We start from the raw sequence: 72,089 nt of genomic DNA on the forward strand, positions 1-72,089 counted from the left end.
TCCTTTTACAGTGTTAAGAGTCACAGAGAATGAAGTGTCATATTCTTCTTATAGCTGAATTCACACTGTGCTCGTTATATAAGTTGTCTGCTCACACATCAGAAATAGAGCTATCCCAAAAATGTAGGTGAATAATAGATTTGATAAAATATGTTGTTTTCATGTGATAGAAAGTATGTAAATTTGATTTTCATTGACATTTTGTCTGAAAAAAACAGGAATGAAACTTTCCAAATGGCACAACATTTCACTTCAACATTTTCAAAAGGAATCTTTTCTGCATTTTTTATTTTAAAATGATTTTTCCGTATCAAAATTGACCTCATTTAAAAATAGGGATATTCAACCGTATATGGGACGTGCTTTTAGTTGACTACACATTTTAGTTATGTCAGCGTGGAACAAATTGTATCATTTTTGGGTCCCTGCATCCTCTCTTCCTCCATCCCCAGCCCCACCACTACAGAGGAGGAAAAATGCTCCAGTGTGATGTTAGTTGAGCTAGATGTTTTTTCCCCATTATTTTTTGGCTCAACCCTCAAACTGTAAATTCTGTACATTATTCTTTTCTCATCAGGAACAAATCATTGGGTTAGATTCACTTCATCCAACTTAAGTTCCTCTGAATGCAACAGTAAATATCAGGCACTTATAAGATATGCAAGATGGAAGGTGTCTACACATGAAAAGGGCTTGCAAGAAGCCAACTGAATACAGCTAATGGAGTCTAGAGAGATAATGAGGATAACCTGGAGGAAACACATGCATCTGAACAGCTGAGGAGATCTTGAGTTTCACTGACCAAGATGACTGAGGACCACACATTCAGGGCTTTCTTGATCACTGTGTAAGCAGCTGAGGCTGTTTGAGGCACTCTAGAAGAGATGCATATGATACAGAATTAGAGAAAATTTCACTGGACCAAGTAGGGGCAAAGAAGAATATCCTAAGGTAGGTCAAATAGTTCTAAAAATATTTTGGTGGGCAACAGAATCAATCTCTAGGCTTTTCTTCTAATCTACGTACTTTGACACAATAGTCTATGGTGTTATCCAGCCTACTAATTATTTTGTACTTTTGCTTAAGGGGTAAATGGATTCAGTCAGACACTCCCTAACCCTTGTGCCCATACAACTAGCTTAGACTTAATACATACTCTAGAATGATAAAGTTGCACTAAAAAGAAAACATGTTCCATCTAATTAATGTGGATTTACTGTACATTAGCAAATGTGAATTTTGAATATTCACATCAAACTCAATATACTTTGAGAACCATGAATAAAATACAACCAGTCACATCAAGTACTTCATGAGCTTTTTGCTAACATTTCCCTAAAAAAGAGAAGTGACTTTGGTTCTGTAATTAAAGTACTCATGCCAAATTAATTGCTGTGCTAAAACAAAACTACCCATTACAGCACTTAGTTTCACTCCTGGAAGCCTAGGCAGTGTTCTGACTGGCACCTGGGAGGTTGAAATTGCCATGTTTAGGCTGTCCAACGTAGTGTCTGAATGAGGAGGCCGATTTTCCCAGGTTCCCTGAATAAATCATAGAGAAAGTACAAAAGGAAAAAAAAAACCTTCCAACCCTACAGATGTTTTGAATTATTAATAAATTTGTTCACTCACTCTCATGGGAGAAATTAGGATTATGTGAGATGTCCTCAAATATCATGGCTTTCGGATAGGGAACCCTCACCCATCTGTAACTGCTGTGGGAAAAGGTCCTACTCTTACACATCTCAACATCACTGAACCTAAACAACGTTACAGTCTAAGTGACATCCTCCTTCACCACAAATTTCCCAGATCTTTAATTACCCATGCACACTGAAAAGGACCTCTGTTTTGAATCTAAGCATTTATTGCCCATCCAACACTCTACTGCCATCCAAGATTAGGCAGACAGGTGATGTTCAGGAGACTCAGCCTCATTTTTTTCTCATCCAGCAGAAATTCCATGGGAAGCAAAATGTCTCTCTTGCTGAAAAGGCTTTTGATGGAAGCAGAAAAAGGTAATGTACTGATTTAACGGTTGTATTTGAAATTCACTTCAGTGTGCTTGGTCTTGTTTCCCCCTGCAATTGCCTCCCCCTTGTCTGGATTGAACAATCCCCCTGATGTGACTGCGGAGGTCCTTGAGATGTGCACCATATTTGGGACAAAATAATGCTATTATCATACAAATGATGCTGAAGAGTTGCCTCTGTTGTGCAGGCTACACTACAAAATGAATGGAAAAAAAAAAAAAGATTAGATTCTGTGAGATCCTTCCTTGCAGGAACAATGTATTGTAAAGCAGATTTGCTTCATTTCCTTCAAAATCCCTCAGATAATGCAGGACAACGCTTTTCAATAGTTCCCACTATATGCACTGCGTGTCTAAGTAAATGGGAACATGGTACACTTCAGAAATCATTGTAAAGAATTACTGTTTATCTGGATAAGGAAGGGGAGGCTTGAGACCTGATTATGCCTACTGATCCAAATGCATTGAAAACTCTGTTCTCATTTTCACATTCCTCAAGTAGCAAAACTTGACATCTGTGCAAAAACTGTCCCGCCGAACAAAAAATATGGCTGCTGCTGCAACTAAAAGGGATGGAGTTCGTTGCTAATGAAACTTTCCCCACATTTTTATCTGTCTTTCAGAAGAGTTTGCGGTTATTGTTTTGGTTTTTTTTAAGTTCCCACAGGAAATCTCGGTGGTTTTATCTGCACTTTGAGGGTCATGTAAAAGGTTGGGGCGTGTTTGAATGCCGAAGAAATTATTCAGAATGCAGATTTGTAAACGAGAACGATTATTTACCAGGAACAATTGAGCCTGGGCATAAAAGCCAGGAAGCACATATGCAGCAAGAGGGCTAGATGCCAGCTCTCTGTGCTCGTTGCCTATCAGGGTGTCTCAGCAACCATATCTCTCGGCCAGTGACAACTGAGGATGAGGATTTTCAGTAACTCACAGACTGCTCCAGGGCTGTTTGCATCCTGAGGTCTATGTGATTGTCATAGTCCATGTAAATAGGGCAGCAGGGGTATGTCACCTTGCACCTGGCCCCTGCTACTGCCTGAAATTTGCAGTACTGGTTCTGATTGCTCTTATATCTCTATAAAACTGGAGCCGCCACAGCCACAGTTATCTTATATGACTTGATGGTATCCTGGCAACAACCTTTGTTAAAGGACAGCAACACTGAATTTTCCTAAACAGCCTTTCCATCCTGTACAATCTCACATGCATGCACAGAACACGCCTGCTATCTCCCTGGAATTATTGTATCTATTTCATGTAGAGAAATGGTGAAATCAATTGTTTGGTCATTTGTGTAGTGAAATCTGTTGTCAACTGTGGTATGCAGCAGGCTGCAAATCGTGCTGATATCATTATGCACAAAGAGCAGGTATTGAAATGATAGAGCATTCAGCTCTGCCTCTGAGAGATACCCCACTGCACAAAGTAGAGTCATATAATTGTTCAGAATGGAGGGGTACATTTTCAGAGTGCTTTGCTCAGCAGTTTATTCTCCTGACTCTGATTAAAGTTAATGGGAGTCGTGCAGCTGAAACCCCATGGATTGCACAAGGTTTGATGACACAATACAGCTGCAGACGAAGGCAGGATTGTGAAGAGTCAGGTACAAAGTGGCAATTTTTCTCCATTTAACCATCATCTCTTTTTCAGCTCTCAGCACATTAACCACTTTTCTGCTGATCATGCCTGCAATGTCTAAAATCAAGCAGTGCTCTTTGGAGCAACCTGTTTTCACAGTGAGTGCAGTTACTACTACCTATAGTAATGCCTGTCTTGTGTTTTGTTCCCTCAAGTAGGAGGTTTTACAATGTGCACTAGGAGAGTTTTCATCCTGTTGTAGACTACTCACAAAGTAATCCTTCAACAAGAGACATCAAGTATCAGGTTGGATATTTGGAAAAATTTCTTCTCAGAAAGAAGGGTAGTGCATTGGAACAGGCTATCCAGAGAGGTCATGGAGTCTCCATTCCTGGAGGTGAACCATATTAGGTATGGCACTGAGGGACATGGTTAGTGGGCACAGTGGTGATGGGCTGACAGTTGGACTACGTGACCTAGTGCTCTTTTCCTTCCTCAATGATTCTACAATTCTAAGTACAATTGGCTTGGAAGGGAACGTTCCAGAGTTGCTACCACTAAATTCTGTTTGGTGCATTAATGATGTTTTTCAATATATGAAATAAAAATTGTTGTTTTAGGGGTATAAAAGTTCTTGCTAAAAGTACTTCTTGCTAAAAGTACTTCACAAACTTGTTTTACCAGCTGTAAATACAAACTACTTATTTAAAGGAAAAATGTGTTAAAATCTTACTTAATAGAGTATTTAAGCGACAGAGAACTTTGGTTGAGCATTATTTCTCTTGAAAACTATGAGCCCAGAAACCCTGCAGTTTAGGACATCCTGTCCAGTACCCCACCATAGGCTGGCAGTGGAAAAATTTCTACCCCATATCTTCCAGATTCATTTCTCATACCACATGATTTCCTAAGCTCTAAAAATGTATATCCATGACCTGTTTTTGAGTCAGAAATTCCAATGGTGGAAGATGAAACTAAATATAATACTAAATAACAAAGGACACGGAACCAAGATACATTGCTGACCAACTACAAGGTGCTTTCTTCCTCCCTTGCTCTGCTTTGAACCTGTCTATGAGTATTTCTTCACTACATCGATATGAAAGAGATGAGGACGTTCTCACTGATGTGGACTAGTGTCAGTTTGTGCCATTTGAGCTCAACTCTACTGCCCTTCCAATCTAGATAAAACTAGGTTGTTTTTGGAGGGTTGCAAAATGCATTTTTGTAATCTGCTTATGAATACACCTTTCTATCCCCAGGAGGTGAATACATGCACTTAAAAAAACATTGATTTACAAATCTAGCTATATTAAAACGCTCATAGGAAAGCTGCTTTGCAACAGAAAGAAATTCTCTGCTCATACTTTTCCATGTGGAGAAAGGAAGAGGTAGCAATGGATAAAACAAAAAAGTAACAACAGGAGATCCTTTTTTTTTTTTTGTCTCCAGGTTCTTATGCTGTGAACATTGTCCCACATTCTGGACATCAGGCTGAAAGATCAGAACAACAAAAAAATAATTGCTGTCCTTCCTGAGCTTGATTCTGTGCCTGCAGAGGCACCTCTGAATCTTCCTGGGTCTCTTCTCTTACTGGAATTACAAAGGAAAAAGCAGAAATTAGTATGAGCTAAGGGAAAGAGAAAATACTTTCTATCTCCCACAGAGAACAGACACACAGTTAAAGCCCCGAGGCCCTTGATAAGAAGACATGAAAGAATCGCTTCCAAAACATAATCCGGTTCCCAAAGATTTGCACTAAGAAATCCCTGCAGGAGCTGATGGTGCCAGAAGCACTACCAATTCCCATTCCAGTTCCTATCCTGTGTGACAGGGCGCAGTGTGAAGCTACACAGAATGCACCCCAACGTTTCTAAGGGAGTCATGTTGCTTGAAGGGAAAAGACCCCAGTAGATTTCTCAAGGAAGGGGGAGATGTAAAAGAAAAGCTTTGCAGATAAAAAGATCTTTCACAACTTCCAGCTAACTTTCCCTTCTTCCCCATTTCTAAAGGCACAGAATCTATCGTGAATATGAGGAAGGCTATTTTATTTTCCCCTTCTTTACACTGATGTTTCCTTGCTAAATTACTGTTAGTGAAAGACTCCTAGGTCCACAGATAAAAGTCACTATATGAAGAGCTAATCATTATTATTTCCATTTAAAAGAGCCAAAAAATATCTCCCCCCTTTAAAATAAACCTAAAAGGGGGGGGCAGGCAACAAGTTAAAACAAGGTGCTTTTGATCTCTCCAAACTTTCCTGAGTTCCAAAGAGTCAGCGTCTTTAACGTCACTGTTTCTTGGGGGTATTTTTCATCACAATAAAACGATTCAGCAGAGAATGTTTCCATTCAAAACATTTCAAATTGCTTTCCTGTCAAATGTATAAAATGTCCTGCATTATGCATTAGAAGGATTTGTACCTCAGCTTTGCTAACATAAACAGTATTTCCAGCACAGGCAACTAATAGAACAGGTTAATGCTTTGGGATCTGTTCATAATACAGATGGTAATGATTTGTGCTGCTTGTGTATGTGCTTCCCACATAAACATGAAGATCTGAGTTCTCTTATGCCAATCTTTCTAATGCTGATCTTCCCTCACACAGGCAATTACACCACCTCTGTCTTTCCAGAGTTTTCTTTGGCCTGTCCTGGTTACATATCAGGAGATAAATCTTTGAGTCATACGGATGCATGCAAAATTAGCCAGGAAACCTGCAGGTTATCAAGGCTATGGCCCATCAGGTAGAGTCACAAAAGGTGTTCCCATCTCTGTTTGCAGAGTGGCCAGCACAGAGGAAAGGCTCAGGAAGTAAATAGTCACATTAACATAGCCTGCTGTCCAAGTGCTCATTTTAGCAGCGTGCTAAAAAAGCTATCCAGTTTTTTACCTTCAAAAAGCTGTCTATTCTGCCAAATGGAAGAGAGCAGAGAGATCTCTGCCTTTGGTGCAAGAGGCACTGGCAACTTTACATCTTCTCTACTTAAGGCCAGTACTCAAGCGCCATTATAAGGAGCTGCACCACAAGGCACAGACATATCCTTGATTTCCCATGCAGTACAGGGAGACCTGAGCTTCTAAAAGGAAGATGCAGAACAACTGTCAAGCTGAGACTGCCAGAAAGAAATGCCAAAGGCTGAAGTCTCATAGACATTTGTGGCCACAGCCAAATCATGTACAAATCCACATAGGCCTCCACTGCTACAACAGTATCAGAAGGGAACAACACAGGAGCTGGGTGCAGGGCTTGGCTGCAAATTCTCCACCTCTCCCCCAGAAACTGTATGACTATACAGGCAGGAATGCAATATCTCTGGAGCCTTAAAGAGAATGGCAGGCTACTTCTGCTGAGTCTCTCTGATGAAAAGGGAATCCCAGGTCTTTCTGCTGTAATGGATACAGCTTAAGCCTGTTCTATACATGCCACTCATGAACATTAGGCACAGCAGTAGACCTTGGAGTTCTCCATGTTCTGCTTGGGCTACAAATTTAGCCTCCTTTTTGTTTCTCTATTTCTTGATTCCTTAGAGCTCAACGATCTCTAAGTTTTTTTCAACCTAAGCCGTTCTGTTATTCTGTTATTCTATGATCCGGAAATGAGAGAACACTGTCCATATGTGAAAAGCATTTTCTTATATATAAATGGTTCTTATGCAGATAAGAGTTAAGTGTGTCTTTCAATCCATTGCAGACAGACAAATATATATATATATATATATTTCCAAGGTCCAGGTTAATAAAGTCATGTATAAAGACTGTCACTGCATCTTTGTCCTGCTCCAATACACAGAATGCTGAGGCAGCTGAGCCTATGGCCTGAGCAGCAGTCATGCTTATCTTTAAAATCTGCTTAATTTGCAGCAGATAAGATTTATGAAAAATTTCCTAGTTTTGAGGGTAGTTAAGTGCTCAAAGAGGCCACCTAGGGAGACTGTCACATTTCCAACATTTGAGATTTTAAAGAACAGATTACACAAACAGCTGTCAAGGGCAGCTCAGACGTACGTGATGCAGCTTGATCCTTCAAGCAGAAGGATGGAGAAAGATACCTCCTGGGATCTCTGTCTAGGATTCTTCCACTCTTCTGCGCAGCTCCAGCCAGAAGTTCTGTACTTAGATTCTTGTTGAAGAGACACCTCCTGTCATCATTGGGTCCAATAGCCACATAGTAGCATTGCCCGTCTCTTTCCTTGCCTATCACAGCAGGTCTACTGAAGTCAGAGATATCTGTGGGATAAGACTGGGTCCTGCTGTTCCCTAGGAATCACAAGCGGCAGGCAGAAGATAAACAAGTCTGGGAGCTGCTGTACTGCTGACCACTTTCCAGCCTCACTGCTGAGGAAGAGCAACGGTTTACAGCCAGCTTTGCCATCACCTATGGCACAGTGCCAAGTACATTCCAACTGGCCTGTAGAATGTAGGCCAGTGGCAGAAGCCATTCCCTGAAGACTCACAAGAACAGTTGTCCATACAGCTTTGCTTCCCTGTACGTGGTTAACAGCTTGCAAACTGGCAGCAACCCAGCAAACAGAGAGGAAGGCAGGATTCCTGCTAGACACACACATTTGGCCTCACACGTGCTCACTGTTACTAAATGTAACGTTGTGATTCTTCAGTTCTGATCTCCCCAAACCCTGCTTGACTACAAACAAGCACTTCACCCTATAAGAAGCAGAAGTTCTGGTACTTCAACATCACAAGTTGTTTGGGAGTACTAAAAAGACCATGGCTGCAGGCTCAGCACACTTGTGCTGATGGTCTTCAGCTCTCAGGGAACAGCTATCATGCAGATATAGAAATGTAAAGACGGAAAGGAAAGCAATCTAATATTTACTGGAGAAAAAGCAATCCTATCCCACAATATACAAATTTAGGAAATCTTTGTAGCCATATTGTCTACAGATAGATACTGAAACACTGTTTCCAGCAGAATGTTTACACAGTTGTCAGCAAGCATATTGTTCGCCTACTTTTCAAAGCCAATTTATATGCAGCGCACGTAGTAGTGTGCATGAAAATTCAGACAAAAACACAGATGCATGCAACAATCCCTGGCCAGATATTGCTGCTGTTTATTGTTTGTTGCTCAGAAGTGCCTAGGAGAGAGAAGAAAGGTAGCAGCCCATTGTGTTTGGCATTGTACCACCTCATGTTAAAATATAGGTATTTTCCTGAAGGAACATACAATCTCTACTTAAGACAAGATATGAGTATAACAGAAAGTGAGGGAGTGACATACGGGAATGAATAATAAGAGAGTTTGTATGTGCCAACTTTATACTCCCATGTGCCAGCTAATTGAATACATGATGCAAATAAATACTAGTCACCTACTGAAGGCAACAAGTTAGCTGTAATTAGCTGGCAGTTTATCAGGAGCTTCACAGGAGTCGACCTTGGTGAGAAATTTGAAGGAGCTCAGGCAAGGTGCTAGATGGATCTGTTTGGAGAGGGCACTACAGAGGAAAGTGTCACTGTGGGAGAAAGGGAAGAGTGTGTGGCTAGAGAACAAGTGAATGAAGGAGACTGGCATCATATAGGCAGCAAAGGAGGAAGCACTTAGGTAACAGTGTAGTTAGGAGGAAAAGATGTGAAAATTCTAGGGTAAAGGAAAAGGAGTTTGTATTTAACCTGCTTGACGGTAGGGGAAAGTGAGGGACAAGGACTGCAAAAGATAAGGAGGGTGAATTTGTTGTTATCTTTGAACAGACCAGAGGGGAATGAGGTCAGTGGGTGTCAGGAAAGCATAGGTGAAAAGGCTCACAGGAAAATTTGTGTCACTACAGGCAAAAGCCATGTCAAAGATATGGCATAGAGTCACTAACGTAGAAACAGACAGTGCTGGGAAACATGCCAAAGGAGGAAGAAGGGGAGGAAACACCTCCCAGACAAAGCAGGAGTAACACCGTCTACAAGAGAAGTGGCAATGGGTACAAAGAGTGGAGCCTGCCCAAGGCTGTGCATAAAGGCCAGTTCAAGATCATGCTTCAATTTTAGCAGTATTGAACCACATTCACCCAGGACCTGAAAGGACCAGTCAAAGGGAAGCACTGAAAAGATGTATTACTCCCTCTTCTTGAAGTGCTCTGAATGGTTTACAGAAGGCAGTGCTCTCCCTCTGTGTGTTTGCTTGTTGCACAGACCGCAGCCTTGTCCCCTCACTTAGGGGCTGGGAGTCAGGTGGCATGAAAACCACTAATCAACAAAATTACACTGGAGTCCCTGTGCTATAGTTCACCATGCCACTATACAGACAGATGTCCTCTCTTCCAGGCTCTCTGGCAGGTAATATTTACATTCAATGTTGTTTATATTCCCCAAAACCTCCACAGAGGGATGCCAAATCAATAAGCCAAGTCATTTTGTGCCTTTATTTTTTAAAATGACAGTGGTATTTCTACAATTCTATAAAGCCTTTTAAAATGTTGAGAGAAGCACTGCTCCCTGCCAGGGCCAGGGGGAGTAATAATGGGCCTGGCTGTCCCTGCTCATGCCCAGGGTCGTCCGTGCCTTGACCAGTTCCCATGTCACCACCACAGCCATCTGTCCCCACTCCAGTGAAGCTGCAGCAGGGTTAGGCTCCAGCTCCCCACAGCCCTGCCCAGCTTTGCCACAGGTCCATGTCCTCTGAGCAGCTACACGGACGTGCCCTACTGCTGGCTGGGGCTGTGGAATGGGTTCTGCTCACTAGACTCTGCCCTAACATTCCTATGGGGAGTCCCCATAGTGCCCAGCCTCAGGAAGGCCCTGCCACATCCTGGCACCAACTGCCTGAGAAGAACTGGGACAGGACAAAATCCAAGGACAATCCCAGCCTTTCTCTGCCTGAGCCAGCCGCTCCATGCGATATACTTAAAGGTTTTCTAAATGCAGAGATGTTTCTTTTTTCCCTCTAGTCCTGAGCGACAAGCATCTCGTCTGCTCACATCTCGTCTCATCTCTGCAGTGATGTGGTGCTGCGCACAGGAGACAGCTGTCACCATCCTGCTACCTCTGGGCCACATCACCCAAGCCCCAGCTGGAGCCCAGTGCCAGGTCACACTGGGTCTTGGTCACACCACAACAGAGTATGACAGGAATCTATCACATCCCTATCTCATTACCACCATGGAAGCATCTGATCCAGACACACTTGCTCTTTCCAAAGAGGAAAAGGCCAGACCACAATAGCCAACCCATGAAGGACAGCATGAATGGCAGTTCACTATCCAAATCAGTCACATTCATGCTAACACCAACTCACTCCCTATAAGAAGCGAGCTGAAGAACCTCAAGGTTTGTGCCTCCAGTGTTTCTCAATCGTAAGTTAAACGCTGCTCAGCTTCCGTGACGCACAGAGATGTGGAGGGAATTTATTTATTTGTGTATTTATTTTTGCAGTGTTTTCTCATTTCTTTTACAGCCAAAGCCTTACAGGAGTTTCTATGGATTATTCACTCAGCAGCCTTTCCAGTGCTGACTGTTCAGATTACTGCATCAACACCTCCATGGCTTTCAAATTCATTTCACAGGTTTGCAAGAAACAGATGCTGATACCTGATAAGTAGCAGCACCTGGCTTGAAAGCTTGTCATCAGTTCATCAGTGTCTAACATCTCCAGTAACATCTCAGCTTGCTGGAGAAATGCTACCCTAACTATCTAACATATTTCAGTATAGGGAAATAAAACCCCTCTCATGAACTTGTTGACATACTGATTCACACCTTGGTGTTGTTGCTGGAGCTATGTGAGCACATCAAGCCCAACTGAGTGCAATGATACTCATTTAGTGAGCCTGGCTTCCCGTTGCATCCCCAAAGTTGTCTTCTTGTCACAGGAGTTTCACATGACTACAGTACAGCTGAGATTCTTTGAAATATTTTTTTAATTAAAACAAAACTAGTTATTTGCATATGTATTGCTTTTGATTATCAGAAGACACAAGCATGTTTGCAAAGGTAGCAAAAGTAAATGAATGACATAAACTGCTTTCTTCATCATAGACTTCTGAATTTCAGTATTTCGGCTTGTTTTCTGATGAAGGTAAGACACTGAAACAGTACACACATTCAAAAACCATTACACATCAGCCACATATAACAAACACATATCCAACTAGTTTGACCAGACTTCTGTTTTCCACAAGACCAGTGCCTTACTGTAAGACAGAATTACACAGGGAATGAATTGGACCCTACAGTAACAAGGCTCTCAGAAATCCAATTGCAGAATGGCAAAACTGCTGAATAAAGGCACATTAAATAACACTCCTGTCATTCCATGGCAATGCATGGTATATATATAATTGGGCTGTGGCCAATAAAGTCAACAGAAGGATTTGAAGCGGCTTACAAGGGCATAAAGGAAAGGAAAAGTGTTTCTTGCACTGCCAGGAAAGTGAAGCCATGGTGACCACAAAACATGGCTAGACTGCAGTAAGATCATCCCTAAGCCCAGACTTCTGCACAGGCAGTTGCTAAGGGCAACAAATGGGAAAGAGAGGACAGCAAAAACAGTGCTACAATTTTGGCCCCACAGTCACTCCAGGAAGCCTGCTTGGTGCTCTGGCAGTTTGGGAGAGGGCTGAGGTGCTGGGAGGCAGCCACAGGCATGGCAGCTGCCCCACTGCATCAGCTCTGGCAAGGACAGTGAGCTCTGTGCTGTCTCAGCCCCAGTGCCTTTTCTTCCTTACCTACAGTATGGCTCCTAAAGCCTTGAGCCCAGCTTCTTCTTCATCCACCCAAGAATTGGGTGGCTGTCTTCAGATCAAGTCCTGCTTCCTACACTATTTTAAAGCCTCTATTAAATTGCTGAGGCCTCAATACACTGACAAAGTTCAGTGGAAATTCATTCTTGGTTTCTGAGTGCCAGTCTCGGTGTCCGTGTTACATAAGTGCCCATCAGTGTTAACTGGCTTCTCAGTCAGCAAATAGCCTATGCCCATCAATTCCCATGAGCAAAATGTACTAAATCTACACTGTAAATCTGCCTTCAGAGGCAGGACAATTGCAAAGCACCAAGCACCATTAAGCACCAATCAAAACCCAATACTGCCAAGCATGATGCCATTAATTCAACTGATCAGGGTGGTCAATTATTTAAACGAGAGTAATCAAAGCAATGTATGTAACATCCAGAATCACAGTACCTCAGACTAGACAAAACCTGTAGTGCTGATAGCATTGTCTAAAGGCATATCAGATCTCTTATTTCAGCTGCTGCCAGTTTCATGGAATGCTTGTGTCACTGAGATACTAAGGCTGAAAGGTTATATCATAACTTAGAAGGTAACCATCATTGTAAACATACAATCTGTGGTCTGTGGGGCTATAAGAAAGACTCTGCATTGTGTCTAACTTTTTATCCATGATGATACTAATATGACCTTCTTCGCCAGTACTTGTGTCATACGTGTAGAAGATTTCCTCTTTCCTAGTGCTCAGTGTCCTTGTGGCATACAGAATGCCACATAACATGAAAGCATTGGAAACAGATGGCTTGTACTGTCTTGTCTGCCAAGTATTTAGCACATCAAGTGTGGTCTCATTGAGTTTGCTAATCACAATGTTGCCCAGGCTATCTTCTGTTGAATATATTACCCACAACCCACTTTCATCCACAGCAAAGTCTATGTCTTGCCACGATACACCTGCATATGAGAAACGGTTACTGACAGCAGCAGAGGGAAGGGCCTTACGCACAACCTCTTTGTTTGTATGTATATCGTACATGGCTATATTTGATGAAGAATAAACATGATAGTAAAAAAAATTATTGTAAAGAGCAGCACCACTTCCTTCCCCATAGGACAGTTTTCTTTCATACTTTGGATTATACAGCAGCAAATCATCAAAAGAACCATAAATCCTAAAATAGTCAAAATATCTCCCAGCTGTGGTCAGTGGTGCAACCCAATAGATCTCTTCCTCAGGGTTGGAGGGAGAATAATCTCTACCCCAGGAACCATATTTGTAGGAAGATCCTCTCCAGTTCAGCCTTGCAACGTAGGGCTGGCTAACATTCAGCAGTCCACGGTGAATGCAGCTGCCTGCAGTGGAAGAGAAAAAACAGGTTTTCCAAATGTTGCCATTAAGAGAGGTTTTGCACAACATAGTCTCTACAGTGTGCTTACTAGGGAATAGCTCTATGGCAAAGCACAGACAAAAATGCATAATTTCATGTCTAAAAGAGCTCCTTTTGGACCAAGGAGTGTTTCAAGCTGACTTAGAAAGTTGATTTAAAAAAAAAAAAAAATGGAGTACACGTAATTACAGTGAATATTGTGAGGGGAAAAATAAAAAATAAAAAAAAGAGAAGAAAAAGAAAGAGAGAGGAAAAAAAAAAAGACAGCGAACATTCAGCCTCAACCAGGATTAATTTGCAGAAATTAAGTACTTACTGCATCATTCCAGACAGGGGACAGATTTGATGTGTGGTGCACTTGGAAATCCCTTGGTAAATACAACTTCAGAAGCATTTTAGGCTATTTTCTAATTCAGTAGAATGGAGACTGTGTAAGATGGGAAAGAGGAGCATCTGATTTCTGTGTATTTTGTTGAGGAGGGGTAGGAAGGAGAAGCAGCAGTAGTAATTCCAAGGCACCATTTCAGATGAGCATTCTACTGTCAGAATCACAGTTATGAAACAGTGCATCACATGGTGCCTTCTACCTCAGGCCCTCAAATAAACCTGCAAACAGTATCAGTTACAGCCTAGGAAATGTAGATAGTCTTCGGTCCTAGATTTCATATGAAGCAATTCCAAAGAGGGGCTAGCTTCAAGAAGTGATTATATGTACCAGAACAGTATTATTTTCCATACGTCAACTATGAAGCCATCTCCAGGAACATGGAAATATTTTTTTTCTCATTTTGCCATCCAAAATATTCTACTTTTTTGCTCCTAAAGAATATACATGCTTTTGGGATGAATAGGATTTATTCCACAACCATCCATTTCATAGGAACAAACCACAAATTGGAATATTCAATGATGATGAACAGCATTTGGAACAAAAATTTCTAAATGCATCTATAGTAAAAACTTTATTCTTAATGAATATCAGTGACATCCTTTTTTTCCTGACAAACTCTCAGCATTATCAGCCACTGGTAGAAAAAATTCTCCACTCAGAAATGTTTATGCACCTTTGCTAAGTCCAAAGCTGCCACTGGCAAAGCCAGCAGACTTTTTTGAAGTGTAAATATTAGCATTCTATACAACTGCCACAAAAGGGTTCCACACTTTTCTTTGTAAAGGTATTCCACCTGTGGGAGTGGAAGTGGAAATGTCAAGTGACTGAAACTAGTTCACAGGCTTAATGGTATTCTGAGATATTCAAGAAACATTTAGATGTTGTATGAAGGGACATGCTTTAGAGGGGAAATACTGGTGGTAGGCGGACAGTTGGGCTGAATGATCTTGTATGACTTTTCCAACCTCAGTAATTCTATGCTTTTGTGATTATCTGAGGTTTCCCAATTCACTGAGGCGCTCAGCCTTTCTCCTTAAAGATGGAATATCTATCACTAGAATAGGCTCAAGCTTCATATTTCAATTAACCAACAATTAATGGCACAACTGTTTGGTGTTAAGAATGCCTCACAGCACAGAACCTTCATGTACCACCAACTGTGGTGTCACTAACTAAAGTCAAACTTATCTTTTGTTTTTTAAGAATTTCTCTGGGTGTTATGTCATGATTGCTTACTACCTGAATGAATGTGAAAGCTGCTAGTTATAAACGCAGTCTTATGAGGGAACATCTAGCATATAACCTATGTCTCAGAGAAAAAAAAAAAAAAAAGAGAGAAACAACAGAGCAAAATTTATCTTTTGCCATCAAAGCTGGCCATTCCTACCAAAGGGTGGAGTATAATTATGAAAATAAGTTGAAAACTGTCAGGAAAAGCCTGTGTGGTATCTTGCATTCAAAAGCATCCTAGTCTTAGTCTACAAGTAGAAATGTGCAGAGAGTCCACCTAAGATACATTCCTTCAAGAAATACTTGGAAACAAGATATATTGTGAAAAATGAACCATTGCAAATGCCAAAAGATCTTTTGGAGAGGTAGGAGAAGGTGCCCTTTGTCTGGAACAAGGATACACTTGTGGTCTGATTGTCCAGGCAAGTGCATAACAGTTGTGTCAGTGTGGAAAGTCTATTTGGGCAATGAAGCTCTCCATGTCTCCTCCTTTCTCAAAATGTACCATTTGCCTCTTTCCACTATTTAACACCCTCACCCCTCACAGCCATGTGCTCACTTGTGCTCATGACTTGCATGGACATGTGATTCGCCTTCAGCATTCGCTCAGTCTGTGAGGAAGGTGGGAAGTATCTTTGTATTAAATATAAATCAGTGTGCAGAGATAATGCCCCACACCACAGTGGGAACTCCCCTGGGGTCAGCACTGAACCCTAGAGTAAGCCTGCATGATTGAGTGCCTAGGTTACAGCAGAGAGGGTAATACATGTTGCAAACAAACTCGTGTCATATCCCAGCCAATTTAATTCCTGAGATTCTATCAGCTGCAATATGTGATGACCTTGGTTGAACACTCCTTCCCTCCTTCCAGTCACTTGACATTTCTACTTTACAGGCTGAGAGAGCTGGGCTTGCTCAGCTTGGAAAAAAGAAGGCTGTGGGGCGACTTCATTGCAGCCTTTCAGTACCTAAAGGGAGCCTACAAGCAGGAGGGGAATCAACTCTTTGAAAGGGTAGATAACAACAGGACAAGGGGAAATGGTTTTAAGTTGAAGGAGGGAGGATTTAGGTTGGGTGTCAGGGGAAAATTCTTTACAGAGAGAGTGGTGAGGTGCTGGAACAGGCTGCCCAGAGAGGTTGTGGATGCCCTGTCCCTGGTTAGGTGGGGCCCTGGACAACCTGGTCTAGTACTAAATGTGGAGGTTGGTGGCCCTGCCTGAGGCAGGGGGGTTGGAACTTGGTGATCCTTGAGGTCCCTTCCAACCCCAGTCATTCTACGATTCTATTATTCCATGCTCCCAAGAATCATGGCAAATCATTCCTGGCTCTGAGAAGATGAGTACATGCACTTAAGTGCTTCACAAAGGATAAGCCCCTGGAGCAGATAGCTCTTTTCCAAATATAGAACACCAGGGAGGCACTGCTGTGTGGCCAGCCAGGCTGCATCTCTGGAAATGGCATGCTAGTGACAATGCCTCAGCACTTGGCACAGGCACTCATGTTTGGAGGTGCTTATACCTCAACTCATGCAATGAGAGAAAGCTAAAGCAGAGAGTGCAAAATGGCTTGCAGCCTGCCAACTCCATGAATCAATTTGAACTGTGTTTTTCTTATATGTCTATTATGTATTGTTACCTCCGGCATGAGGGCTTCTTTAAGCTGGTGACATATTGAATACATTACAGTGATTAAATCACAATAAACGTATCTCAGAATTAAATGGTTATTAAATGCTCCAAATCTCTTGATTTGTTTAGAAAAACAGAGCACCAAAGCTTGTAGGTAGTGAAGCACTTCTAAGCTCATCTATATGCGACCTCAAATAATTTTTCATGTCATTAAGCAGAACACTATTCCAGATTTATTTTAATAATTCATACATTGTTTCATAAATAAAAAACAAACGTGTGTTCAGCAGAGAGACCTTTTTTTACAAAAGAAATAATAAATTATTATTTCTTCCCTTAAAGAGATCTCTCTGCTGAACACTTGTTTGGTTTTTATTTATGAAACAATGAATTATTAAAATAAAGTTAGAAGCATGTTCCGTTTTAATGACATCAAAAATTGTCTGAGGTTTCTATGCAGAATGTGCTTGATTTTGATTTCCTTGAAAAGTCTCCCAGAATTTTTATTTTTTTTTTAACCAGAAAACTCAGTGGTAGTCAGGGGGTGATTTGTCTTCTTGCACGGGTTCAGAAGAACTCACTGCTGTTTATTCAGCCTAACCCTGCCTCCCTGTCTGGATCTTGTGGGGAAAAAATGCACAAAGGAAGCAAAGTGTCATGTAATTTTGTAAATATTAGAAGGTACTTGAAATAAACTCATATGCATTATGCAAACTTTCATGTCTTTAACTCCTTTTTTGACTGTTTTAGGCTATTGATAAATTAAGTCCTGGTATTTTCACCTTCCCTTGTTTCATGCCTGTGTAGCAAACAGAGGAGAGAAGGGCTAACACATGTACATACACACAGGTATCTACTGCTCCCTGCATAAAGAACCAATATCTCAGCTCAACTGCTTACTAATCCTTCTGATTCATCAGAAAAGGAGCTGTCATTCAGAAGTCACAACTGAAAAGAATCTGACTTCCCTGGCTGATGGGCTGCAGAACCGAGCATGCGCAAAACACGCTGTTGGGTCTTGTTTCTCCAAGCAAGTAGCTGCATGTAATTGCAGAAAGGAAGGGACCATACATGTGGAATCCACATTTATAGGAACTCCCATTAGGGGAACAGAGACCATCAGCAGGCTGGTGCTTCGTTCTCATATGTGCTCCCATGCATCAGATGCGTATCCTTCTCTCCCAGCAGATGACCCACTGCATCTAGATATGTGTGCTGTTACTGGCTGTTACTGTGGCTGGAGACACAGGAAGCAGAACTGCACAGAGAAGAACTTAACTTTGCCATTTATGTCTCAGTAACATGAAAACCCAGAGACAGCTCAGTCTGTCACCAGCATCACTGGGCATGGGCTCAGACAAAGCGAGCTGCAGTCAGAGAAGGCATGTTTACAGCGTCTAAAAGGAGATGGACTGAAGGGCTCAAACTCGTCTGACCTGCCATCAGGCAGTTAACAATTCAACACTCTCTATGGCCAGCAGAGGCATGAGTGTGTTGCCAGAGGCAGTTCAGCCAGTCCTGGAGAGAAGGCATGGGCCATTTCCTTTCAGGTACCTGGTGGCATCTTTTTCTGTATGGATACATTTGTTTCACAACCCGACACCTCCCAAAAAAACAGGTGTCTTGAGATTGTGTAGGTGGTAAAATTTAAGGCAAAAATGTATTTGTTCTAAAACTCCAATGTGAACGCCTGAGTTTCAGGATTAGGCTACATCAAGTCTTCCTCCTGCTGAGAACTATTCACCAGTAACTTGAAATTCTTAATTTCTTAATATACAAAAGCTGGGGAAAACGCTTTACTCTTTTTTTTTTTCTTTTCTTTTCTTTTTTTTCCCTTTGAGTTTTGTTCGACTCACTTCTCCCTGTTGCCTCTGTCAGATAATTTCAGTGAGATGTGACAAAAAATCTGCTTCAGAATCCTCAAAGAAGGTCCTTCCCTTTCTATATTTGTCCTGACACAGTCAGATGAAATCAGCACAAAGGAAAAACAAATGGATAAATATTTCTTCCCACTGGACTGGTGAAGAGAGAGAAGTTGTGCCTTGCTGCAGATAAGGAAGTTAGTGATGATGATGAGGATGAGTAACTATGTATTTACTGATCCAATTTCAGATACCTACATCTCCAGTTGGAAGATGGGGCAAACAAAGACCAGAGATTTCCCTCAGATACATTATTTGAGAAGGAGAGGCTGCTCACTCTGGAAATAAGGCAGCAGAAGCCTTAGGGGACAGAGTCAGAGGAGCTGTGTTGTACAGCACTGAGAAGCAAGAAGCTTTAATTAAACTTGCCTTTAGACTCATAGTCTTAGACAGCTTGGGGATTATCCAAGCTCTCTCTGGTTCATATTGCCTACCCAAAATATGCGGGAGAAAGGAAGAAGGAGGAAAGAAAATGCAGTCTGAAAACAGGACAAAGAGTCAGTTTAATACAAACATTATAAATATAATATGAACTAAAAGCAGGGCAAGGCCAAGTGGTTTGGCAGGAATTCAAGGCATTCAGGCTTGCAGAGAAAACGTATGGAAATTTTGTTCAAATGCTCAAATGAGTGCTGGAGAGCTTTAAAGCACGAGGTGTGAGCATCCATGCAAAGCCTTCAAAGTGACCATCCAGAAAATGCAGCTCTCTCACATACTTACTCCATCTCCCCAAGCAATAATGTTGTTCTACAACCACTTGTTTCCATATACAGTCTGCACTACATAAAACTGCTCTACAAAGTCTCTGCCCAGAGAATATTTGCTCCCTATTAGACGCACAGTGTCACGATATTACAGTCCCGCATGGATTAGTTGCGGTCTGATTCTACACAACACTCATGTTATCTGTACAGCTGGCAACTCCAGTAGTTAGAAGACTTGCCAGCCCTCCACAGTGTGTCTGCTAGTCCATTCTGCCACCCTTGGAATCATAGAATCATAGAATGACTTAGGTTGGAAGTGACATCAAAGATCACTGAGCTCCAACCACTTTGCTGTGAGCAGGGTTGCAACCCATCGGGCTGCCCAGGGCTCCATCTTAACTGGGCCTTGAACACCTCCAGGGATCTGCTCAGAGACAACCCTCAACCCACACATATTTTCCAAGCCTTCGGAGTTTCCAGTTGCTGGAGGCATGAGAAGAACTCACAAATGACACCAAAGGACATCCTTAGATGATGCCTTAGATGGTGGTGACAGTTCACAATAAGTCACCGAAGCTATTGAAGTTCTAGTGATAGGACAAGAAGTAATGGCCTTAAAAAATAAATACCAAGGGAGGTTCCGTTTGGGTATTATGAAAGGTTTCTTCTCAGAAAGAATGGTGAGGATTGGAACAGGCTGAACAGAAAGGTGATGGAGTCACCATCCCTGGTGTTCTTTGTTAGTGGAGATGAGGCATCGAGGGACATGGTTAGTGGGCATGGTGGTGATGGGCTGGCAGTTGGAATTGATGACCTTACTGGTCTTTTTCAGTCTTAATGATTCTGTCATTCATACCACCTGGGAATAATTTTGTTCTTTATGGCTCCCACACAGTGCAGTAGCATTCAAAGGTACCTGAGACATCTGGCACACCAGTCAGGAATAAGACAATGCTAAAGCAATATCAATTTGGTCCCAGATAAACTCTATCTTATCATCATGTCCTGAAAAGCAATACTAATTAATTCTACTATAGTCATAGAATTGTAGAATCACTGAAGACCTCCAAGATCATCTAGTCTAACCATCAGTCTATCACCGTGCCCACTAAGCCATGCCCCTAAGTGCAGTCACTCTATATAGTTACATTTATTCCACCCCAGAGCTATTGACCTGTTCTGCACATGACCTGCCTATCCATGCACAGAGCTGCACTGTGAAGTGCAGACCTCCCTCTTCTACTCTGTGAAAGCTCCACAGATGCTCACGTCAGCCACCCAGGCTTAAAAGCAGCTCCTGCCTCTATCATTCACAGAAGGACACAGCTTTCTTATTCCAGAGCTCGCAACTTTCCCACCGAAACAAAGGTTTGCTGTAGGCTTCAAGATAAAGAAGCTGTTTCTTTCCACACACCGTCACTCACAATAAATCAGTGAGACGTCCTTCAAATACTTTTAAAACATTGCTTGCTTTTTTTTTTTTCTTGCTTTTTTTTTTTTGTTTTTTTTTTCTTTTTTTTTTTTTCTTTTTTTTTTTTCCATTGTAGCATTTTAAGCCTTTGCTGAGCAGCAGAGGGGCCTTGAAATTTTGCTGTGCAGATTTCTGTTTCAGCTTTTTCTCTGCCTGATCCCCAGACAAGGTGATACTTGTGCATCCTGCCAGGGAAGCACAGCAGCTGCCTGCACCACCATAAAGCCCTGAGGAGATCACAGTAGGGATGCTGCTAACCCATGGGAAGCTTATATTTCTACTAGTCCCACATTCTCACCTTTTCAACACGACACCTGAACTTGCTGACCCAAATGATGAGAGGTAAATGCTGGTGGGTGCAAATCAGTGCACACCTCATTTTTTTAATGAGTTCCTTTGCATTTAATCTCACTGATTGCTAGTCAGCTTATGTGAAAAAGCAGGATTCTTCCCCCAGATATTGTGTATAATAGAATGCTTACTCTTTTATAATACTCTGTCAAAAGGAATTCCTCGCATATAAAATACTCAGGGGATAAATGCAGCCTGGTAAATCCTACCATCTGTTAGCAAGTGGAAAGTTTGACACCTCAGCTTGTGGTTCCCAAGCAGTTTGCTCCAGCATATCATCGGCTCAGAGTTCTTCAGACTACAATTCACTTGCAGTGTGATTTTTCAAACTGAGCATAGGCCAAGACAAAAACTACTCTAGTTGTAAGATAATTACCACATGCCCTATGAAAACAGTTTGTGCTTTCTAGGATGAGAAGGAATGGCCTCAAGTTGTACCAGGAGAGGTTCAGGTTAGATATTAGGAAAATCTTATTCTCAGAAAGAGTGATAATGCATCGACTGCCTGGTGAGGTAGTAGAGTCATCATTCCTGGAGGTGGCACTGAGGGACATGGTTAGTAAGCATGGCGGTGATGGGTTGATGGTTGGACTAGGTGATTTTAGTGGTCTTTTCCAACCATAATGATTCTACAATTCTATTCTGAAGTGTGCTTTTGGAACCACAGATATAACCTCCAAAACACAATATCTCCTATTTTTATAAAGAGTAAAGCCTACTTCCACTGAAATCAATAAGAAAACTCACACTTATTTCCCTGTAGCCAGATTTCCCCCCTCAAGGTTCTTGACCTTTTGATTTAGAAGAAGAGTCTTTTGCCTGTGAAGCAAAAGTAATCATGCAAATCTACCTTTCTGAGTTTGCATATACCAACAGCTTTAGCACATCAGTTGTTGCTCATAAATTCTCAAGCAACTTTAAAACAAAATTGCCATGACATGACATAGGTCGCTTTCACAGGAACCATTAGAAATCAAGGCTGGTCTGAAAAAAACGCAGTTTCCCACATTAAAAAAAAAAAAAAAAAAAAAAAAAAAAAAAAAAAAAAGGAAAGGAAAGGAAATTGGAAAACAAAAGTAGAAGGTATGGGAAGAGACTTGCTTTTCACATGCCAGGTGAGAGGGATTTTACAGCTTTTTCCAGCTGAAACCAACTAATGTCTCTGCAAGAGTTTGTTTCCTGCTCTCTTTTTCATTTTGAACCTGTTGATGAATGATTAGTAGCTGCCTGTTCAATTTGTCAAGACTGGATAGTATCATTACAATCGTTTCTAATATTGCTCCTCATGACAAGACAAATGCTTACCTGGTGGGAAATAAGGGGGTGCTGTTGTTTTGTTTTTGCTCTCTTCGCACTCTCTCAATTGATTCTGAAGATATGCAACTTGTCGACGTATTGCAAGGATATTGTTTTTGTCCATTGATTCTAGTTCACTTACCATTATAGTTAGATTTGTGATCTAAGGGGGGGGGGGAAATAATAAAAAAAAAAGAAGTAAATTTTATATTCCTGTCAACTTTATTTTATAGGTATTTGTAGTCAGGTTTAATTGCATCACAGAAGATGCTGTAAAACAATTCTTAAGGAATATACTCTATTCTGCCAGCCTCACATTTCCAGCAGTGCAATGTGATCAGTTTTATCTGCTTTGACACTCAGTTCTATAACATAATGCAAAATAGTGTTAATCTGTACATAGTGTAAAAATAGGTCCTAGACCTAGTAGGTCCTAGACAAGTGCACGCTATTGTATGTGAGAAAGTACTTACTCTTGTCTTGAAAAATATCTTGAAATTTTATTTGCAAAGATAAGTGGTGTTCTCAATCACCTACTTGATGATCTAGAGGACAGTGGAGAAACTAACGATATTTCATTTTCATACGAAGCAATTATTCTCTCTAGGTGAGTGATTAATTACAATTTTGAAAATGTGATTTATAGTCCACTGGGAAGGTGATAGTCTTTCCCATTTCTTGATTTCATATTGATTGGGTCACTGCCCCAGCAACCAGAAGCTAATTTTTTAATTATCTAAGTTAAAGCACAGAGGCTTTTAAGCATGGGTGTCAATAAATTCATATTTATTATAATAATTTAATAAGTTCATGTGCTTAATGCTGTGCAAAAAAAAATCTCTTCCAGGCAGAGAGTTGGCAAAGAGAAAGAGGACTCCGTTTGTTTGGATGGAGTTTTTTCTTTTCTGTACTCTGCATTAAGGAAAAAGGCATTAATAAATTTAAGGTCAAGCATTTCTTTAATTTGTTCTGATGAAATACTGAACTAATACCACTGGCTGCAGTAGAGATAGGCTACATTTCTCCAACCTAAACACTAAAGAAAGTATAGACATTCTGTGTATTGACTTATTTTTGGCTAATTGAGATTCTAGCAGTACCTCCAAATATATTTGATCGATGATGACATTGCTCCCAACAACACTGGATTTCAGCTGAGTGACCAGCATTTCTAGGTTACTGATTTCCACTTTCAGTAACTGGAAGTCCAGTTCTGTGTAAGATATGCTGCTCTGTTCCATATGCTCCACTCTGATGGTTATATTAAGAATTTGCTGTTGATATATTTCAATCCTTTTTGAATACTCTTTAACCTTAAAAAAAGGAGGGAAAAAAAAAAGAAAAAGAAAAAGAAAAAAAAAAAAGTACATATTCAGGTCCAGGTTAGCGAATAAAACAACACTGTTTGACATATTTATCATATTTCTTAGTTCCCCATATATAACATACACATTCTTGATATACTTACTTTTCACATAAACTACATAAACAAAATTATCATCACATGCATTAAAAATGTAAAACTTAACCCTCATTTATTGTTGGCAGTTCCACATAGTCCCCTCAGGAATGCCTGGGGATAACTGAAGGCAGAATTCTACTCAGAATCTTCCTTTTTTTTTTTTTTTTTTTTTTTTCAATTCTCTGCCAATATTGTCTCTGTAAGCTAATTTTATCCTCAGCATGCCAACAACCTACATTGGCAATTTTTTTATTAGAAAAGCTGAAGTGCATTATCTCACAAAAGCAACCCAAGGAGGCTGAGAAACGCAACAAAGGATTTCCACGTTTTTCAAATTTACTTCTTATTAATTCAAAATACAAATAGGATTTTAACACGTGTTACATTTGAATTGTGCCAAAAGTTTCTAGAATTGGTTTTTGTTTCATCTTTGGGGGGTATGGAACATTTAAACATAGTGTTAAAAGTCAAATTGCATTTAAATGAAAGTGGAAATTTTATTGCAGGCTTTAGCTAAATTAATTTACATAGCAGCCTCTTCAGCCCTTGAACCATTAAACGGTTGTCCAGATGAATGTGTTTTCACATATGTATCTGCTGAGGTAAAGGTCACAGCACATGCATTCCAATGCAAAATTAATACTGTAAGAATGTTATATAGACTTGGAACATTCTTCTGAAAATTTTTCTTTAAATTTAACACTTCAGGAAATCTCTGTCTCATATGCTTCACAGAAATCACGTTATTGTTTTTACCTTTAAACCAATATAATCATATCACAAGAGTTAAGAGTAATTATTCATTCATTGTACCAATAACTCTGTATTTATACCTCAACTGACATTTGCAGTATAAGCTCCTTCTCAATTTCTATAACTTTTTCGATTGAGATACTTTTAGTACCCATCCTGTCAATCATTCTTGCATTATCTTCATATTTTTCCCCACCGTCTCTGAAATAGCCTTCAAAATCCTGTCAGGATGTGAAGACCAAAGATTTGCTGTTTCTCTCAGCCTCTGAGACTGGAAGGCCAGCAAATACACATCAAATAAGTCCATGTAATTTTTTCTGAATCTCTTGTGGTCTAAAAAAATATGTATGGGAGCTCATGAAGGACAATAAGGATCTTTTAAGATCATTAGATATCCAGAGAACTGGTTTAAGAAGGAAAACCATAAACGCCCAGGATCCCTTTTTTTTTTAAGTATAATTTTCAGTATCAGCATAACTACACTATAAATCTGAAATGAACAGGCATGCCACCACAAGCTGCAGCAGAAACACCCTGACTCATGATGGATACTCTAGATCTCCCAGGCTAAGCCTGGGTAAAGAATAACTTTAAAGATATTTGTTACAATTAAGCATCAAAAATGACAGCATAGAAAGACCCAGTTCCTCATAACTGGCTGAAAAAAAAAAAAAAAAAAAAAAAAAAAAGGCAGCTGGGGTGCCTTATTTGAGTTGTCACCATCACCTGTTAGGAGAGAAGGTCTGGGCAATGGTCTTGGAAAACTCAACTCTATATGGACCTTTTACTGGTCACTGAAATCATTTTAGAGCTGGAAGATATCCTCTAAAATAGTTCTGAGAAAATATCTTTAAAGGTCAGTGTCTAAACTGTACATCCAGATTTTGCACAACAAAAAAGAAAGAGATATGATTATATTCTGAAGAACATCCAGCTGGTCCATGTTTGAATAACATTGCACTGGTATGTGAAACTACAACTATCGTAGAGGTATTCGGAAATCTATCTAGGTCCTATTGGTCTATTAGGAGTATTAGTCTATTATTATAACTAGTCCATTTTTGGTTTAATAATTAGTCTATTATTAGTCTAATAGTCCATCTAATAGTCCAAAGGGTTATTAGCTTGTCCCATACTTTGTTACTATTAATATTACCAACATTACAACTATTAGTATTATTTTTATGATTGTCCTGTGCAGACCAGTCTACAAACGGCTGAAATAGATTCTTGGAGTTAATGACAGCTACTTATTAGTGAGAAATCTGTGAATTTGGAGTTTTCTTCAGGGTCTTGAGTTTGTGAACAAAGCACTGAGCACAGGACCCAGGCATACATCATTATTTCAGCCCTGATCGCAGAGTGCTGCAGGACACAGACTGGAAGTTCTCCTTCCACATCAGACTGTCTTCATCCAGACAACCATCCAGGTCTTTCAAGGACACCAACACTATACTGCATAGCTGAGAGCTGTCCATGTTAGTTGAGCCTGAACTAGCTCCAGCACTCTTTAGTGCTCTGTACAAACACACCAGCATCTCAGTGGATTTAAGCTCATAGGACCCCTGGCTTACCATTAGACAAATGCAGTTTTCTTAGCAGTGATGTATTAATAGATCTATACTGTTTTTGCAGATAAAACCAGAACATACACCAAGCACCGTGGTGCAGAGTGAACATTCCAACCTGATCAGATCTGGCTCAGGGATTTCTTTAGCTGAGAAATATCAGTTGAAAAAAAAGGGAACATAATGTTGCTCTGTTGCTTGGCAGACAGATTCAAGCAGCTTGTAATTCCTGCTTTCCTACAGTATCTGTGTGCTAGTGACTGGCTGTTGTCTCTTGCTGGACTGGCACAGAAATTCTGTGCATGGCCCATGTTTAGGAGCACAGACCGAAAACTGGTTCTGTCTGCTGTCACATTTGTCATAAAGGCCTTAAGTAGGGCATAATGAGTGCACAGAGCTTGAAATAGGAAGAAAATGGAGCGATATGATGTATATGTAGGGAAAAGAGAAAGAAAAAAAAAGAACTAGTTTCATTTGTTCCTCCACCTTCATGGAATGAAAAGGGCAGGGAAAATCTTCAGTGCTCATATACTGTGTCGTTTACCTGCAATTGGTATTTATCAAAACAGGTTTTGCAGCATGCAAACAGACACTTCTCTAGCATACATTTAGAGACTACAGAAGAGGGAACTGAAGTGCAAGATGAAGATGCAAAAGAAGAAAAGAAAACATGGATAGATGAGAAAGAAGTGACAAACCAGCAGTCCTAGAAAGCTACTTGGCCTGGGGCTTTGGGCAGCTGTGACCTCCACAAACCCATAACGAGCACAGCTGGTAAGCAGTCTGCAAGTTGACACTAAGGAGAATTCCACTCCAGGTTGATCTATTTTGAAAACAGTTCTTCCTGGTGGAGGGTAGGAGTGCTTTTTTCTTCTGTCTTTGTTAAGCAAGGATGTCATGATCACTGCGAGTTAAGTTCTGAAAAGTACTCTCTCTCCTTGGGATAAAGTGCTGATCCATCCCTGTTACTGAGGTGTCCTCTCCCCTTTCTTATTGAGAGGAGCAGCCAATTCCCGCTTTGATTTGAAAGGTTAATTTTCTTCTGTAATCATAATTATGCTGGCAAAGGTTGATGTGACAGAGGAAAAATTAGTCTGGTATTTTCAGCCTACAGTTTGCACTCATTTGGCGCATGAGAGCATCTCTTTATCTGCAAGCTTCCCTGCCTGCTGTTTCTATAAAAGGACCCCCTTGCTTTTTTGAATTAGTGTACAATCAGGCAAAAGGTTAACGATTCAATCAGGCTGTTTATCTGGGACTTGTAGCACATGGAAAGCATCTTTAAGAGGGCCCAATCCTGAAGCTCTCACCCAGGAAAATCTCCCACGAGCCTCAAAGAGTGTTTTAGAAGAGTGAGTAAAGCATGAGTTCTCAGTGTCCAAAAAGCAAGCACTTAGAAGAAATCACCACCACTGTGCTGAGACTAGGTTGAGCTGAGAAGACAGACTGGGATCTGAATTGCCAACAGAATTGCAGATGGCAGAATGATTCCCCAGAATTTTGTTCAGGATATTCTGTTCTAATAACGGTTAATAATGAGAACAAGGCTTTCATTGCACTGTTCCATTATTTTCTTCTTTCTGTGAGTATTATTACAACCGAGTCGTAGTATATGGGACTTCACAAGAAAGAAGGTGAAGTATCTGTGTATATAGAGGCTCATGCATAAAAAGATCTTAGATTGCTTAAGTTCAGTTATCAACAGGGCAGTGCTTGGGAGATTGCTCTTTTCTGCAGAAAAATAGCAATAACAACAACAACAAAACAAAACAGAAAAACAACATCATAACTGATATAAGTTGCACACATATAGTTACACCAAAATACAATATTTGTTTTTATTTCTGACCCAAGGTGTCTCTTTGCCTGTATCACACTGCAGTGTATGTCACACTTCATCTAACCAGATGCATTGTAACTCTGCTTGGCTGATTGGTCTCGACAGGATAAAATCCAGAGAAGCCTGAGTGAGGTCAAGAATTGTCACTGTCTGCAGCTAGAATTGAAAACCAAGGTCAGCATCTACCCTGCAGTACACTGTTGGGCACCTAAAGACAATACAGTTATACCATTTTATACCAGCTGGCAGCCTGGACATTAAAGTTCACAGCAGGGATTCAGCTTGCCCTCACTTGAAAGATGAGTTTCAGATACAAGCTTAGACATCTAATTTTAGGTATCTATAGTAACCTGTGTCTTCCTATGAGCAAGATGCCTGAACTCCCTGTAGAGTCAACGGACATCTGAGGTTGTCCACACAGAAAGATCAAGCAGCAATTGAGATGCACTGCAGATCTGTGAGGTTGGCAGATATGCCACTCATCCTAAATGGAACATGCACTGCTCTGAGGAGGGTATTGGTAAGAGGCCAGTTCCACCATGGCAAGCGACTGGGAAAAGTGGTACGCAAACACTTTGAAGAATCCCACCAATTTTCTGTTTGGGAATCATTGCCTTGCTCTTTTCCCAGTGCAATTAGTTTTAATGCTGGCAGTGACCACAATAGGAACAGTACAAAGATCTGAAATCTCAGTGACTGTCATGGATCATTAACTGAGCAACACCTCCTTCCTGCAGGAGGACAAGTAACTCCTGTGCTTGGGAATAGTGGCCAGCTTGCCTTCCACAACCCCACTGACAGCTGAAGGTGCTTCATCATCAGCTTCAGTTCTTTCAAATCTAGTGATTTCAACTGATCTTTCCATAGGATCCTCTGCCTGTTGTTGTGGTGTTTTATGCTTAATTTCTTATCGGTTCCTGATTATACCAGAAGAGGTTTATGAATATTTATGGTTAGAATTTATAATTTAATGCTGTGCCTTTTCTGCTGATTAACTCAAGGACACTTCATTCCTTAAGATGCCTGGTTCCTGAAGAAAACACTTTCTGCTGGACACCTCATCTGAATCCTGAATATTTATCCACCACCAAAAGACAAAGGCAGACTTCTGCCCTCACAGGCAGCTTCCCCCATTGCACTGCAGCACGTGTAGGTCTGTCTGAGTTTCTCAGAAATTGATCTGATTTCATACAACAAGCAGCCAAAGTAGCAGAAGAGGTGTTTGTCTTTGAAAATAATACATAATTCAGCACTCTCCCTGCCACAGCCTCAGATGTTGACACAGAACTTTGTTTGTTGGATTGATTTTTAATCCATGAAAACAAAAAGAGTGAGGGAACAAATATTCACCTCACTTCCTCACTCTGAAATGTGTTGACCTTACTCCTCCTTCCATTCATTTCCCTCTTGCAATCTGGCTGGCTGGATACAAACGATAACACAAGAAAGCAGGAGGCTTGGTTTCCTCCAGTTCTGTATAGCAATCACAAAACAATAAAAGTGAGCCTAAAGGGAAAAATACCGTACGCCTTTAGCTGCAAGGGCCTAAAAAAGAAACTAAGGATATTCAAATGTATGACACGCTACAGTGTCAGAGATTTGAGATTTAATCACCCTTCTCCCTGTCCTTACAGAGACCTCTCTCCTGCTGTTTGAAAGACAGGTCACTGAAAAGTGCTGACTGCTGTACTTTTTCACAGGAAACCATTTTTCAGCCAAGATACAATTGTTACATTTGCGAGAAAAGAACACCTTACTTGAGAAAGCTCTGCCTCAAATTTCTGCAAGAGCGTTGTGGCTATCACTTGCAATTGCTCGACCTTCAGCACGGGAAAGTCGGTATCCGGCAAGTACACAGAGCACTGACAACTTCCATGGTCATCCAGAGAGCCAGTCACGTTGGCAAAGAGCTGCAAAAACAAGGCAATAATGAAAAAAAAAATGTTAATATACTTCTCTAGAACCAGTAGCTAATGCCTGGCAATAATCTGACAATCATCAACTGTCATCAACAATCATCAACAACTTTGCTGTTAGTTTTTTTTCACCTTTTTATTCCAAGGAATTCCTATTATCAGGTAATTTTTATTTTTTTTTTGGTTCAGCCTTACAAATCTTTCAGAAAAAAAAAAAATTAAATCTTGCTGTAAAAATGTAATCTTTGGAAAAACAGAAGCATAATAGTCCTTACTTCTCCCTTACTTCTCCAGCTTGCAATAAGTTACCCAGAGAAGTGGGGGCCCCAACCCTGGAAGTGCTAAGGCCAGGTGTTTATGGGGCCTTGGGCAGCCTGAGCTGCTGGGTGGCAATGCCCATGTCAAAGAGTTGGATGATCTTTGAGGTCCCTTCCAACACAGGCCATTCTATGATCCTATTAATCTTATGGACAATTATCCTAAGAAAATGAAATAATCTTACCAGGAGGTGAGAAACCACACAACAGCAAGAAAATAATAACTTAGTAACTTATGTTGTATATTTACTGCTCTGTTTATCTGAACTGAATTAATCAAATCATCTAGTCATTTCCATGCATAGAGCTGAAAGCAGCAAAATAGAAAAATAGTGACTGAGAAAGTTTTGAAAAGAAACATGTTTTGTTTGAAATTTCTTAGCCAGCCCCAGCAAACAGGCATGAATTTAATTATCTACTAGTGAAAGGTGAAGAACTGAATACTCAGGCTCAAGCTAATGTAAAGATACCTCTCTTCCTACGGTGTTGAACATCACACTACACATCACTGCCCACTCACTCTCAGCCATGGATAACTTGCAAAACTGTGACACATGCCATTAGCATGAGTTGCCTTGTCCTAGCTGTCTGCATACTCACAGCATCACCACCGGAGCAACGGATATGGTGTTTGGAAAGGTCAGGGCTGGCAATTCATGATTGTGCCATAATTTATGGTCAAATCACATAATTTCCACTGGGTTGAATTCAGAGCATGCTTGGGGCAATGAAATATTTAGGTTTTGTTTGTACACAAAACATTTGCCAGTTCATAAACCTATCACAGCTTTATTAATAAATTTATTTATTGTTCCTTTAAAATATTCTGGCACGTACTTCAGTGAAGCTGCATATTTTTAAGCTAGAAGTTTGCTCTTCAAATACACTTCTTTCTATAATCTCTCCTCTTGCCTTGCAGAAATTCCAGTGTTATTCATCTATTTTCTTATTCTCTCTCCTTCTTAAAAATCAAAAGAAGCAAACAACAAAACTATTAACCAAAAGATGGAATTTCAGCACTTCTTCTCTCACTTTTTCACAGTGGTTTCATTCAATTTCCTCACCACCCAATCAACCTAGTGATGGCCAGCAGCAAAGCCCAAGAATAGAGCAGCAGCAAAAAGGAATGATCCATGTTCACACTTCTGGCAACCTCTTTCTGCAGCCATAACAGCATGTACCTCATTTTGAAAGAAATCATGAAAAGATGTTTTATATGTGTTATTCAAGCACCATGGTCCTTAAAACTCCAGGCCAGACTGCTGAAGACATTTAACATGAAAAGAAGCAAAGAAGTATCTCATAGGATTCAAGAGTGTCCCAGCACATCATTTCTATTGATTTCCCTGCCAGACAGGTTACGAAAGCACTTCTGAATATCACACTGAAAATACACTGCAAACTAATTCTGAGTACCTTTAAAGATACATCTAACAGAATGTAAACTAGTATGAAAAATAAGCCCCTCAGTCCTTTGGTCTTAAGAATAGGTCACTTGGGAGCTTTTGCATTTCTGATTCCTCTACATGGGCATGATAAGGATGGTACATTGCTCAGCAATAACAGGAAAATAAACAGGAGGGGGGGAAAGAACAAAGAAAGAAAGAAATATGGCTTACTGACTATCTGTAGGACTGTCATGTGCATTGGCATACTGTTGAGTGGAAGCTCTTGTATTCCATCCCTTCCGTATATAGCACAGATATAATATATATATGTACATATTTAATATATATGCATGCATATGCTAGGAGAGAGTATACTACACATAGAATAGCATAATATGTATTACACATATGTATGTGTTTCTATATCTAGAAATGTGTGAAATATAAGTTTTACATTTCACTAAACTACAGTCCTAACTATACAGAGACATCCATTTTTTTCTGTGCTACAGTGCTCATTCCATATGTCAAATAAACTCTTCATAAGCATACTCAAATGATCACCCGAAATGATCCTGCAGAAAAACCTCCAACTTGGGCAATCAAATTCCCTATGAAAAAACAATCATTCTATTTTAATATTTGTGTTGAAAGAGAGCCTAGAGTTGAAGGCAGAGCTTCACTGCATTCAGTGCTATTTATATGCGTGCCAAGAGACAGTTTTCCCAATGGAGAAGGCAGCCTGGGCAGGGAAAACTACTTCCTCTCTTCCATTGACATTGCTAACTTTAGGATTACGATATTGATGAGAAAAAGAAGCATTTTTTAGTTAAGATCCTCTTGGATCAGCAAGTGCTTCAATCAAGATATAACAGCAGTCAAATGATGACCATACAGCAAAAATGTCTTTCTTTATCCTATGGAAAAATGCACAGGACAAGCTGTTACTTTTCATGGATTTGTGTGTTTTTTAAAGTTTAATAATTTACATTGAATCTTTAAATGAGAGCAAACTGTCCTATCCTACAGCAAGGACTCAACAGCAACATTTCACTGTAAAATTAAGCTGTTACATATACATATTTGGAGCTATGAAAAATGTTTCTTTCCCACATCCCTTCAATTTAAGAAAGACACCAAGAGCCAACAGGTACCTGATCTGCTGAAAAAGAAAATGTATTCAGTTACCTAAACTGTAAATTAGAGTTATATCCTCAAAACAGCCTAACTATTTCAATGCTCCATTTCCAGCTACATTGCATCCCAGTGGCATTCACAATTCTGAATTAGCTTCTCGCTCTTCCTAAGACAGAATGTGATCCGCAGAAACCATATGGCAAGGATAGGAGCCATCTCAGCTGTACGAGGAGATGGATGGATTTAGGGTCCCGCTCCTAACTCCATTTAACTTTTTAAGCTCTCAGCTGGAGGTGGAGATTTAACACTCTCTTACAAGATGTTTCTCCATACATCCCACACTGGGCTAGCCTGAGTGATGAAAAGCTGCTGTCAAGCTGTCTACTGTCTTTGACTTGGGCTGGAGCTGTGCTCTGGGTAGACACCGTTCTTGATGCTTAGGTTTCAGGACCACTCAGAGCAATTGTAGCCTGTAGAATCATCTCCAAAAGCAAACATGTTACTGAGCAGTCACTGACAGAGGGAGGCAAAGAGACTCAGAAATGCACAGACCTTGGACTTGAGCACTGTACCAGAATTCTCAACAATTCAGGTTCAAGTCCCTCTACAAGTAAATAGTTGAGTAAAATTTGAACTAAGTAGAACAGGGAGAATCAAGATTTTCTCACTCTCATCAGCCTCTTGAGGACACTTTTCAAAGGTGACAGAATACTGTTTCAAGGCCCTACTTTCATTTGCATGAGGAAGACAGAATTCAACAGAAGCCTTCCTCTTCCTCCAGGGACGTCATCACCACCAAACTGTTTGAAAATCAGTCATCAGATGTCTGTGGCCCAAACTGTTTCATATCTGGGATGCAATGCAGTAGTCATAAGGGCTGTGTCAAATCATTGCATGTGACCAAAGCACAGAATGACGTCAACAACACTGACAATTTTGGAAATTCATCTCTTCATAGATCCTAGATCACAGAATCACAGAATTGTAGGGGTTGGAAGGAACCTCTAGAGATCGAGTCCAATCTCCTTGCCAAAGCAGGCTCCCTACATAAAGTTGCATAGGTAGGTGTCCATGGAGTCTTGAATATCACCAGAGAAGGAGAATTCACAGACTCTCTGGGCAGCCTCTTCCAGCACTTTGTCATCCTCACCATGAAGAAGTTGTTTTGCATATTTCTGTGATCCAGTTTATGGACATTTCCCCTAGTCCTATCCCACAGACCACTGGAAAAATGTTGTCCATGTCCCTTTATGTCCCACACTTAAGATATTTATAAACATTAATACGACCATCTCTGAGTCTTCTTTTCTCCAGGCTGAACCTGTTCACTCACAGGGGAGATGCTCCAGGGCTTTTATAAGCTTTGTGGCTCTCTGCTGGACTCTTTCCAGGAGATTCTTGTCTTTTTTGCATACTGAGCCCAGAACTGGAAACAGTACTCAAGATGAGGCCAACCAGGGCAGACCTACTGGCCACGATCCTCTTAGTGCACTCCAGGCAGGATGCCTTTGGCCTTCTTGGCCACCGTGGCACACTGCTGGCTCATGGCCGATCTGTCATTCATGAGGACCCCCAGTTCCGTCTCCACAGAGCTCCTCTCCAGCAGGTCATCCCCCAACTTCTTCTGACACATGCAGTTATTCCTTCCGTGGTACAAGGCTCTACACTTGCTTTTGTTAAACCTCATCTGATTTCTTACTGCAACATCTGGGTAGCCTGACTTACCTGGATCAGGGCTAAGCCTCCAAGTGACTATGTTGCGTTTAAAAAATGCATGGAAACTTCTTAGTTATACTCTTTCTCAGATTTTATTGAACAGTTAGCAATGGACATACCTTTGGGGAGCTGCGCTGGCTGGTAGCCTTCTCGTTAAGCTGAGTCAGATATTGAAGTGTGCTGACAGGAGGAGTCTAAAATGGAAAGGAAAGCCTCTTTCAGTGCAAATTCCTACATTTGTCACCTTCCTTTCTCTACCAGCTAGCCACCATCCTACAGCTACAAAGCACTTTGATTTTACTACAGGAACCATCCCCAGAAACTATAAAATTAATTGACTTCTCTTGACAACTGGCATTTCCCTGAGCACACTGTCACCTTGCAGACACCTTGTTCCAAAGACAGGCTACGTGTGGCCAGAGGAAGGCAGGGGATGCTCAGCCTGCTCAAGAGGTGTGAGCTGGGGCCATGACAGACAGATCTGGCACATCTGTGTGGCAGTCGAAAACAACAGCACTGTGTCCCCCTGCCCTAAATTCACAGGCTGCTGTTCTTCCGGCAGTGACATCTGCTCCAGGCCTCCCAGATTGCGCGCCTGCTCTCAGAGCAGGACTTGCTGCCCCTTCAATCTAAGCCATCAGGTTGCAAGCTGTGACAGCTGGGACACGTATCCCACTCTGCTCACAGTGGAGGGGACAACATCCCTATGGGGATGGAGCACGAGGTGAGCTGCCACGCTTCTCAGCTGGGAAGCTGATCCACCTGGGAGTCTTTTATATGATAAAACAACATACATCCCTTTTAATGTTCAGATGTGAACATATGTGCCTCCCTATCACAGAAAGGAGAGCAGCTGTCACCCTGGCGTTGTACATCCCTGGAGGTCTGCCACAACTACACGGAGTGTGCTGAGGATGGTGTACCATGGTGATACAGCATAATGCTGCCCACAGGATAGCCTCATCAAAACCTGTTACAAGGTGGGAATTGCAGCAACACACCTCAGTGTCAAATGGTGTGACAGACATAGCACCAAATGGGCTTCTCCCCAAGGAGGACACCTATTGCTCAGTCTTGCTGCATTTCCCAAATCCCAGCCCCCATTCCTGAGCCAGGGAATGATGTGGAGCTCCAAGTGGGCAGCAAAGGGGACAGCATGGACAAACTTTTGTAGGACAGTTTATCTAAGCAATCCATTTGAACAACCATATGTGTGTTCAGGCATGGTGTGAGAGTAGATAGTAGCAATTAAATTACACAAACACAGAATCAGTTTTAAGCCAAGCAGAATGAGGAGAAATATCTCCTGTTTAAGTTTCCTCTCCTCGGTTTATCAACATATATTTAAATCTCCTTCTTGACTCCTGAAGAATCAAGGAGTCTTAAAATCCAGATTGGTGTCTAAAGCAGACATATCAGAGTCACTAAGAAACAAAGTGGGAGTCTTCCTAATGTTAACTGTAGAAATAGTAAAAGGCAGCCTCTTGGGTCAAGCTGAGACAAAATGTTTTCTTTCATTTGGGAATGCTTGAAATCTATTTTGCAAACTTTTTCTAATGACAATTTAAGCCTAGTTTTAAATTAAAAATAAAATGAGACCATAGAAAATCAAAACAAATCTCTCACTAATGCCATTTTTTACATATTTTCGAAGTTTTCTCTTCTGCCCTCCTTCCTGTTACTTTTTCTTCCTGATTGATGTATTTGATTTGAACTGTTCTCATGCATAACCAGATATAGTTTTAGGGGGAAGAGGGAGAACACTCCACACAAAACACCCAGCATGGCTTTCATGTGCCTGGACAGCCATTATGACAGCAATCAAGCAGTTGGGAAAGCCCCCGCCTTCCAACTCCTTCCACATCAAAGATGTGTATCCTTTCCTCTTACAAGCCTTTGCTAATTAATTAGAAGCTACACAGAGCATTTAATATCCACTGAGATTCTCACTGGGAGTTGCACTCATCTAACCAAAGGCAGAATTTGACTCTGATTTTAAACCCATGCCTCATTTTTACATTTATTACCCAGTCCCTGTACATCAGTCGAGAGGAGGATGGAGAAATACTTTAAACTTTCTCCATGCAAAGATCTCAGCATTTGTCTAATAACTTCCCAACAACCTAAAAAGATTTTGCACCAATCTAAATGACATGAGAAGAACCAAAGGCACAAAACTTGGATGATGATATCCCTTCTTACCACTTCTGTAGCTGCTGTCACGGTTGCCTGTGTGATTGTGCCCTGCACAAGGAGCAGCAGAGCCACCTGTATGTTCTTCATCTCTGCCAGCAGATGTAACAGCCAGGGAAATGGGAGCTCTTTTTATCATCGGGGCTGGGGATTTCCCCAGCCAAATCTTAAGGAACTTGCTTGATATTTTATGTTTTTTGAAAAGTGATGTCATAAAATCTTGTGAAGGTGTCACATTACTAACGCACAAAGACAAGTTACTAACCGACAGAAATTAACTGACAATTAATTACTGTCACCCAATTTCCCGAAAAGAAAGTGTTCCCACATGGTGCATTATCTAATCTTAATCGCGGTTATGTAGGATAACAGGTGCCTGTTTGCTACAGCGGGTTGTAAGAACTTCCTCTTAATTTGTCTCAACCACAAAAATTCTCATAGATCTATCCTAAGATATGCAGACAATACAGGTCTGATCTGGAGAAGAGCAGATCAGATGAGACATGCAACAGGAACACCCTCCGTATACTTGAAAGCCCAACAGACCTTTTACAGTAAGCTAAATGTGGGGTCTCAGCTCTAACACAGAACAGGTGGGAAAAAATTTCCTCCTGTTGATATCTTGTACATTATCAGCGTGTACCCATTAGTGTTTACTCATACATCAACACTGTGTTAATGCTTAAGCAATTGCTCTCTTTTATGGAGTTTCATGCCACCTGGCCACAATAACTCACTGTAGCCTTTGAAGCTCTGATCCAGAGAGATAAAATGGCTGTAGACAATGCATAGCAAGGCCTCACACTGCAACTGCAACTACAACTACGGTATGACTGGTAGTTATTTGTCTGCCAACCCCAAGGCATCCAAACCTCCATAAGATAATCCACCAAGTTATAAGACCAGCTACAACCTCAGTGGAGTCAAGTGCAAGTCCTCAACTAGCAAAACAGGGTTTAAAATTACTCTTCAGACTCTGTGGATGACTTAGAAATTTAGCTTGGGAGGAATGTTGCAGCTGGGGTGGAGAAAATGTCTGTGCACTTGCAAAAGCAGCCAAGAAGCCTCTAGACTAAAATGCGTTATCTTTCATCCCTTCCTGTCTCAGTGCCTGTATCATCAACGCAGCATTTACTGTTTCCTTCTTCATTCTGTCAGACTTATTTCTTCTCCTGGATCAGTGGCAAATGGCTGCAGTAGTGTGTAAGTGGAGAAAGTGGTCAGGAGATCTTATTTTCTACCAGCATTGGAACGCAGTGGTAAGAACAGGAGCAGCAATACTACCTCATAAAAAACCTGTCTCAAACAGTTTTCCTGTTACTGTCATAGCATTATCAGCTCCAATTTATAAACAGAAAAGCTGAGGCTTATGGTAGATCCATACTAGAAAAGTCTTCAGAGAAATAAAGTCCACTAAGGGTGACGTGTTTTAACCACAGCTTTGCATAAGCATAAGCCCCCAAGTAGATTCATGAAGCTAGCAACAGCATCTTTTTTGAGTAGCTCATTTTATAGGGCAGGGACATAATCTGTTATTGCAAACCACTTTTTTGTAGCAAAAGCAGCATTTCCACTGGAGGATTTCATGGTATAACTAGTAATTTAATGTAAGGTAGACAAGACCTGGGAGGCATGCAATAGTGTCTAAGCTCAAAAAAGCAGAGCCATGGTGGTAAAGCAAGAAACAGAATTATCTTTCTCCCAGATTATAAGCAATCCACTCTCCTAGGATGAATCACAGTCCTTTGAAGGGAATGCAGAGGCCTATGCTATAATCAGTGTTTTTGAAAGGGCTCAAACCCTGAGCCTCCATTCACGAGGAGCAGAAGGGCTCACAATACAGCAATTATAGATTACTAACCATCTTCTGACAATACAAGAAAAACACTTTGCACCCATCCAGAGAAAACCAGCATATATGTAATTCAGACAATGGGTAAGTGATCAGCTGATACTGCATAATCACCACTTCTTTCTCAGCCTGTCTCTTGGTGTGATTAACTAATCTTCTCCAAACAGAACTGAGGAATATCCTGGAAACAGATCAGTCCCAAAAGGTGACTCTGATAGGGTTTAGTTCCTTACCAATCTTCGTGGGTCTTAACCAGCCCTCCAATGCTGCCCTATTAGATCTTCCTTTGACAAACATCTCCCTTCCTTCTTCAGAAAATACTCATCTGGTGAGCTGCAACCCAAGTCTCAGTGTATTTTCCCATTCTAGAGCCAAAGGGCCCAGAAAAAATTTAGACTCAGAATCAGAGACTGTTTTAGGTTGGAAGGGAATTTGAAGATCCCAGGGGATTTCATCCAGCAGTTTCTCAGACAACCTGAAGCACGCTTTCCTGAAGTTTAGGGTCCTGACTCCACTCTTTGCCAGACCCGTGCTCCTCAAGATCACAAACTCAAACATGGCCTGGCTATAGCCCAGGCTGCATTTGACTTTAACCTCTTTAATGATTTCCTCCACATTGGTGAGCATCAGGTTCATCAAACGCCTCACCTCTGATGGGTCAGTCCAATGCCTAGACCAGCAAGTTATCTTCAACAGACTCCAGGAGTCTCCTGGGTTGCTTGCAGGTTGCTGTGATGTTTTCCCAGCAGATAACTGAGTGGTTGAAATCCCACATCAGGATGAGAGCCTGTGAGATCAACAGGATCCACTTGATCTTGTGGCCTGTGGTAGACCCCAGCCACCAGATGTCCTTTATTGGTTCGTTCCCTAATTTTAACCCACAGGCTCTCAGTCTGTTTATGCCTATTACTCAGAGACACCTTTTCACTGTCTGTCCACATAGAGGACATAGAGGACAGCTCTCCCAACCCTCCTACATTGCCTACCCCTTCTAAAAAGCTTTTAGCCCTCAATCATAGTATTCCGGGTGTGCAATTCATCCCACCTTGTTTCCGTGATAGCAATAATATGGCAGTTTTCCAATTGCTCCATGGTTTCCTGTTCCTTCTGGTTATTTTCCATGCCACATGCATTGCTGCAGAGGCAATTCAGCTGAGCTATCAATGACATTACCTTCTTGGAGAATCCCCCCCATACTCCTCTGGGACAATTCTGAGGTTTCTCCCCATTGTTTCCTAAAGTGTCAGTGTTCCCTGGCTCTTCTGTCACTCAGCCACAAGAGCCAAGTACATCTCCTTGCCCATCCAAGTCTAGTTTAAAGATCTGGTGATGAGTATAGCCAGCTTGTTGCCCAGGATATTCTTGCCTCTCTTGACCTGTTGCACCCCATCCAAAGTCAACACATGCCCAGTCTATCAAAGGAGCATCCTTGATCATAGAACTCCTGAGCATGATACCATCCATGCAGCCATTAATTCAACTGCTCCATTCTCCTCCGTCTGCCCAGATCATAGTCTGCAACTGTGAGGGCTGAGAACAATATCTGTGCTCCTAATTGCTTCAGCAAATTCCCAAGTGACATTTTTTTTTTTTTTCCTGATATTTAGGAATTTCCTAGTTGCAGTCTCCTGTGACTCAGCTTGAAAGAGCAGGAGCAGAGAGTAATCCTCTGGCTTTGCCATTCCAGGTAGTTTCTTCCTGATGTCCCAAATGTAGGCCCCTGGCAGGCAACAAACCTCTCTAGAGAGATTTGGCTCTCTAGAAGAGACCAAAAAGGACAGGTGCTTCATCATGTAAATGTGAAGGAATCAAGCAAGCTGCCATAAAGGAGCAAGCTGCTACTGCAGGCTGCAGCATGTACCAGACAAATGCAGATTTAAAGGCAGCTTTGGGCAGACAGCATAGACACAGCTTGTGAGTTTGGAGTCTGGATCTCTAATCAGGAGAAAAACCTGTTTTCTGAAAGTAACAATGAGCCTCTGTTTCTACAGAGATTTGTACAGCAAATCAACAGCAAAGTACACCTAACAGCTTCTCAACGGTTTTTCTTTCATCCATGATAGCCACTTCTGATCAAGAAAGCAAATATTAGCTAAGTAATGATAGTTAATCATTTGCTTTGGTAGTTTGTTTTGTATTTCTGTTTGTACACGGACTAGCAGAGAAAACAGGGACCAACATTTTCTTCCTAGTCAAGGCGTAATTATTATTAAATATAAATATTGCATTCAGCTCTGTGTAGCACCCTTCATCTGAAAAATATGTCTGTCTTTCTGTCTGCATTTTGGAGGAGAGAAAGTTTACTTGCAAGACATAAAGGAAGGTTGTAATTATTTAGGAATTTCCACTCAGAAAAACAGATGTATGTGGGGATTTTCTCTTTGTCAAGTTGCACCCACCATTACTTCCTTGTTGTGCAGCAGAGCAAGTGGTTAATCCAGGGCGAAGTCCCTTGTGCACAAAACTTCTCTCTGACTTCAGAGGGAGATAGATGTTAAAAAATAATAATTTTTTTTAATTCTCTCATAGGCCTATTCAGCAGAGACCTTCTCAAACCAGCCTAACTTAGGCATTATGTTTACTACAGCAGGGATTACTGGAATTATTATTCAGCAGAGAGAGAGATGATTCACACCATCTGCTGTCCTATTGGCTTGATCTGAAGTCACTGGAGTCAAACACTACTTGGCCATGCTTGGTGGTATGAATATAACCCACCTACATACAAAAAAAGAGACTATTTACTTGCCACAGGGGCATGATTTGAGATTAAATGCTTTAATAAGAATTAGAGACACTCAGCTACTACAGGAAGAGAGATTACTTTATACACATGGAACTAACGGCACAAAGATACTCTTTCTCTCACTTAGCTTAGCAGGCCAATGACAGGATGAAGAATTGAATGTAGGTTTTGCATCTGGGTTCTATCTATCAAATAATCATCCACTAATACATTCATTCAAGCTTGTATGACAATGTCAAATTATTTCTGAGCTGTTCAGGACATGCCCAGCACAGACTTACAATATACTTCCTTACAAAAGAAATAAAAAACAAAAACAAGAAGTTACAAAACTGGCTGTAGTGTCTAATTCTACTAACCTGATAGAATGGCTCAGAGAGCACCTTACACTTTGCAAGTCTAATGTAAAAGTGTTTCCACTCTTTGCCTGCAGACGTGATAAGACACCGAGTCTCATGGAATCAGCATTCCAGTGCCTGTCGTCCAGTACCTCATATGCTATGGATTTAGCAAAGCTTGCCTAAAGCTTGTAAAATCCATCCTTCCCCCAAAGTATGCATTTCTGAAGTAAAGCCAAAAAGACAGAAAAAAATACTAATTCAAATTCATCCTGTGACACAAGAACATAACAGTTAACATTCCTTTTTTTTTTTTTTTTTTTTTTTTTTTTTAAGGTGATTGCAAAATGGTTCTTCCTGAAGCTAACGAGTTTGGGCTTCTATGGTTATAGGATCATCACACAGGAGGTCAAGGTGACAAGGTGAGCAACGTTCTTTGGTAAGACACCATGTAACGACTGACACTATAAAATCCCTCTGTTTCACAAAATCAATGTCAGACATAACTCAATACTTCCATGCTGGTCTTTTTATATATTACTTGCTTTTTTCCCCTCCAAGTGACTCACATGCTTATGTAATGTATTTTGGTGTCAGCTATCAAAAAGATCATCTTTATGGGAGCCATCATGCAAATACTTTCATTTAATCCTTTTATCAGTAGCATGTCAGGTTAGTGTTTTAAAAGCTATCTCTCTGTGCTATGTCCAAAGAGAGAAAGTGTAGGAGAAATGTTGTCAGTTTAAAAAGTGATTTAAAAAACAGCATTAGTGAGGTTGAACCTCAGTTTACCAAGCCTGTAGCAAAGAGGCATCTCTCTGTAGCAGACTGAGACACGGGTACTATATGTGGAGAGGGCAAAATATGCCTTAGAGCTTTAAAAATGCTGCTGACACAGGCTGAGCTGATTGAGCTGCAAAAACTGATGGGAAAAAAATAATTAAAAAAAAAAAGATCACCTGTAATGTAACCTTCACTTGAAAAGACGTAAGAGGAAGAAGACAGGTGAGATATATGCCAGACAGAAGGATGAGGAATGATTAGCACCAGATTTTGTGTCTTGACAGAAGAGCTTGTTACTCTTTGAAACAAAGCAACCTAGAGACTCTTGGATAAATTAATTAATGTCTAGCTGCAATCTGCCTGTAAGTTCAAAGCCAAAAGGAATTAGGGAAGTGCAGTCCTGGTCTCTAATAATGAGAAGACAACCAGCAAAATAGAGGATGACAAAAGGGAGAGAGCATAGACAAAAAATAGCATGTTTTATTAGAGACTATCAAAATGCATGAAAAGCAAAAGCTAGAGGAGACAAATGTGTGTATATGAAACAAGTACAGCAGTAGCAAAATATGCTGTCATGAGCAGTAAGAATGAAATCCTGCTGGAGGACATTTAAGGAAAAGCAATCACAGTTTCATTAAGACAAAGAGTAAAACCAAGCGTACGGTAATTTCATACAGCATGACAAAGAAAGGCAAATGAAAACATGTGGGATGAGGAGGGTCAGAGGATGAGTAAACTAGGAAAGAGGTGTATCCTTACACTTATATTAAGATACATTTACATGAAGGGCTAGTCACACGTGTAAAGGCAGGAGAAATCAGCATGCATATGCTTTCAAAGAAGAAATAATAATTGCTTAACAATAACCTGGGGCAATGACAAAGCAGGGGGCTTGTTATGGCTAACAACAGATAACTGCTCCATCAAAGGACGTCCTGGAAGCAGAGCCAGCATGAAGTAGAAATGAATGATTCATTTCACTATTACATTGAAGATAAGTCAATTTTTAGAAGTAAAACTCAATGCACAGTTTTGGAAGACTCCAACCTTCTCATCTGAGCTGCTGTTTTTTTAGCTCTTAAGTACACTGCAGTTGAAACTCCGAATCTTGTGTTTAATCCATGGCTTTTCTCTTTGAAATCCACATCCAGTGATGAGAAGAATCACTGTACCTTCAGAAGGATTTGACATTCATATTTATATCCTCAGATTGGTCGTGGTTTGAGCCATAACTTCAATCCCAACACTTACAGGCAGCTACATAATAAAGACTTAATACAGAAAGGTTCTTGAAACATCTGTTCCACATACCACCATATTGCAGGTCCCAAAATATTCCATCTCCTTGAACAACAAGACCTTTATTAAAAAAACAAAAGCCAATTCTCTAATGCCTGCACATGCCTCTGGCTGGTGAATATAAACACAGACATTTGGCCAAAGGGAAGGTTTCCAGCTGGTTTTATGACTCTGCCCTTTACAGGCAAACCACTACCTCAGTCAGCTTGAAGAGCAGCACTAGACTCGTGCATTGGTGGCCCCAGCTGCTCCGTGAATGAAAAATGGGGTTGGCCCACACAGGAGGTGGTTGGTGAATGTTTCATGATCACAGGACTCAATGTGCACATACCCCGATGCACAGAGTTAATAGCAAAGGAAAAATGTTCTCATCCTACAGTATAAGCCACATCTGAATGATGTAGTTAGAAAATCAGAGAATCACAGAACGGCCAGGGTTGAAAGGGATCTTAAGGATAGCCTTGTTCTAACCTTCATGTCATGGGCACTAGACTGGGCTGCCCAAAGACTCATCCAGGGATGGAGAATCCATAGCTGCTTTGAACAACCCATTCCAGTGCATTACCAGAATTCTAGTGAAGAATTTCTTCCTAAATTATAATCTAAATCACAGAATCACAGAATGGCCCAGGTTGGAAGGGACCTCAAGGATAATGAATTTCCAACCCCCCTGCCACAGGCAGGGCCACCAACCTCCCCATTTCATACTAGAGCAGGCTGCCCAGGGCCACGTCAACCTGGCCTTGAACACCTCCAGGGAGGGGGCATCCACAACCTCTCTGGGCAGCCTGTTCCAGCAACCTACCTCTCTCATAGTAAAAAATCTCTCCTCTCAGTATAAAACTATTACCCCTTGTCCTATCATTATCAGAACATATAAAAAGTCAATCTTTATCTTCTTTATCACTCTCTTTCGTCACTAGAAGATTGCAATGAGGTTTCCCCTGAACCTTCTCCAGATTGAGCAAGCCCATCTCCCTCAACCTTTCTTCACAGGAAAAGTGCTCCAGCCCTCTGATAATCCTTGTGGCCTTCTTCTAGATCAGCTCTAAAAGGTCCACAACTTTCTTGTGCTGGTAAGCTCAAATCTGGCTGCAGCACTCCAGATGGGGCCTCATGAGGGCAAAGCAAAGGGTAATAATCATCTCCCTCACCCTATTGATCTCGTTTCTTTTGATGCAGCCCAGCATACAGTTGGCACTCTGGACTCACACTATTAGCTCTCATTGAGTTCTTCATCAACAAGGACTCCAAAGTTCTCCTGTCTCAATCCATTCTTCACTCAACCTATATTCATCCTTGGGATTGCCCTGAACAAGGTGGAGGACCTTGCACTTGGCCTTCACAACGTTCATGTGCACCCAACTTTCAAGCCTGTCCCTATCCCTCTGGACGGCTTCTCCTTCTTCTACCGTATCAATTGAACCACTCACATTAACACGTCCTCCACTTCTTATTATTCCCACTCATTTTGAACCTCAGCACAGGTTTGTCTTGGTCAACCTAAGGTGATAAATAGTTTTTCAGAACTGCTCTACCAGTTCTGAACCTCACAGATATAAAAGAAATCTCATTTACATAAGAAATGTAAAGTGTGATATGTCCAAGCCCACTAAAAATATTAATGACCACTTGCTTTTAAAAGACAAAAATCTTCCAAGCTTGGCATGGAAGTAGTAAGTCCTCCTTTAAAATTTCATCTTCAGCCAGATAACGCAATGAAGACAACATGGAAAATAAATTGAGCTGAAATAAAAAATGAGGAAACTTATGGATTATTGGCGAGGTATAGGTGCTACTTGATTTAGCCATTAGCTTCATGAATATTTTCACATTAATATTAGATTACCCTGAGGAGACCCATAACATGTATTTCAAAGACCTCATTGACTCCCAGCAAGGGGGAATATTCTCATGCCTTTCCTGTAGCATTCACACAGATTTAAACTTACCCTATGTCTACTTAGCTGCTTGGAGCATTGTATCACCAGAGCAATTAAAATATCCAGAATCAAGGTGTGGCCATTGCATCTTCAAACAGACTGATACTGTGCAATGCAGATATGATGCATTCATATATGAGATAAACTACACAGGGACTTGAGTACGATCCAACAGAATAGATGAGTAGATATTTGCATGAGTAATTTCTTCTTCTCAGCTACTTTAATCACATAGGAAAAAAAAAAAAAAAGAGCTCACACCCAGATAATTGTGGAATCATAGAATCACTGAGGTTGGAAAAGACCGTTAAGATCATCTAGCCCAACCATTGACCTATTCCCAGCACGTCCATTAAACCATATCCTTCAGAGCTACAACTACATGGTTCTTGAACACCTTCCTGGACAGCCTGTTCCAGTACACCACTCTTTCTGGGAATAAATTGTTCCTAATATCTAACCTGAACCTCTCCTGGTGCAACTTACATCCATTAACCCCCATCTTATCACTGTAACACGGGAGAAGACTCCAATCCCCACCTCGCCACAACCTCCCTTCAGGTAGTTGTAGAGATAGATAAGGTCTCACCTGAGCTTTACCTTGTCCAGATTGAATAATCCCAGTTACCTCAGCCGCTCCCTATAAGACTTGTGCTCCAGAACCTTCACATTTTTGTTGCTTCTTCTCCCGGCACACTCCAGGACCTCAGTGCCTTTACCGTATTGAGGGGGCCAAAATTGAACACAGTACTCAAGTTGTGTCCTCATCAGGGCTGAGAGAGGCTATACCTTGAGTAGTATGTTCATAATGCTTAACTCTAGAAAATAAAGTCCTCATTTGGTTTTGTAAACTATTCATATACTTTATCTTCCTGTACCTGTAAACACAGATATGAAAGCTTTGGGTTTTGCAATAGGCACAGTAATTCATTCTTGTCAGATATACAGTTTGCATAATGGCAACTGCAAGCAATTCCACATCAGCCTTGCTCTCCTACAAATTAAGAGATGGATTACAGGACAGTGGGCATTCTGGACAGTGTGGAGGAGGGACAAATCTGCAAATCTCCAAATAGGATAGGCTCTGCATCACCTGCAGTTGCTATTATGCAACTCAATCTGTTTCTCAGAACAAATTAAAATACCCGCTTTCAAGTTTTGAGACATCCAAAGCAAGAGAGTCTGAAGAACATAGCCTGGCCCAAGTAGCCTACCCTCTCCATACCCTGGGGAACCTCAAGCAAGAAAAGGTTTCCTACAATGCTGCTTGCTCTGTAGCATGCATGCTGATTGTTTTCCTCACTGTTAAGACTTCTTTGGGTTTTCTACACGCTCCAGAGTTTATTAGTCCAATCCATCCTCTATTGCAGGGAGCTTAATCCAATTGTGCAGAGAGCATAGGTAACAACCCCTGTATTAAAGCATTTACAAGGGCAAATGCCTCATTTTCAGCCTTTGGTAATAAAGCTAAATTTCAAGTGTCTGAGCTCAGTGTTTGTCTTAATGTTTTTTTTTAAGACTCAGGAGGACCAGAACAATTTTTCTGTTGCTATTGCTTTTAGAATGAGGTTAAAGGAGAACAGACAGTTCTCTGGAATGCCGTTTTTGTGTCACAGCTGCAAAAAGCCTTGCTGGCTTTCAGAAGGAGCCCAGCATTTAAACAAACCTAGTGCAGAGGCTGAAAAATATTTCTTGCTGAGCTCAAGGAAAAAAAAATCCAATTTTTCCAAGTTATGAATTCACATTTTACAGAAAATTATCAAGTACATAATACAAGGTCACTCATAGAATGGTGTGGGAAGACTTTAACGCGCAGACCCAACAGTGAGTTGCTGAGCCATGTTACCTCTTTGGTGTCTTCTAACAAGTCTCCGGGCCTGGTTAATCTATCTGCACTATCAGAAGATGATGCAGCACCCACTTGCCCTCCTGCAGCAGTTGAGTGCCCCCACTCAACATGCTATGTTATAACATGTGTCCCCATCTCAGTTCACAGCCCAGTTTAACATGAGTGAAGTCAGGTTTGTGCTAAAGCAGCACCCCATGAATTCAAGAGGTAAGACCTGAATGAGCACATGCTTCTGCCTGCTATCTGCCACCACAGTAGGATTTTCTAACAGAATCCCTGCAATAAACAACAAGGATGAAGAGAAGGAAGGAGAAGCGATAACATCTTGAATCACTATAGGTTGAATTGGACAGGAACGTGAGTTGGAGGATTCACAAAGGCTTGCAAATGTAATTCAGAACATATGGCATGTTTTTGAGGGCTTGTTTACACAACAAAGTGTATTTAGTCTGAGACAGTGTCAACTTAAAGGAAAATAAGACTCAATCATTTTTTTGCATAGGCTCTCATTTCAAAATGTAAGTGACTAACTCTGAAATTGATTAGCCCACTCTTATTCGAACTAGGCAGATTCACAAAAGAAACAGTATCTATGGATTTAGAGCACCCACCTAAAGAATGAATAGCACAGCTGAGGCTGGCAGGGCCTCTGCGTCCCTCTGCTTCAGACCTTGCCCCAGCAGGGACACCCAGAGCTGGGTCTGGGAGATCCCCAAGGAGGAGACCCCACAGCCTCTGGGCTGCCTGTGCCAGTGCTCTGCCACTGCACAGCACAGAAGGGCTCCTGGTGTTCAGAGGGAACCTCCTGTGCTCCAGTTTGTGCCCATGGCCTCTGATCTTGGCACTGGGTGCCACTGACAGAGCCTGACTGCAGTCTCTTGGCCCCCTCCCTTCAGGTATTTATGGGCATTGATAACACCTCCACTTCTCCAGCTGAGCAGCCCTGGCTCTCTCAGCCTCCACTCATAAATGAGAAGTTCCAGTTCCCTAATAATCTTCGTAGATGACCCAGTGGAGAAGACTCCACTGGACTTTATCCAGTAGTTCTACATCTCTCTTGAACTGAGGGATCCAGTACTGGTTACAGTAATATATCTCCTTGTGGTCAAGTTTGGAGCAAATTCTCAAAACACATAACAAAAACAGGTAAGATTGTACCACCAGAGGAAATGACGAGGAAAGGCGAGCAGTGATAAAATGTGTTTTGTTGTTGTTTTTTTTAAAGAACCATAATGTTCATCTATTTAGCCACCAACAGTTGTAGACGCATTTCTTCACATGCCTTTCTGAATAGTCAAATCCATAGCTGTAAAAGATATGGTTTTTTTTCACAGATCTTGGCTGTGAAACTTGTTTTTTCTTTACAGTTTGGATTTCAGCTTTTCCCTGAAGGGTAATGATTATCATTCCATAAGCTTGACAAGCACCCATCTGCACCTCTACGTACTAAAACCTCAATCCTCCTCCTGTAAGACATATTCCCAATCACTGCTTTAGCAGAACAGCAGCTAATTTCCAATGGCCTGTGGAAGCTTGCCATTGGATTTGGAGTTTGCTGCCAGGCTGGTTTCTGCCAGTTTGTGACAGTATTTGCACTGCTTTATCATCATGATCTTACTAGGAGTCTGAAGCAATGGTAAAATGGTATTTACACAGCAATAAACCTTGTTCCCACACAAATACATTATACGACATCAAAATACTTCATTTTTGCCTACACTATTGATGATTCTTCATCATCATGAATGGTTCTGTTCATTCCTCTATAATTACCATAAAGTAATCTGCTACATTTTCTGTTTCAATTGAAGTTTTTAAATAACAGCATTAACATCCTAGCCCAACAGGACTTCATTTACAAATCTGATCTCTTCAGTTGTTTACTTGAAAAATGTATTTTCACCTTTTTTTATAAACTCCAAATGAAGGTAGAAGGACTCTACCTCCTTTAAAATGCTATTGAAGTTTCTCAACTCATCAGTTTTTATTTTAATGGAATTGACACTGCTCCATGCATTGCTTAAAAATGGTGGTGAAACATTCATCTCCATACACCCCTTGCTCAGTACCTGCAAACCTGTTCTCATTATCAGTGATATTCCAAAGAGATGTTAACATTTCACCAGTGCAAATCTAAGCAGGAGATAACTCTTACTGTCTATAGACACCGAGAGAACCTAAAATCTCTGACAAATGAGTCCTGGCAGCTCATAGCATGAAACACACAGAGGTTTCTTCCTCTATCTGTCCACTGCCTCACCCTGCTGGAAGTACTGCTTGTTAACACTGCATGATGTGTGATGCTCCCCAAGCCTTTACTCACTTCTTAGCATCTCTGCTGAGAGCACTGGAGGAGGCAGCGTTTTTGTATCCACAATTCTTTGGCTGCCCACATAGAACACAGGGCAGGACCAGCAGTACAAAATGGCAGAGTTGTGATGCCTCCTCTGTGGTTGCCAGTGGTTTCAGCTTACCTCAGATACACTATCCAAGCCAGGGAAAGCCATCATGTCAAAGCCAGCAACATTACAAGCCACTGGCAGAACCCATTTCAGATGTCAGAATGTAGGAAGGGAAAAACGCAGAAAAGAGATGCTTCTCATTTTCCTGCTACATTCACACAAAATGCAGTATAGATCTTGCATGAAGAGATTCCTTTCTGTTGGATTTTCTTGCACCTGTTATAATCTAATTAGGAGAAAATAGGACGTATCTTGCTCACATTATAAACAGAGGCAACGTAAATGTATAAATCCTTCTCTTACATTCCTTTTTCTTCCATCTGAAATGCCAGAAGTCTGGCCTGTGAACCCAATGAGTAATTCTCTTTTGCATAGCATGATGAATAATGGATCAAGGTTATATCCACCACAGATGAAAATCATTCTGTTCTGAAATCCATTCACTGCTTCACGGACCCCAAATCCTCTAGGTGCTATATATTTCAGCTGTCATAAACCCATGTAATGTTCCTCTGCATGACACTATTCATTTAGATCACCAATTTAGTTAAAATGACAGATGTGAAAAAAAACCACACATGTAACCAAACAACTCCCCAGCGATCACACAGCTGCTGATGCTGAAGGGACTGTATGCTTTATTCTGCAACAGTCAGGCATTTACCACCTGCTGTCAGTCTCATGTCAGGTGGAACTATGCAGAACTCCTTCAGCTTACTTGTATTCAAGCTGTTCATTCTCTCCATGTTTCTTGTAGGCAAATGAAACGCAGTAGGTGGGATCCTGTCTCACTGTCCCTGCAGTTTTCAGAAGTCTCTCCATTGTCAGATCAGGGCCCACAGTCCTGCTCTTGACAGATCACAGAATCACAGAATCACCCGGGTTGGAAGGGACCTCAAGGATCATGTAGTTCCAACCCCCCTGCCTAGCAGGGCCACCAAACATACACATTCAGATCAGGTTACCCAGGACCCCGTCCAACCTGGCCTTGAACACGTCCAAGGACGGGGCATCCACAACCTCCCTGGGCAGCCCGTTCCAGGGCCTAACCACTCTCCTTGTGAAGAACTTCCCCCTAACATCCAACCTCAATCTTCCCTCCTTCAACTTGGATCCATTTCCCCTAGTCCTGCTGTTGTCAGCCCTTTTGAAGAGTTTACTCCCCTTCTGGGTGTAGGTTCCCTTCAGGTATTGATAGGCTGCAATGAGGTCACCCCGCAGCCTTCTCTTCTCCAGGCTGAACAAGCCCAACTCCCTCAGCCTGTCCTCATAGGGGAGGTGCTCCAGCGCCCTGATCATCTTAGTCGCCCTCCTCTGGACCCTTTCCAAAATGATGATGATGATGATGGATGAGGAAACCTAGCAGTACATGGTTTCATCTTTCTTTGCACAAAACCCTGGTGCACATAAGGAAGAAATTAATGTAAAAACAGAAAAGAAAAAAAAAAAAAAAAAGGGGGGGGGGGGGGGGGGGGGGGGGAGGGCAACAACCTAAACAAATGGCATCTATTTCCCCTACCTTTAAAGCCAAGGTCCTGCCATTCACACCACAGATGAATTGTCCTTATTCTGTAAGTAGTCTTGAGCTCCCTCAAAATGGTTTAGGGAACTTCTGTAACTCAGACAAGCAAGGTATAACAAACCAGGCTATTAGGCTCCTTTTGAGCAGTGCCCTTAAGCAAGAGCTTATGACCCACTAATGAAAATAGCCAAGTGCTTTGATGATTTGGGTCTTTAAACAACAAGGAAGCCATATTTCAAAGTGGCACCATGTATCTCTAAAACGAGCATATGGCTCTTAATGTTCTCTGAAAGGCTTTTATTTTACAATATGCATCAATTTATTCTGCAGTATCTAGTTTTCCTCCATTTTTAACACAATGAAAATTACAAAGAAAAACTAAGTTTGCATTTCTGATTGAACAAACAAAATGTTTCCAGATTATATCAATTTTTGCTATATAATAAAGAACAATCATAAGATGTGCTTTCTTCACATAGAATTCATCATTATCTTGAATGGGAGAAATACATGCTTTTCTGTTCAAATCATTATAAATCAGCTTTCATCGTGAAATTTGTGCATAAAATTAGCCAGCCTGATCATCTAAAAAATGAAATGAATCAATGTAACATTGTTTTTATATGGCATATTGTCATCATTCATTACCAATTTAATTTTGCATGTGTTCTCTGGTTCGATAGGCAAGTTGTGCAAAGGAAAAAAAAAATTAAAAGACTTTTAGACTTAAAGACTTTGGCACCTACAGCTAAGCTGTTAAATTCATATTAATGCATCAAAACAAGTAATCAGCAATTCTGAAAATCAGGTCATTCATTTTTGTGTCTAAAGATAGATCTAGATGACTAAGTTTAGGCATTCAGAGTTGAAAAATGTTCATCCAAACATGTCATCAGGGAGAGCTGAATAGAATTCTAGAAGAAACACTGGAGACAAAATTTCTAAATGGTAACAATTTGGATGATAAATAGTATTATAATTTATTATTCATATAATTCTATTTGTGTGCCTGGCATTCTAAAGGCAGGAGAAGAAATACAATAAATATGCAATTCTAAATATACATTAAAGACTAGAACAGAGGCTATAAAGATTTAGAACACAATTTACTGGTGTTCAGCTGATTGTAGTATTTGTCTGAAGAAAGGATTTATGCAGAGATTTTTTAAAAAGTAAGATGACACGTCTGAATTTAGAAACAGACAGAAACACAATCAAGAAAAATTCTTCAACTTAGACCTAGATCCATAAAGTTATTTAGGTGCATAATTTCTACATCAACATCCAACTTCTCAAAGGGGAATCAAGGGGAAAACAAGGGGAAGTGGGGGGGGGAGGGGGGGGGAATTTAGCTGTAAACTCTACAGAGAGAAAGGTAATTCCGAAGAGCAACTTAATTACTCTAAGGAAGATGTCTTAGAAGGATTCTGGATATGTTTATGTTTATGTCAATTAGAGTGGAAAATAGACAATTAGCCTCAACTAAACATCTGACTTTTCAAGGTGAAATAAATCCCTTTGCTGGTGCCTACATCAAATTTGTGTTCCTATATTTCATTCAGACTGAAGAACTGAAAGGTAGATGCTGACATCTGGGTATTTTCAGGGCTCAACAGTCACATGCATTTGTAAGAAAATGCATGACACCTCTAACCAACTTTTGTAAAGGGATCAGTCACATTCCTGATGAAGTGAAAAGCAAGTGTATTCAAACTGAGGAGAACATCACAGATAAGATAGTCTGGTTTCTAAAGAATTATTAAACAATCCATATATTCCTGGTGAATCCTTGGCAGGCTACATAGTAAGCAGTGACTATTCATTTTTTGCCAGCTTCTGTATCTGGCCTCCCAGCCAGACAGTATAACTTACTGCCCTTCCCAAGGATCTAAGAGCCTTAATGAAGAGTTACTGATCAAATTTAGACGCTAAAGAAAATGCATTATGGCTGGGACATTCACACAAATAACTTCCTAATAACTGCCCATTTTGCAAAGAGGAAGATCCATGTGATTTAACAGGGTCGTGTTTCAGTAAAACACACAGTTCTATCCTTATAAAGGAAAGTGTCACCCTACATTACAGAGAAACCATTGTTTTTATGTCTAGGGAGAGCACAAATGCAGTGTGAAATTTCTGCATGAAGACAGCAATGAGACCAGAATCTAGAAAGCATTTTAGATGTGCAATCCTGCATTACCTCTAAGGAAAAAATTATTATAGAAGAAAGTTCAGCTGTGTGACTACTTGCCAACATGAGAATGGCAGTGAACCATCTCCGTGTCCGTCTTCAAAAGTGAATCTACATCTCTGTGGAGTCTTTCAAGATCAGATGGCAAATCTTATCAGTCTAGCCCACACAGATGTCAAAACTGAGGCTTAGGCTACAAATGATGTAGCCACCAAATTCTTTTATAAAGAGCAGAAGTGTGAGATAGTTCACAGTGGGTGAATCACAGAATCACAGAATGGCCAGGGTTGGAAGGGACCTCAAGGATCATGAATCTCCAAACCCCCTGCCACATGCAGGGCCACCAACCTGCAAGATGTGAAGAGTGAAGATCAACTATATGAAATAGGAAGGATGGATAGCTTCTCTCTCTCTTTCTTTCTCTCCATCAGTCTAGAAACAAGTTCACTTAGGTTAGACCAGGCACCTAACTTGTAGACTGCTACATTTAGGTATGATCAGTGCAGGGAATAGCCTGCAGCAGGGAATAGCCCTGAAGTGCCAGGGTCAAAAAGATGTACAGGCAGGGTAAATGAAGTTGGTTGTGTGGAGATAATTCAGCTCCTTGCTGCTTCTTCTGTAATGTTCTCCTCCTCGTCCTGTTTCAGTAAGTCTGTCACTCTTAGTCCACCAAATCAGGGCAGGTTCCTCGTATTGCCAGCCAGGAATAGCTGTGATTTTCACCTGAACCTCAGGGCCAGCCAGAGTGAAAATGACATCTTTAAGCTTAAGAGAAGAATTTTGCTGAAACAGGAGTAATTCTTACAATCTGCTTACCGAAACAAGTAGAGTAACAAAAAACATGCAAACTTCAGCAGTAGCGAAGCAAACCAATATAAACGAGAAACAGACATTTAACTGGCTTCGCCACTGCAAAGCAGCATGTAGAGGCAGGCCTGCATATCTCTCACAGCACAGCTAAGCAAGCCCTGCATCAGCTGGCTACCAAATCTGAAAAGCACGGGCTGTCAGTGCTTTCCTGACATCTCTAATCTCCTACAGGACTCCTACCATGCCAGTGGTGCCTCCGTCTTTGTACACCGCATTTCCCACCAGCAGGTCGTGCAGCAGTACAGTTGTGGGGGTGCGGTGGATACAATACCAGCTCCCAATCTCCCCCCATCATCAACAAAATTGACTACCTTGCCACTGCTCCTGAGCAGCCTCTGATGAAGGACTCCTACTGGGAGTTGTCATTTTGATAGAAGGCATCAGTGACCTATTTTTTTCTTCTGACACCTCTGGCATAGGTCCCACTCTTCTTTCTATTGTCTCAGCACATCTTTAACAAGAAATATTAAATTCTCATGTTGTCAGAGTCCTCTCCATTCCAGCCCTCCTTGTAGCAGGGCGAAATAGCAATAATGAGACTGAATAAATCTGCAATGCAGTGAATATTGCTTTCCCGCGGGCTGCTCAAGAGAAAGCACAAAAACTGTTTTGCATCCTGCAGCCTCCATCACCCTCATAACTTAGGTCCAGCTAATCTAGGCCCAGAGCAAACATCATGCATCAAATTTGGCAAACCACCCCCTCTCCATGAACAAATCAATAGAGCAAACAACAAATTCACAGACGGAAAGCAGTGTTTAAATGCTGTAATAATATATCTCCAGTAAGTCTATTATAGAAGAGTGTAGAGAAGTCATATTGAATTATAAGTTTTACACAATTTTTACTAACTATTGTGGGCTGCACAATTTTTGTAAACTTACCAAGGCTAATATTCTTCTTTAACCTGCTCAGTTCTGACTGGGAAACAGAATAAAGAGGGTGTTTACAGTTTGTGGGTACATCTGTGGTTGGTGCAGCTCATGAGCCAAATTCATATCATTTAATTGAGTGCCATATTCCACCAGTCAGATACAATTCCCACAGTTCCCATGTTAAATAGCTTGAAATTGGATGTATTTGAAGCAGAGTTTCAAACTTAGCCCTTCTTGTCTTTCCAGACATCTGAAAAGAAAACCGTAATTTATAACCATGTGTTATTCTGCTACTAAAGCAGCTAGATGAAAAGGAAGAAGTCTTCATATTCATAGAGCCTTCACACAGTTACAGCGTGTAACCTTGGTGACTTCCAGCATCAAATGAGAAAAGACAATGCTTGGACTTTTAGCTTTTTGCTTTGAGCACTTTCGATATACGATGAAATCAGTTCTGAGCATCTGGTCTTTTTAACCCCTTACATTCAAAGGTCACTTGATTTTTTTCAGCAAAGATCTGTTGATTCTACAAATATAATTTCAGACTTATTAAGAAAGGAGAACAGCTTGTGATATGAGGAGTTGGCTACAGTGGGGTTAGATGCTCTTCTGTTCCTTCCTGTTATTTACTGCTAAAAATAAAAATTGAAATTAACTCTGACCATTACATGACATCTCTTAGAGGAAACATGCAGTATGGTGCATGACAGAATCAGCGATTTGCAAGTAGCTCAAGGTGTCTTTTGTCCTTCCTTCAGGCTTTTATCTTGTGGTTTGACTTTGGTTTGACTGATTCTATTTGAGCCACTATTATTTTTCTAACTCAGTCAGGTTCTGGTACTCACAACAGCAGGTCCCTGCTGTCACTGAAGTAAAAAGCAGATACATAAGACGTTCAGCCTGTACAAATAACTGGCTGGGAAAATGATGTAACTTTTAATAATACCCTGTGCAGAGACGAACCCACCTCTCAGAATGCCAATGCACAACTTACTTCCAAACGTCCACTGATACTGGGTACAGTGCATCTGCCTGCATCTGTTTGCCAGTGAGAGGCAAAAGTCCTGTTTTCTGTTCCAGCTTCTTAAAAAATGCACATTTCCAAAACAAAGCCTGTGGGTCTTAGTGTCTGAAATTCCTTTTTGACATACATTCAATTCCCCAATATTCTGAAAGTATTTTTGTGACTGTAATCACCTTGAGCATCCACCCAACGTGAACATCCATCCAGTCTGCTCGGAATCAAACTGTTACTGCAGTTTATATTACAAAGCTGGTAACTATAAAAGATCCACCACTCTTGCAGGCACTAAGGCATTGTTTAATTAATTCAGTTTGACTACCAGGCGCAGAACTCAAAGCACATGAATTCAGTACATTATTCAGAAAGCTGAGAAAGAGGTGGGAACGAAAGAACTAATTTCACCTAATTTGAGACAACTCACTGGGGCACTAAATAGGGAATTTAGTCATCTTAAATGTTTTTATACTATGGAAAAAAAGCAAAGGAGATATCTCCAGAGAGCAATTCATGTTAAATCACCCTTAACTGGCACTGTCACACACCCCCAGCCCAATGCTTCAGTGGAGGATTCATAAATAATACCAGAAGGGAGTCATCCTTTCTAACTGCTTCTTGATTACCATTCACACCAGAATTAGCATATCAAGGTAGGAAGAAACACATGAATATTTATTACCTCCATTCCTACATGGAAGCTTAAATGAAGAATTTGCAAGAACGTGAGGAACAGACCTACAGGTATTATTTATATGCTTAAGTAAAGTCTCTGAGCTAAAATTCTGATGGCAAAGTTCTGACTTTGAAGAAGTGAGAAAGCCACGTCTCCGAGCATGTTATTTATGGGAGATATCTCTGAAATAATCGCAGCAATCTCCCTAATTGGCTGCACTGACAATGAGTGCAATCCATGGAGCCCTTGAAAACAGGCAGCTAGGAAACAGTGGGGAGAGAACAGCTGAAGCTGGCTGAGCAGCAGCAGCTCACAAGCCAGCCAACAAGCACTGCTTGGAGAAATTTTAACATACATTAACTCCCAGGGCTTCCTTCCTTTCAGCCTGAAATTTTTTCAAGTGGCAAAACTGCCATCCTCTGCCCCATCACCAAGCCCTCCTTTCCCACAGTCAGCGGGCTAAGAGACTGCAATGCAGGCACTGCTAGTGGGTATTCTGCCATCCTTAGGCATCATGCATAGCTTTTCCACAGAAAGGCATAGGGTGGAAGTCAACCTGTCTCAATTGTTCTGCATCTCAGCTAGCCATATGTAACCACACACACCGCCTCAGCGTCACTCAGCCCTTCCCAGGCTCTCCTGTATCTCATAAACAACTCAGAAATCTTCTTGAATGAAGAGAGGAACAAATCTACCCTTGAAAGGTTTCAAGCATGTCCACCTTTCTTCACTGAGTAGAGAAAAGAAGCAAAGTGGGAGCACAGTATAATCAGCAGGATTAGGGAGGGGATCTCCCTCTGTACTCAGCACTGGTGAGGCTGCACCTTGAGTATTGTGTTCAGTTTGGGGCCCTTCATTACAAGAAAGACATTGAGGCCCAGGAGCATGTCCAGAGAAGGGCAATGAAGCTGTGAAGTGTCTGGAGCAAAGTCTTACGGAGAATGGCTGAGGGAACTGGTATTGTTCTATCTGGAGAAGAGAATGGTCAGGGGAGATCTTATGTCTCTCTACAACTACTGGAAGGAGGTTGTGGTGGCATGGGGTTGGCCTCTTCTTCCAGATAACAGTGGTAGGATGAGAGAGAATAGCCGTAAGTTGCATTAAGGCAGGTTCAGGTTGGATGTACGAGGAAGAATTTCTTCTCAGAGTGGTGCTGCACTGGCACAGGTTACCCAGGGAATTGGTGGAATCACTGTCCCTGAAGCTGTTCAAGAACAGTGTAGATGTGGCACTGCGGGACAAGGTAGCAGGCAAGGTGGGGATGGGTTGACAGTTGGACTAGATGATCTTAGAAGTCTTTTCCAGCTTTAATGATTCTATGATCCTATGATTCTGTAAATACCGTAATCGTGCCAGATCTCACCTCCAAATGTTTTGCAGGAATATATAATTGCGTTTTATTTTTATACTCATTTATGATTGTCTGACTACGGGACATCCCTAGGTGGTGCCTGCATTTGGCCCACTAACCTGTGAATGTGATAAAAGTACTGCTATGTATTCATCACATCAAATCATGCATCACCAGTTAAGGCTCTAGCAGAGTCAGGTACAGGGAGTATGAGTACAGGGGGTTTTCTGAGAAGGAGAAAGGTAGGGAGGAGAGAGAGCATGGGCAGGAAAAACAGAACAACGAGGGGGAGATGCAAAAAAACACCACTGAAAGCAACTTTCACTGCAGTTTAAGATTAATGATTGCTCATGCACAAGCACTCCACAATCTGAGGTAAGTGGAAAAAGCTAGAGATGCTGCTCAGTAGCCAGTGTAGACCCTTGCAGACATAAAAAGCAGTACGGTGATGTTCCCACTCAGACATATAAAACCAATGTGATGTATGTAGCTTTTAAGTGTTGGTGCGGTATAAAAGTTTTATTGCTGCTTTGGCTTCAAGAAAGCTACAAACCTTGGTTTAGGAATTGCAAGTCCCTGTAAAAGTGGTTATGAAAGGCATTTTTCCTAATCATGTTAGCAAACCCTTCTCTCCATTTTCCCTCTCATTAAAAAGCTTAAATATTTTACAGCTCTAGCATGCGGGCTTATGTCCAGATTACCCTTCATTAAATGACTCTTACAGTAGCTGGATACAAGCCTTGTCTATTATTACACACCAGCTAATTATGTCTCCTTTGTTTTCATTTCATCATTTTAAACAAAGCTTTTAGGGACCCAGCCACTCAGTGAGAGGTGTTGCCAAGCTGAACACATTTTCAGTAAATCCCAGCTGGGCTGCATTCATTTCATCTGATGATCTTTGTAACATGAAGTAGGTCTTCGCAAAAATAAAAAGGGAATGGGATGGAGAAGTGAAGAGAAGAAAAATAACAACAGTGTCCAACCTGTAGTGCTCTTCCTGTGGTTTAAAGCAAAGATGACTTCTCACTGGGTAAAAATCCAGCAGGATGTCAGTGAAGAGTGAAATACTATGTACAGTCATTCTAGACATCATAGCTAAGCTATGTGAGTGACTAGTTCTATCAAGCGTTTTCTGATTTCTGGCAGCATTGCTGTTTTCAAATTATCCCAGTAATGTTTCCACAGTGTATTATTATCTTCATGGCAAGAAGAAGGGTAGGAGGTCTGAAAATTACTTCCCTCCTGGCAATGAATTGTCATTTAGGTCCCATGTTGAGCCAGCTCTTTGCATTGCCTGGGAAGCCAAGGGAGCCAACAAAAAGATCTGATTTCCCCAGAGCTGGGGGCCAAGGGAGATGATTGGGCATCTGAATCTCCCTAGGGTGCAAAGAACAATACAAAAAGGCTTTGCTAAAAAGATCTATCTTTCAGTATCTGTTCAAATAGAATCTACATTTAAATATTATGTTAATTACTCACTCTCATGTAGGATACATCAAATAATCAAAATAATCATATCAGAAAAAATAACAAGTATTGCAATGAGATTTTTCATGTGCAAGGTGGCATTTTATTCTCTGAGAATAGTTTATAGGATGGCTGACCCTCACATCACAGAGCCAAAAGCCCATCTGTGACATGATAGAGAAGCTAAATGAGAAAGGAAGGACTTTATAGGGATCTCAATTGTCCCCCTTTTCTCCAGGGCATTTTGTAATTCTTTAACCTTTTTGACTGTTCTACCCATGTATGCCTTTCTTGACCATGTAGCTTTCTGGCCTTCCTTGAGCATATGGCACATACATATCTCGCTGAGAGAAGCTCTGCATGTTCCTGCTATCCATGCTCTTTGAGCTTGCAAGTCCCACCCTTTACTTTCAAGCCTTAGAAGATTTAGAGGGTACGAAACCCCAAAAGACAGTAAATTTGAAAAGCTTCTATTGTTAGCAATCTAAGAGTTTAGTGAGTTCTTAAGGGACTATACTAAAGGTTTTAAGAAAACAATGTCACTGCTAAGGAAGTCAGTACAAAACTCATTAAAAATATGACCATGTCTCTACTGAATATCATGTGATGGTTCATCTCCTATTAAAATCTGTCAAATAAAAACCTTTCTGTGGCATCCTCTGCCATCATGTACTCTTGCTACATATTGAAAGAGAAACAGTCCTTCTGTGCCTCCTAATCTCTTTCCCATGTAAACAGGGGAAGAAATGAGTTGACAAAGGCAGCAGCTAGAGTCCTTTGTTCAATATTTAGTTCTCAGAAATAAGTTCTGCATAGGTAGAAATCTTCCTTCTTTTCTCTCTCAATTCCTGGTTGTTCTCCAACTGAATGGGATCGAGGCTAACCATTCTTCCCCCAAAAAATCATCTTCAGCTCAGTAAATCATTTGCCATTGCTTTTCATCCCAAATACGGAGCGCCCAACACAAGAAGGACATGGAGTTGCTGGAGCAGGTCCAGAGGAAGGCTGAAAAGATGATCAGAGGGCTGGAGCACCTCCCCTATGAGGACAGGCTGAGAGAGCTTGCGGTCTTCAGCCTGAAGAAGAGAAGACTCCAGGGAGACCTTACAGCAGCCCTCGAGTACCTGAAGGGGCCTACAGGAGAAGAACTTTTTGTAAGGGCATGTGGCAACAGGATGGGGTGAAACATTTAAATTGGAAGAAGGTAGATTCAGTCTAGATATTAGAAAGAAATTCTTTACTGTAAAGGTGGTGAGACACTGGAACAGGTTGCCCAGAGAGGCTGTGGATGCCCCCTCCCTGGAAGCATTCAAGGCCAGGCTGGATGGGGCTTTGAGTAACCTGATCCAGAGGAAGGTGTCCTTGCCTATAGCAGGAGATTGGAACTAGATGATCTTAAATGCATCTTCCAACCCAAACCATTCTATTTCTACCTGAGCAATATGACCAATGCACCAGTGCACTTTTTCTTTCTCCATCAACTTTATCAGTCCTTTTTCTAACACCCAACTTGATAGATAGATCCATGAGGCAAGAAAGCACCTTTATCCCCCCCAGGTGCAGGACAGGAAGCGACCTCCCATCTTATTGGTCCACAAAGCACCATCATTTGTCTCACACAACAGCAGTGAAGAATCATGTCTTCCCTCCCCATGTGTCAGATGCATTAAATGAAACACGAAAATGAAAATCAGTCTTGCAGAAATGCATCTCTGCAAGCTCCCCAGGAAATGTAACCCCCAGGTTACATTTCCAAACAGTACATCTTTTTCAGAGATATTTGTTCATGGAAGAGAGTAATATGCAAAATGAGTTCTCTTTCGCACATGCAGATGTTGCTTTGATTTTCTTCCAAAAGAAAAATTCCTCGCTTCTTCCAGGCTGAGGGGAGAGGGCCAATCACGTGGTGAAAGCCCCAAAAGCCAGCGAGTATCCTTGTCCCGTAGCATGGCTTTGGCAGCAGTACAGCAGGGGTCGCAGCAGCTGTTGGAGAGCCTGCCTGGCATTGTCTCTGGTGTTTGCTATTATACATGCCAGATAAATACCATAAAAGAAAGCCTGTCAAGCAAACCATTTCCTATTATTTGGAAATTAGCTACCTTTACGCTGTCTCTAAAACAAATTGTTTCCATTATTAGAATATTTTAATGCATCCACAAGAAATCACCACACAGATATGTTTCTGGCTTTAAAACAGTGGCTCTTTTTCCATGAATAATTTGACTCCCTTTTTCCTACGATTCGATTCAGGAGAAATATTACAAAAACTCAGGTACAAAAACATTGCAATTATTTTCTTGTGCTTTTTGGTACCCGGGGAACAATTTGTTTCTCTTAATTTCAAAAGAGAAAAACAATTAATTAAGCTAATGAGAATTAACAACAACAACAACAAAAGTACTTCAAAGGATTTCTGATCTGTGGGAAAAAACTTATTTTTGTTCTGATGCGAAAATAAAGTGTTTCTTTGCATAAATAATCTCATTGAAGCTGTCTGTATCTTTAAAATGTATTCCCAAGATTGTGGCTTCCACAAATATGGGCTTCAAAATGCAGTTATTTTGGTAGGCTGATTTTGATATGTGCATTTGCTTGTAAAACCCTTTGTTAAGGGAGGACATTATCACCAAGCTTAGAGATAAGACATAAATCCATGATGCTCTCCAGTAGCAAACTGGGCAAACATTTGCATGTCTGGCAGGAGCACACAGAAAAAGCTTTTTGACTGTAGTTTTACTAATAAGAAGAAAAAAGTGAATTCGCTGGTCCAAACGTCTGCCTTAGCAGAGAAAACCCTGCAGGGAAAAGCAAACACGTAAAAATGCACTGAAGCAAAGTAATGCTCCTTGAAGCCGACTGTGCCCCTAAACTATGCTCCTGAGATTATATCCCGAGGCAGCAGGGGGCATGGTTAAGAGCAATTCTCTCCAGCTCTGAAAGAATGAAGGCAAGTGTCGGTACTGCCATAAAATCAGTTCATGGATGATTGCTCCCAGGACAACTCGAAGCAGCATTGACACGAGTTTGGACATTGCATTGGCGAGGAACCATCCCTAATGGCTTTCCATCTGATCCCTGGCTGCAGGGTCAGTCGAGCCACCACATGAGGTCATGCATCCGATGCGTCAGCGTGCAGCCAGCTCGTAACGGTGACACTTGTTGCACTGTGCAGAGAAGGCTGCCAAACAGGCAAGTGGAGCTTAGGATGCCACACAGATCTGGCAGGCTTCCTTGTACCCTGTTAATCCACTGTTTCTGTACTTTCCGCAGCCCTCTTGTGTGTTTTTCTGGTTTCAAAGTCTGAATCACAGCTTGATCATCAGTCAGATCCTGTTAGCACTGGACAACTTAACACGTATCATCATAACAGGACTGGTAATTATTTGTTCTTTTCAGTACGTGCCAGCCTGGCCTGGAGAGCATGGACCTACACTATGTATACTATATACACTATACTGTAGTATCAGTGGTATCTCTCTTGTTACTGCTTTGCTTGCACACAAAATTTGCACTGGTATAATTAAAAGTGGTTTCCAAATTGTTTCAGCACAGCTTCTCTGTACAGGGACACTTCCATCAGTTATTTCACGTTCATCCAGCACGGGATTCAGTCACGTGAAGCATTTAAGATACCACTGCTCACCAGCTGCCATCTGTCAGCTGAACCATGACAACATACTCTAAACACCCTACCCCTAGTGTCCAATAAAATGCTTAAAAGGCCACTCTTGTGCTTTTCTGACCAGCTCTTAAAGATCACACAGCACCCTGGGGCATGCCAAGAATAGCTGGGGCTTCTCAAGCCTGCTCTCCAAACCAGCACAGCGGCTCCCCTTACTTTTTGCCACTACATTTAGCACCTTCAGCTCTTTTCCTCTTCACTGTGCTGTGCAGCAGGGCTAGACGTGAAGATTTTGATGGATACCAGTGGCTATTAACAGTGAATGAGTATTTTAATTGCAAGCAGACATACTGCAAATGGGGTTAATTTCCCTACAGTCCCTGAAGGACATCAGAAGGTGAAAGAAAGGAGACATATGTCCTAAAATCCCAAAATGACTAAATGATTTCCCTTTTGTATTGTATTCTTCCACTCCTCATGAAAGAGATGATGAAAACTGGATGACCAGTAGTGCAATTCACCGGTGTGTGCTGAAGCAGATCTCACATTTCAGGCACATCATGGCAGTGGCTCTGCCCTGCCAAGAGGCCCAGTCTGGTTCAGACGTGCACCCATTGCTCAGCAACCACCAAACCATCAGTGTCCCATCATGTGGTCTGAGCTGAAATGAGGGCATGGGGGGTAAACAGTGGTTCGAGCCGTGGCAAATACTTTCACACATGTTGATACACTGGCTAAAATATATCCTGTGAACAGCAGAAAACATGCAGCCATGCTTTGAAAAATTTGAGAACAGGTTTCAAGATGACTGTAAAAAACAGTTTTTCAGTATATTTGCAATTCTTTTTCAGTTAACGCATATAAATTACCTGCAAAATTTCAAATGGAAAGTAAAGAGTTGCAATCAGGCATTGAAATCAAAGAAAACTTTGATCACGTCTCTCTTCCAGGTTTTATAAGCCCTATCTTAAAAGAGAGAAATATCCCTCACTTCACAATCACATCTTATTCATGTCACCAATTTCCGGCAGTACATAGATTTGTGAACGATTATTTTCAAGGTTGAAGTAAAGGAAGAGAAAAATTTTTCATCAGAAATCTCTGGCAAACATCATGAAATCTCACTAACTGCAGCTACTTCCACTGAACCTTAATGATGCATTAGTTGTGTAAAAATCAAGGTCAAATATCCCACTAGTGCAGTGGTTTTGTTGCTCTCTCTTTTTTTCTTTTTTTTTTCTTTTTTATTTTTTTTTAATAAAAGTATCAAAAAATAAGTTTTGTTATATGCATGCATTAACTATATTATGTATTTTATGAGGGCTGTTCCAGAAGTAATGCCTCCTGTTCTATTATGTTGACACACTACACTGGAGGCAGATGTTGATAATATGGCAGTAGAGGCTGAACCTTCCCTCCAATATTCCATTGCATTTTGTTGTTGTGTGACAGATGGCAGCAGACAGGTAGTCTGACAAAATGGCAGCTGACACTGAAGAGTACACAAAGAAAGGGTTTGTCACTGAATTCCACCGTGGAGAAAAAATGGCATCCATTGACATTCACTGATGCTTGGTGAACATGTGAGCACAGTGAGGTGGTGGTGGGTGGTGCATTTCAGCAGTGGTGACAGTGACAGTGGGTCATCTCTACCAGTGCAGATTTTGATGAGCGTGACATACAAATTCTTGCTCATCACCAATGAAAATGTGTAGCTAATGGTTGTGATTGTGCTGAAAAACAGAGTTTTGTAGCTGAGAATTTGCTTGATCAAATAGTGTTACTGTGGTCTTTGTATTGCTTGTAGTTTCAATGGAAAAAAAAAATAGGAGGCATTACTTTTAATGCAACGTATATATATGCATCTCAAGACAATTTCTCTTCACTCAGTGTGGCCCAGGCAAGCCAAAAGATTGGACGCCGATGTATTATACCAAACAATGATCTATTCTTGGGATTTTAACATGGTACCAGTTAAAATTGACAGAGATATTTATTCTGCTCTAAATAGATGTGAGTAATTAGATCCTGCAAGCATTGAAGCATCCACATGACTTTTACTCACGTGAATAGTCCCATGAAGTTGGAAGATCATAAAAAAGCAAGCTTTCCTCTAATTTCTGTAGTAGAATTTTTATCTGTAATTTTTAAGTAGCAGCACCAACATGCTGAGAAGAGGATTCATCCAAGTTAACGCTGAATGTCTAAAACCAAGGTGTCTAGTCTGAGCTAATTGCTCCAGGCTAGCCTACTTGGTGAGAAAAGTTAAGCACTTTCAGTTGGGTGAGTCATCTCTCATGCAGTCAGTGTCTAAGACATGCCCTTTGGCAGTCCCAGCTTCTTTCTGCTGACTGTAACAGGAGCCAAAGGTGACTAGCTCAGAAACAGACATCATTTAAACCACAGACTTCCAGAGGCAGGTGAGATGAATTCTGTCCCATACATTTAAGCAATTGAACTTGAGTTCTTTGAAAGTTGCCCCTGTAACATCAAGAAATCTGTCTGCTTTGACTTGTTCCAAAAGGACAATCTAATCATAATTCTAAGTAACTTTTCTACAGAAGTAGACCAGGGTGCTCAGCATTTTTGAGTGGAAGAGCTTTTCAGAACAGTTACATCTACTGTATGTCTCTCCTCACTCCTATCCAAACTGCTTCTCCCAAATATCCCATAGGTACTACATTGGCAAACAGGATGGCATACTACCAGCCCCTGCTTGTGACAGTTGGGTGCCTCAGGCACAGCCAAGACTGCACACACAGGTTCCAATCTGTGCTTAGCACTCTGGCCCCACTGGTCTCAACTCTGGCACAGCATCCAGGCACAGCACAAGTGCTGAACTAGAAATCATCACAGTCATAAAGTCATAGAATCATAGAATGACCTGGGTTGAAAAGGACCACAGTGATCATGTAATTTCAACCCCCCTGCTATGTGCAGGGTTGCCAACTGCCAGACCAGGCTGCCCAGAGCCACATCCAACCTGGCCTTGAATGCCTTCAGAGATGGGGCATCCACAGCCTCCTTGGGCAACCTGTTCCAGTGCATCACCACCCTCTATGTGAAAAACTTCCTCGTAATAATCTAAATCTACCTCATTCTCTACAAGGACAGAAAGAAATAAAGATTCCCCTTCAGGAATGCTGGAGATACTACAGTCAGATTCACTTTACTGAATTTACATCTGACCATCTACATCTGACTTATTAAAACCAACAATCACATCTGCGTGTCTTTCCCTTTTGCAGGCACACAACAGCACCATAGTGGGAGAGTTTTACCTCAGCCACCTCTAGCTGCCTAGGAATGAGGCACCTGATCTAAGCCAATTGCTCCCTGGGCTTCCTCTCTCCATGGTCAACAAAGACAGACATTTCTTGGTGCTCATCAAAGGCTACTCACCCCATTCCTCTTACATGTGTATACCTGGGAAGAATGTACTGCACCTTGGAGAATTCTACTGCTTTTCATGGACCAAAAGGGAAGACAAAATGGCTTCCTTATGCTAGCTACCTTTGTCTTGTTTTGTGTTTGTGTTGTGGTTTTTTTTTAACAGCTAAAGCTAAAAGAGATGAATCCCACCTGAAAACTGCAAAGCAATTCACTAGGATTTACTAAAAGACCAAAACATATGCAATATTTATTATTCATCTCCACATTAAAAAGACAAACTTATGTCTTCCCTTAGCTATAGACAGTAGAGACTTTAAATAGAAATCTATAATGTTACATAAATACTTAAGAATCACTAATTTTCCACTTGTTTTAATTAGCCATTTATCATAAGATGAAACATTCAAAAATTCTCACTCTGTTCCCCAGTGTATGCCTGTCTTTGTCTTCATGGGCTTTCAGCAATGAAAAGAACTGGTAACTGCTGGGATGCTGGGTTCTTTTTATAAGAGACAATCTACTGTGTTTAAGATAAATAATGTTTTCACTGTGTTGGAGGGTAAATTTTGATGCAAGCCCTTTTCAGGTCACAGTTTAAAGATATGCAAGAGAAGGAAGGCAGGACAAGGCAAGACAAATCAGCCGATCTGAATATACATCAACCTTCCTCACTCCATACAGAGTCTGTAGATCCAAAGGTAGTTTGAATTGCTCAGAGTCTAAATGCAGAAGTTAGACCCCTGCAGTACAAGCAGGATGAATCAACCCACACAGAGCTCAGTGCTGCTGCAACTGAACGGCTTACACAAATCACACTGGCATTTTCAAAGGCAACGTAGGTCAAATCAGCTGTTTCAAAGGTAACTTAAGTATATCACAGGTACTTAGTAAATACCACCAAGCGATAAGAAAACTGGTAGTGTTGCACCAGAATTGTTATTTCTCACAGCTACCTTTGCAGATGGAGCTCCCTAGACAGAATCCAGCCTCTGATTAATTAATTCAATTAATTCTTTAAATTCACAGAATTACTTCTTGCTTTAGTAAGTTTGAGGACTTCCGAAGGACATCAATGTCCTGCTTTTCTTCTATTTTTAATTAGATGAGGTGAAATTTTTGTACTGAAATGAAAAGGAACAGATGTAGTTATGTGTGCTAATGCTGAATCACAAAGTAATCTTACAGTAAACTGCTAGGCTGCTCACCAACATTGACTATTCAAATCAAATCACATTATGTGCATTTCTAAATTTCATTCCCTCCATTATTTTCCTTCGGATCTGAATACAAATATTGACCACGGATACCCTGATCACTTAAGTTTTGGTATTTTGGCTGTTCATAAAATCTCTCTTTCTAATTCACCTTCTAATGCAATGAGTAATTTATCTTATTAGTTTCACATCAGGTTTTCTCATAGTAGCTATAACAAGGTGTTTACACCCCAGCAATAGTTTTTATTCACTTTTGGATCCAGTCCATTGCAAAAGTATTTAATTTGAAGCCAGATTCTCTCCCCAGCATCTCGCTAGCAACACTGGAGTGCGGCAAGTTTTTGTGTGAAAAATAGACAAAAACATTTCAGCCTTGCTAGGGATGCTTTTTGAGGCAACAGATATTTAAAAGGCCACTGGAACAGATAACACAATCTGCAGAAAGAAGTGCATTATTCTGCTTTGCTTTCTGAAAGTAATAGGTTTGTAAACAATACCACGAATGTATTTTAAAGTGGCTTTGATCAAATACCACTTAAAAAAAAAAAAAAAAAAAAAGAAAAAAAGAAAGAAAGAAAGAAGAAGAAGAAGAAGCAAAAGCAATTGCATACATCCTATTAGGAGGAAGTTTTTCACTCAGAGGGCGGTGATGCACTGGAACAGGTTGCCCAAGGAGGTTGTGGATGCCCCATCCCTGGAGGCATTCAAGGCCAGGCTGGATGTGGCTCTGGGCAGCCTGGTCTGCTGGTTGGTGACTCTGCACATAGCAGGGGGGGTGAAACCAGATGATCATTGTGGTCCTTTTCAACCCAGGCCATTCTTTGATTCTATGAATTGAAAGCAACCTCAGTTTAGATCCAGCGCCTTTGTAAATCTCTTAAGTACTTGTTAATAGATTTCCATGTTTATATTCTCGATCCAGAGCTTATAATAGCCAAAATTTCCATTTCCAATTTCAAAACATTCAAAAGCAAGCCTAAATACATAGGTTACTCTCAGCAAAGGATGTGAGCACATCTCTGACATAAGTGAAGTAAGTAGCTCCACTATATTCAAAAGCATTACTGAAAAACTTCAAGTGTGGCTTGTGTTTACACGCCTGACTGAATAAGGTTATCATTCCTAATTATGATCCTGATTATGTTCCTGAACTGAAGTCAGCGAGAATAAGAGCACAGCAGCATGTCTCAGGAGGGTCACAGTGACACAAGAATTAAATCAATACTGTGCAGCTCCACTGAAACAAAATCACTGGATTTAACACTAGCAGAGACTTGAAGCGTAGAGTGGTAAATCAGACGTGGAGTCTGTTACATGGTTTTGACACAACCTTCAGTTTTATCAGAAATCCAAACACAAAACTTAGCACTCCAAAACATCAGTGGGTTTCAGACACTCCCTGAAGGGCTTTGCGTACCAAAATCAATGAATGGCTTGCAATGAACTGACCTATAAGTGTAGTTTTTCAGCTGTGACAAATAAAATATTGATAATGGTCTTCATTTTGCTTAACTCTTTCCCACTTTTTCAAAACATCATGTGTAATAGACCACAGCAGAATGGAAATTACTTATAAAAATGTGAGATGGGTTGGCAGTGTTTCACAGAAAGCAACAATGATTTTTATTTCCTTGAGAGACACGCCATATACCAAGAAATGCAGCAATATATATCGCAAGAGGCTGCAGCAGTGCTTGGTCCAGAACAGGGATTACTGGATGAGCTGTATCAATTTACAACCATAACATACATAATTAGGTTCTTCATTTAGGGATTCATTATTGCCTTCTGAGTATATGAGCCTTGCCTGGCCATGGTATTCTCCTACCTGAATGGTCCCCAATGACACCGTGGCTTTAGAAAAGGAGGCTCTTGAGCAATGCTGAGATTTTCAAAGGTATCTTGGGACCTACCAGGAGTCCAAGTGCCACTGGCTGATCATAAACTTTGGCCCAACCCCTAAATAATCTAACCCTTAAGCTTTCAAAGTTTTCTCACAAACAGCTGCACGCATATGTTAAAGCACCTTCTCCAGGCTTCACTCCAGGCTCCATGGGCTTCACTGCTATGCAGTTTTTCCAGGCTCCATGGGCTTCACTGCTATGCAGTTTAATTGAGTTCTGTTGATTTCTGCTGCTGAGCATGATAACATCACAGCACCTTTGCAGACATCCTCCTTAAAGACCAGTCCAAAGATATTTGGGAGATGAAGAGTTAAAGCCTAGTTTATTTAGCACCATTTCCATTTGATTTAGAACTTCATCTATGAGATGAAGGAAAACTGTTTTTTCTTAATACTAAAATAACAACAATTCTATGAAAATTCATCACACAAAATATTAGGAAGCACACTTTGGATTGTTTAGTACAGCTAAAACACAGGATGAATGCAGAAACACAACAAGAAACTGGGTCAAAACATAGAGACAGGTCTGTAACCATAGTTCTATATGAATCAGATAGCAGGACTGGGACAATGCCACAGCACAGATTCCTAAGTGTGGTGTTTGGAAGTCAACAAGATACGTAAAACATACCATAACAGAATCATAGAATGACTTAGATTGGAAGGGATCTCAAAGATCACCAAATTCTAAACCCCTGCCATGGGCAGGACTGCCACCCACCAGCACAGGCTGCCCAGTGTCCCATCCAACCTGGCCATGAACACCTCCAGGGATGGAGCACCCACAGCTTTTCTGGGCAAACTGTTCCAGCACCTCACTCACTACTCTCTGAGTAAATATATATATATATATATATTCCTAACATCTAATCTAAATTCCTCATATTTTCATTTAAAGCCATTCCACCTTGTCCCATCACTGTTAGACTACATAAAAAGTCAGTCCCCCTCCTGCTTATAAGCTCCCTTTAAGTACTGGATGTCTGCAATGAGTTTTCCCCAGAGCTTTCTCTTTGCCAGGCTGAACAAGCCCAACTCCCTCAACCATTTATCATAGAAAAGGTGCTCCAACTCTTGGATCATCTTTGTGTCCCTCCTCTGGACCCACATATTCAAATTAACAAAATGGTGTCTCTCATCGTGAATTACTGGGCTTTTTGGCAATATTATTCAATAATCCACATCTCTTGTTCTTTCAATATGAACTCAGCTGAGAAGACAATTGGGAAATTAGGATAAAATAAACAAACGTGTTATAAAACACATTCTGATCAAATTAAAATGCATTCTTTTTGCCTCTCCTTAGCACGATATAATGAAGTTTCATTGCTGTCTCTCCACAATATAAAAGGAATCAAGAGACATGAAGGAGCATATGTAAAGCGGACAATTACTGAAGAGCTGGCATGTTCTGAGCCACTATTCATTCATCTGCATGCATCTTTCTCCTTTCTCTCTTTTTTTTTTTTTTTTTTTTTTTTTGGAATTGGCTTTCAAAACGTTTCCATGGAAAATGGAGAGGAAGGCAGCTATCAAGGGCGATAGCAGAGCCTCCCTAGTAATGTGCTTTCTGGACCCTCCTTTCTCCCTCTTTTCTTTCCTCCTTTTTTTAAAACCGCCTGGGCTTAAGTTGAACAGTTTGCACCAGCATATGGCAAAGGTTGGGGTCAGACAGATAAAACGTTTCATTGCACTGAAGAATGGTTAACAACACGGGAATGTAAATTCTAACACATCGTAAAACTG

General features: G+C 41.0%; 1 protein-coding gene across 1 annotated transcript; it reads right to left on the bottom strand.

The window, feature by feature from the left end:
• Positions 1-11,464: 11,464 nt before the first annotated feature.
• OLFM4 (olfactomedin 4) lies at positions 11,465-37,120 on the bottom strand. Its single transcript, XM_052705613.1, has 6 exons — positions 36,973-37,120; positions 34,890-34,964; positions 30,054-30,206; positions 23,774-23,986; positions 22,683-22,836; positions 11,465-13,645 (listed from the first exon to the last, which is right to left on the bottom strand). Exons 1-6 carry the CDS (start codon positions 37,051-37,053, stop codon positions 12,852-12,854), a joined length of 1,470 nt encoding a protein of 489 aa, XP_052561573.1. The 5' UTR covers positions 37,054-37,120; the 3' UTR covers positions 11,465-12,851.
• Between the last annotated feature and the right edge of the window lie 34,969 nt (positions 37,121-72,089).

The sequence above is a fragment of the Tympanuchus pallidicinctus genome, unplaced genomic scaffold (assembly GCF_026119805.1).
Source record: "Tympanuchus pallidicinctus isolate F22 unplaced genomic scaffold, pur_lepc_1.0 scaffold6, whole genome shotgun sequence".
Taxonomy (NCBI): Eukaryota; Metazoa; Chordata; class Aves; order Galliformes; family Phasianidae; genus Tympanuchus; species Tympanuchus pallidicinctus.

Excerpts from the sequence above, each read along its gene's own strand:
- OLFM4 (XM_052705613.1), bottom strand. The coding sequence starts at position 37,053 with ATGAAGAACATACAGGTGGCTCTGCTGCTCCTTGTGCAGGGCACAATC. Across the intron at positions 30,207-34,889 it reads GCCAGCGCAGCTCCCCAAAG|CTCTTTGCCAACGTGACTGG; the intron begins GTATGTCCATTG and ends TTGTTTTTGCAG. Across the intron at positions 22,837-23,773 it reads TCGATCAAATATATTTGGAG|ATCACAAATCTAACTATAAT; the intron begins GTACTGCTAGAA and ends CCCCCCCCTTAG.